Genomic DNA, 72,089 nt, shown 5'->3' on the forward strand with positions numbered 1-72,089 from the left:
CAACTAACTTAGCAAATAACCAAAATCAATGAAATATCTATTCCCCAGCCACCTCTAGCTTTCTTCTATCCTGCAGTCTGGGTCTTTTCATTCTGTCTTGTAATATATAAATGACAACAGGAAGGTCAGGAATGATGGTTATACCTTCCTTCTTTCCCCCTCCCTCAGCAGGGAGACCAATGGAGAGATTGCTAAAGGTAAGTGCATACAAATCACATGTACTGTCCCTGCCTCAGGGAATTTTCAATCTGAATCTCATGAACATACACTGAATATTTTCTGTAAACGGAACACACAATGGACTGTCAATACAGCATTTATCCCAAAGCAGAGGAAAAGGGCTTTGCCACTTAGCAATCACTGAGCTCTTTTCACACATTCAAGATAAATGTTGTATCTCACAATAGTGTATATTGTATTATGGAAAGAATAATTGACAGTTTAGGTCTGATATTTTTATCTTCATGAGTGAGGAGGTTACCTCATGAAAAGCACAATTGTGATTTCTTCTCCATAGCAAAGGCATACCAGACCCACAAGATCATGAGTCTTAGATAGACACACACACTTCTTGATGCATCTGTGTAGAAATGTGACTGGTTAATACATCATGTTAATGCAACCTAACAAGACTTTTTTGTATTATAAGTTAGAATGGTTGTCATTAAAATGTATCATTTACCCACAGTTACCACACAATGCTATCTGAAGTATCCCAGTTATTTCCTTATCTTCAATGCCCCTCCATAGTAAATGAGGATAAATGTTGACTTTTTATTGACAATCCCTGTTTCACATAACTTAAAATGACAGTAATTTCTATCAATTCCACGTAAATGGAGACCAGCAGGATTTATAACATTTGAAAAAACTATCCCTTGAAGTTGAAGTTAGTTATGATTAAGGTAACTTGATAAAAAAAGAAAATTCAGAAGGGGAATAAAGCTATTCCAAAAATAAAATTAATAGTAAAACACATTTTTGTTTGTTTGCAAAAAAAATTACAAAATGTGACTTTTTGCTGTATATTTTCATGATAAAGAAAGCAAATTTTAGCAATGTCTTGTTTCTAAATACTAATGTTGCATTAATTTTTCTTTTGTTTGTAATTGTAGCTTCAAGAAAACAAATCCTTTAAAATTAGCTGATAAGGAAAACAATCTTATGAGAATATCTCATCCCTTTAGAAAATGGTGCAATATTATAAAGCCTTCCTCAAGAAATACTGAGTACTGTGCCTTTTACATGAACAAGATCTGCTATATGTACTGATTGTTCACAGGACTTAATCCTGCTCCTTTTAAATTTAATGGGAATTTATTCATCAACTTCAATGAGAGGAGGACCAGGCCCTTTAATAAAACCTTTCTAAAAATTAAAGAAAATAATAAACTTTGAAAGGTGTATGGAACAGTGCTTTGCAGCAAGGTTAATGTTGCTAAGAAATCTCCACTGTAATTCTGGTATATTGATAAAGTCACATACCATACCACTAACAACAGCCAAATAATGAGGAGCAGAGTATGCCAGGTTTTTTAATACCACATTTTCAGTTATTACTATAAAATTGTAATTAGGTAGTAAATTACAGTGTTAATATTCACTTTGAACAAATAAGTATTTGTCCTAGTAGAAATGTGCATTATTATGGTAGCATGGGGACCTATTCACCAAGCAAGGCATAGGCTTCCTTCCTAAAAGTTACTCTCTCATTTTGTGGAGTTTCTTCTTATAAACTTTACTTGCGTGAAAAGTAAGCGCTTTGCATGTGCTGTTTACTGAAGCCATCTTCACTCCCACAGAAATCTATACTTGCCATGTGGGACATGCCAAAACAGGCATTTCCCCTGCTCCCCTCCTCTCCAGGCATCACTATCTAAAGTATGCAAAGAAAGAAAGGGAATCATTTCCCAAAATAAGGGGGAAAGATTGTGTAAATTACTGGTCACTTTAGGGTTTCTTTCTCCTTTGAAAAGAAAAATTTACTGCACAATGGTAATTCATAATGTATATAATATGCAAAAAATACACTCAAGCCTATATATTATATTTGGAACGTCAGCAACAGATAGAGTTAAGGTTGTTGAAGTATTTCTCACTATAATCCCTGGTTTTCAGTTGTTCATAACTTTCTAACAGTTCCTTCTCCGGGGACAAAATTTTACAAGTCTAATTGCTGTTACAAGGAGAAATGTTCTGGCTAAAGTTTAGCCATTTTTAAGTATAAAGGAAGATTAAAAAATACTCTTTTACTCATTGTACAAAATAGCTTGCAATGTATTTTGCATATCTGTAGCCACAATGGTTGAAATATACGTTGAAATTTGGCAAAGACTTTACAGAAAAAGGCTTTAAGAGTTCCACTGAAAACATGATGGGATTTGGCCCAGTTATGAATCTTTGGAAATCGTATTTCATGCCTGCATAATACATTTTAATTATGATTCACCAGTGTTCAGAAGGAAGATAGGCTGCACTACACGCAAACTTAGCTCTGACTCAGTCACCTCAAACATGCCTCATTCATTGCATATCATATCATATATATGTATTGACTAAGGAAAAGGCTCTTGCATGGTACTGTAAAGCTGGGAACTGCCACTTTCTAATGTTCGGATGCTCCCATTTCTAGCACCGCAGGGATGGCAAATAACAAACAGTCATAACATGAATGTATAGAAAACCTGTCCTTTTGAGCAGGACTGACACTTGCCTATCATGGGCCTCAGGACAGAGTACTTCTACATTTGGGGGAAATAGGAAGAAACGTTTCGGGGAGATTAACTACAATATTGTTAAAATCAATTGAAGCTGCTCAAAGATTTGAATAATTAGAATAAGTCTCAGGGAAGATGGATTAATGGGCAGAGACCAGGTAAAGCTGCCAAAGGTGCATAAGTTCATTTATCATATAGTTTTGCAATTTATCACACGCAGCTCTAATTTTTTATATAGCTGTCAATTATGTGGAGGTGATAGATATGTAAAAATTAATTTATCCCATATCTGTTCAATTTAATATTTATTTGTGATCATATCTATACCTCTCAATTTGCCAAATACGGGGCACAACATGTGACAAAAAAACTCAAATGAGGAACAATTAAAAACCATTCAGGCAGAACACTTAAAATATATATGGGAGTCTTTTAATTAGTGCAAACAACTCTTTTTTATAACCTCAATTTCACAATCTTTTAATTCTGATGTACATAATTTTCAACGATAAAAGTGAAGAGGCTCACAGGTAATTGAAGGAGTAAAATGAGTGGTGTCCATCAAAATGAGGTACATTGGAGTGGTGTGATCACATTAGCAGCACCCACTAATCAATCTCCCTGATATTCAATACATTTCAACCCCTTTTTATTTTATTTATTTTAAATCAGCCTGCCAGATAAGCGGTTTCTTTTCTCCCCCTCTGAGCCACCCCCACCATCCAAACCACTGACCGAGACCAAATAAGAGTGAGATTCAGTCCCTTGCCAGTAACAATGTCACAGCTTTAAATATGACATTTTGAATACACTCATTATAATATTAGTTTGGTAAGGAAAGTGTCTCATCTGCAAAGCCATTCTCTTTTTTTATTTTTTAACATGGTAACACTATGCAATGAGAGGTACTAATTGCACTGTAACAACCACAGTATGTGACTAAGACTACTATATCACCAACTGAAAAAAAATCATGTATGTTAAGTGATTAACCAGTTTGGGTAAGATCCATTATTTTCATTAATGGATTTCATTTTTATTTTATTGGGGTTTTTTTACTATCAGATTAAAAGCACATTTTTATTGTGTTTCCTAATGCAATCTTGTGTGATCTGTTCAGGATGAATGGAATAGTTATTGTTTTAATTATTTTTTTCATTTTGTTTTTTATCTTGTTTCTGTTTCTATTATTTACTACTTTTAAGTTTATTATCATGCCATTTATTGTATACTATATATGTATGAAAGCCTATACTGTACATATGCATATGTATACAGTCATATTTTAGTTTACATCCATAGGCACACACACACACACACACATATATCTGTATCTTTCAAATATATTATGCCATTTATTTTTTCTGGTGTTAGAAATAGATGTAATAGGCCTGAATAATAAATAAATACTGCATTATTACTTAAGCTTTATGCATATTTACATAATGTATATAATCCCTTTCACTACTCAGTCGCACACTGAAATTAAACTCACATTCCAAAGTAAGATAAAAAGTTTAGCTACTTCTAATATGTCATTCACTTTAAAAATATATTAAAACCGCTATTTAAATATTTGGATTATGGAAATTCCAGTAGACATTAGTATACCGTATCAAACATAAACAGATATGAAGGTCATTTTTGTTGGGGAATGTAACTTGTACAATTAGAGATGGAAAATCAAGAGGTCCCAGATTGTAATGTGAAATCCTGGTGTCACTGAAGTCAGTGAGAGTATTGGGGCAGGATTTCAGCATTGCATGCTAACACCATGAATATTGAACTAATGCTGCACTTGACTATAGTTGGTCACATATTTGTTTATATAATTGTAAAACATGCTTCATACTTTCTTACATCTATTTCCAAAATGGCTGCTTTTGGACTATCTGTAAAAATACAATCCCTCTACATGGGGTTCAGCTGCAACTTCTGTTTGCCTATATTCAGTTAGGCTTTCAGAGAGACAATACTGGAAATTTGTGGTTGATAGACAGCAGCTCAATTCTTCAAAATCAGGCTTCAGTACAGAAGGTAGAAAAGATACAATTGCTCACAAATGGTGGAGAAGTGCTAATTTATGCCAGCTGAGTATCTAGGACAAACTGCTTAGAATAATTTTCTGGTGTCTTAAAATTATCTTTTTTATTTACCACTGACCACACCTAACTGAAAACAATATTGGATATTACATAAGGTAAAAAACTGAGCAAAGTTAACAACTACTATCCACGGCTATATGAATGCCGTGTATTATTAAAGATTAACAAAATATTCAATACTATTCTGAGGGGTCCTGTAAAACCACAAAAGGGAGAGCTACACAGAGGGAGAGAGAGAAGAAAAAGAGGTAAGAATTAAATATACTAATATCAACATGCTTACTTATAATGTGATATAAGTAATATAATCTTATAACAGATGTAAAACAATTGAGTTACAGTTTATCAGACGGTCTCACACAAATACTTCCCTGTGTCTTTTGCTTGAGTCATAGGTTAGACTAAACTAGACCTGTCACAAATTACCGCTTAATCTTTACCAATAGCATGTCAGAGAGAACCACAAGCAATGTTAGTTCAGTGTATTTATATCGCTGACAACTTTGATGACCATGATAAATACTTATTGCATCTCCATGTGAAGTTGGATATTATACCCTAAATCACCACACTGTCACCATTTCAGCGTCACCAAATAACTTGTTTAGACCTACAATATCTCAGCTATTAAGACATTTGAACTGTGGCCCTGTTTAGCACCTCTCGCTAAGGACAAACCGCTGGTTCTCATGCCCATGGGCAGCACTCCCATCACAGCATGGGCCATCTCCTCATATGGAAGCCAGGCTAAAAATTAAGCCAGGTGCAGAGAAGAGCTTCTAGGGTGATCAGGGGAATGGAAAGCCTATCTTACAAGAGGTTCATAGAAGAGCTTGGTTGGTTTAGCCTAGCAAAAAGAAGGCTGAGAGGGGATAATTTTGTTGTTGGGTTTAGTGTGTAGGGTTTGGATGATGCTGGTAATCAGCGATATACAAGAGGTCAGACTACATGTTCTGGTGGTTCCTTCTGGTCTTTACCTCTATGACTAAGTCTAGCCCAGTTAAGACTATTGCTTTGTCATAAATTATCATTCAGAATTTCTTTACTAATCTTGGTTATGAGACAGTGATTCTAGTTTCAAGGGCAAAGGATATAGAGGACATTATTCCAAATTTACCAGCCAGCTTCACAAAATGTGAATGATCATTTATTTTTAACTCACGATAGCAGCCTTATAACACATCTCCGTGTCTTAGCAATCTTATCAAAATGTATTGTGTGTTTGATAGACAGAATGATCACAGACAGCTGCTAGTGCCACTGAATCCTAGAGGTTGCAGACAATTCCATGTTTAGCAGATTACTGGTTGGAAATAATCCACAGTGTAATTTACTCATTTACTAGGGAGCCCTGGGTCTCTCTGGGCATGGAGATCATATGCCAGGTGGTGCTTCATGGAGATATTCTTTCAGCCAGTGAAACAGGAGCTTGAGAGTTACAAAGGTAGCAATGCATGAAGAGTGAGTTTTTCAAAAGCACTCAGTTGGCCTAACTCTGTGCTCACTGAGGTCAATGGGAGTTTTACAGTTGAATTCAGTGGGTGCAGAATTAGGACAATGCTGGGCACATTTGAAAATACCACCCCCAAAGCACCTACTATATCCTTGCAGCTCTGACACAGATGACAAAGCATATGACGAAGGTAATGTCTTGGCCACCAGGCTCATATCTGGCTGCCATAAATCCACATTTCCCACGGCATCTTGGAGGCAGGAAATGGTGACAAGCTCTGAACCTATTAAAAGAATAGGAGGGAGGTTAGAAGGGGTTGTTGAGGGAGAGGAGGACTTTGCCCATCAGTGTATTGACCACATGGTAATAAGTGCTATAGAAAATTATGTATATAGAAAAGTGCTATAGAAAAGGTTGCTGCTGCTAATGACACAGCTACAATCTGTTTACCCTTAATTCTAGGGGTACAATATAAAACGCATGTTGACTCTGCTTACTGTCAAATCATATGTAGACAAAGCTCTCTGTGGATTAGTCCACTGGAGATCATTTTTAGACCTCCTTGGCAACTGTTTTTCCACTTGAGCCATAATTATGTAGCTAAAGAGTCAATATAGATCTAGTTATAGCTCTATCCACAAAAATTCTGCTGTCCTGAAGGGTGGATTCGATTTAACAACACTATGTTCCTTTAACAAAAGATGCACCCATCCTGCCAAAAAAGAAAAAAAGAATTTTTGCCTGGGCAGGGGAAACTATACATCTATAAAATATTCCTTTTTCTATTTCTATCTATCCTCTTCATCACAGCTTCCAAGCCATGCCAGGGAAGGGGCTTCCTTACATTGTGCTGGACTTAGGTGCTCAAGAAGACAAGTGCCTTCCCTTCTGGCATAGCTACTAAGCTGCACATATGAGTCCCAGATGGTAGTCTTTTCTGCCTCTTTTTCTCTGAGAGAAGGTCCAGTGGAATAGGGTGTTCTTATCCTTGCAGCTGTCCTGAGCTATGAAGGATAACCCTCTTAATGTCTCTACTCTTTGTTAGGTCAACACTGTTGGACCATGTGCAGAAAACCCATTTAACTGTCCAGGGGAAAGTACATATATAGAAAAGAAAAATAGACAACTTTATGGATTTATACAGCACAAACAAGATTTTGGAGGCATCTTAACAAGAGCACAGGTAAATTGCAAACATCTGGATTTTTTTCATGGGCCAAATCTCTAAATAAACAGAGGGAATCGGGGCCACTGGATAGGTTTGTAAGGAAGTCAGGTAAAGTTTCAGTTATTTTCTCTTTTCAGACAAGGGAGAGATAAAGTCAGACACAAAGTGTTGTGGATGGCAAATTGGATGCACACACTTTGTAAGATGAAAAGGAGTACTGGTGGCACCTTAGAGACTAACAAATTTCTTAGAGCATAAGCTTTCGTGAGCTACAGCTCACTTCATCGGATGCATTTGGTGGAAAAAACAGAGGAGAGATTTATATACACACACACAGAGAACATGAAACAATGGGTTTATCATACACACTGTAAGGAGAGTGATCACTTAAGATAAGCCATCACCAGCAGCAGGGGGGGGAAAGGAGGAAAACCTTTCATGGTGACAAGCAAGGTAGGCTAATTCCAGCAGTTAACAAGAATATCAGAGGAACAGTGGGGGATGGGGTGGGAGGGATAAATACCATGGGGAAATAGTTTTACTTTGTGTAATGACTCATCCATTCCCAGTCTCTATTCAAGCCTAAGTTAATTGTATCCAGTTTGCAAATTAATTCCAATTCAGCAGTCTCTCGTTGGAGTCTGTTTTTGAAGCTTTTTTGTTGAAGTATAGCCACTCTAAGATCTGTGATCGAGTGACCAGAGAGATTGAAGTGTTCTCCAACTGGTTTTTGAATGTTATTATTCTTGACGTCTGATTTGTGTCCATTCATTCTTTTACGTAGAGACTGTCCAGTTTGGCCAATGTACATGGCAGAGGGGCATTGCTGGCACATGATGGCATATATCACATTGTTAGATGCGCAGGTGAATGAGCCTCTGATAGTGTGGCTGATGTGATTAGACCCTATGATGGTATCCCCTGAATAGATATGTGGACAGAGTTGGCAACGGGCTTTGTTGCAAGGATAGGTTCCTGGGTTAGTGGTTCTGTTGTGTGGTGTGTGGTTGCTGGTGAGTATTTGCTTCAGATTGGGGGGCTGTCTGTAAGCAAGGACTGGTCTGTCTCCCAAGATCTGTGAGAGTGATGGCTCGTCCTTCAGGATAGGTTGTAGATCCTTGATGATGCGTTGGAGAGGTTTTAGTTGGGGGCTGAAGGTGATGGCTAGTGGCGTTCTGTTGTTTTCTTTGTTGGGCCTGTCCTGTAGTAGGTGACTTCTGGGTACTCTTCTGGCTCTGTCAATCTGTTTCTTCACTTCAGCAGGTGGGTATTGTAGTTGTAGGAATGCATGATAGAGATCTTGTAGGTGTTTGTCTCTGTCTGAGGGGTTGGAGCAAATGCGGTTATATCGTAGCGCTTGGCTGTAGACAATGGATCTAGTGGTATGATCTGGATGAAAGCTAGAGGCATGTAGGTAGGAATAGCGGTCAGTAGGTTTCCGATATAGGGTGGTGGTTATGTGACCATCGCTTATTAGCACCGTAGTGTCCAGGAAGTGGATCTCTTGTGTGGACTGGTCCAGGCTGAGGTTGATGGTGGGATGGAAATTGTTGAAATCATGGTGGAATTCCTCAAGAGCTTCTTTTCCATGGGTCCAGATGATGAAGATATCATCAATGTAGCGCAAGTAGAGTAGGGGCATTAGGGGACGAGAGCTGAGGAAGCGTTGTTCTAAGTCAGCCATAAAAATGTTGGCATACTGTCGGGCCATGCGGGTACCCATCGCAGTGCCGCTGATTTGAAGGTATACATTGTCACCAAATGTGAAATAGTTATGGGTCAGGACAAAGTCACAAAGTTCAGCCACCAGGTTAGCCGTGACAGTATCGGGGATACTGTTCCTGACGGCTCGTAGTCCATCTTTGTGTGGAATGTTGGTGTAGAGGGCTTCTACATCCATAGTGGCTAGGATGGTGTTTTTAGGAAGATCACCAATGGACTGTAGTTTCCTCAGGAAATCGGTGGTGTCTCGAAGATAGCTGGGAGTGCTGGTAACGAAGGGCCTGAGGAGGGAGTCTACATAGCCAGACAATCCTTCTGTCAGGGTGCCAATGCCTGAGATGATGGGGCGTCCAGGATTTCCAGGTTTATGGATCTTGGGTAGCAGATAGAATACCCCAGGTCGGGGCTCCAGGGGTGTGTCTGTGCGGATTTGTTCTTGTGCTTTTTCAGGGAGTTTCTTGAGCAAATGCTGTAGTTTCTTTTGGTAACTCTCAGTGGGATCAGAGGGTAATGGCTTGTAGAAAGTGGTGTTGGAGAGCTGCCTAGTAGCCTCTTGTTCATACTCCGACCTATTCATGATGACGACAGCACCTCCTTTGTCAGCCTTTTTGATTATGATGTCAGAGTTGTTTCTGAGGCTGTGGATGGCACTGTGTTCTGAATGGCTGAGGTTATGGGGTAAGCGATGCTGCTTTTCCACAATTTCAGCTCATGCACGTCGGCGGAAGCAGTCTATGTAGAAATCCAGGCTGCTGTTTCGACCTTCAGGAGGAGTCCAGCCAGAATCCTTCTTTTTGTAGTGTTGGCAGGAAGGTCTCTGTGGGTTAATATGTTGGTCAGAGGTGTGTTGGAAATATTCCTTGAGTCTGAGACGTCGAAAATAGGATTCTAGGTCACCACAGAATTGTATCATGTTCGTGGGGGTGGAGGGGCAAAAGGAGAGGCCCCGAGATAGGACAGATTCTTCTGCTGGGCTAAGAGTATAGTTGGATAGATTAACAATATTGCTGGGTGGGTTACGGGAACCATTGTTGTGGCCCCTTGTGCCATATAGTAGTTTAGATAGCTTAGTGTCCTTTTTCTTTTGAAGAGAAGCAAAGTGTGTTTTGTAAATGGCTTGTCTAGTTTTTGTAAAGTCCAGCCACGAGGAAGTTTGTGTGGAAGAAAGCCCGTTGCCAACTCTGTCCACATATCTATTCAGGGGATACCATCATAGCTGACCCATAACTATTTCACATTTGGTGACAATGTATACCTTCAAATCAGCGGCACTGCGATGGGTACCCGCATGGCCCGACAGTATGCCAACATTTTTATGGCTGACTTAGAACAACGCTTCCTCAGCTCTCGTCCCCTAATGCCCCTACTCTACTTGCGCTACATTGATGATATCTTCATCATCTGGACCCATGGAAAAGAAGCTCTTGAGGAATTCCACCATGATTTCAACAATTTCCATCCCACCATCAACCTCAGCCTGGACCAGTCCACACAAGAGATCCACTTCCTGGACACTACGGTGCTAATAAGCGATGGTCACATAACCACCACCCTATATCGGAAACCTACTGACCGCTATTCCTACCTACATGCCTCTAGCTTTCATCCAGATCATACCACTAGATCCATTGTCTACAGCCAAGCGCTACGATATAACCGCATTTGCTCCAACCCCTCAGACAGAGACAAACACCTACAAGATCTCTATCATGCATTCCTACAACTACAATACCCACCTGCTGAAGTGAAGAAACAGATTGACAGAGCCAGAAGAGTACCCAGAAGTCACCTACTACAGGACAGGCCCAACAAAGAAAACAACAGAACGCCACTAGCCATCACCTTCAGCCCCCAACTAAAACCTCTCCAACGCATCATCAAGGATCTACAACCTATCCTGAAGGACGAGCCATCACTCTCACAGATCTTGGGAGACAGACCAGTCCTTGCTTACAGACAGCCCCCCAATCTGAAGCAAATACTCATCAGCAACCACACACCACACAACAGAACCACTAACCCAGGAACCTATCCTTGCAACAAAGCCCGTTGCCAACTCTGTCCACATATCTATTCAGGGGATACCATCATAGGGCCTAATCACATCAGCCACACTATCAGAGGCTCGTTCACCTGCGCATCTACCAATGTGATATATGCCATCATGTGCCAGCAATGCCCCTCTGCCATGTACATTGGCCAAACTGGACAGTCTCTACGTAAAAGAATGAATGGACACAAATCAGACGTCAAGAATTATAACATTCAAAAACCAGTTGGAGAACACTTCAATCTCTCTGGTCACTCGATCACAGATCTTAGAGTGGCTATACTTCAACAAAGAAGCTTCAAAAACAGACTCCAACGAGAGACTGCTGAATTGGAATTAATTTGCAAACTGGATACAATTAACTTAGGCTTGAATAGAGACTGGGAATGGATGAGTCATTACACAAAGTAAAACTATTTCCCCATGGTATTTATCCCTCCCACCCCACCCCCCACTGTTCCTCTGATATTCTTGTTAACTGCTGGAATTAGCCTACCTTGCTTGTCACCATGAAAGGTTTTCCTCCTTTCCCCCCCCTGCTGCTGGTGATGGCTTATCTTAAGTGATCACTCTCCTTACAGTGTGTATGATAAACCCATTGTTTCATGTTCTCTGTGTGTGTGTATATAAATCTCTCCTCTGTTTTTTCCACCAAATGCATCCGATGAAGTGAGCTGTAGCTCACGAAAGCTTATGCTCTAATAAATTTGTTAGTCTCTAAGGTGCCACCAGTACTCCTTTTCTTTTTGCGAATACAGACTAACATGGCTGCTACTCTGAAAACTTTGTAAGATGTTGACCTGAAACCATTTTAGCTAAAAATTTCCACAACAATTCAGTCTGAAGCAGATACCCAAGATGGGAAATTTCAGTCCGAAGGGTTAAGCAAAGTTATAAGCAACTGAAAGTGTCATGCAACCTTAAATATAGGTTGTACTACTAATTTCACCTATTACTACATGCAAAAGAAAAAATCTATGTTAAAAGAATATTTAGGTTGCAAAAGGTAAGCAATCAAAAATTAGGAAATCCCAGAATTAAGGTTGCCAGGATAACCTTAATTCAGTCCCATTATGCGTACGTGTTATGATATAGTCTTTAATTACATGACCACATATTATTTTTCTCTATTGAAGTAATTCCTCAAGGGATTATTTTATATGAGTTTGTTGTATATACTGTACGCATACTGTAACTTCATGTACTACATATTTAATAGCAATTCTCATCTTCTAAGACATACCCATGGCTCAGTTGTTCATTAAGCAATTTTTAAAGAGTTTTATGACCCCAGGAACAATAATTTTGTGGAAACAGACTGAAGTGTGTGCTGTGATAATTACACTAAACTAATTGTAGGTAAAATTAGCAAAGGGTTGGAGCAATTTGGTTTCACAGGAAAATATATGCCTTGCTTACACCTTAAACGATCTCTAGCAAATGAATCAAGTAAATCTGAATCTCCTTAAAATCAACATATATAATTTACTGTACATTTACTGTGAAACAGGAAGTTTTCACATTGCTTTGAAAAATGGAAACTAGCTAAATGTTTTCTTATCATTTTGGTATAAATTACCAATTAACCTAACCCCAGAGAATCAAGCAACATGCGTCTTTTCCACCTCACTGTTACATTAAAATGGTATTCAAATAGAGAGAAACACTGATTTGAGTAAGCACCTTATTTTTTATTTCTTTTCCAGATTCTGACTGATCTTTGTACCCTAGGTGAAATGAATTTGTTCCAATCCAGCACATACTGGAGGGTGTTCACGTAACAAAAACTACTGAAACCCATAAATGCTATTGGTGGCAGTATTAGGGACTGATAGTTATGGAGACTGAACTGCCCCTTGCTGCCTAGAGGTGGTTCTTCTAGAGCTTAGCAAAGTTGTTAAGAAGAAAGAATAGGAAATCTTGCACTAATGTGCCTATCCTGAATTTGCTCTGTTGATAAGAGACTTCAGTTTCCAGTAGTTAAGGTGATATTTTCCATGGTCACTGCACACTCAGAAATAATAGACCAAATTCAGGCCAGTGGGAACAGGATGTGTGCGCAAATTGTACCCCATGTATCCTTGGGAGCAGACGATTTGAAGGAGGCATTCACGCCAGGGAGAGGGTAGGCAGCAATATTTTAAATATTTAAATACTTACTCCAAACTTTTCACAAGTAGTCATTCCTACATGTGATTAAAGGCTGTATCATAATGCACGTGCAATGGGGGCTAAATTAAAGTTGCATGGACAATGTTCATTCTGGCAATTCCTAACTCAAGCGAACTTTACTGCAAAATTTTAATCCTTTTTAAAAAGGTAAATATTCAGAAAGCCATATAAATAATGTACATGAAAAAGAGCTGGAACTTGATATCTTATTTTCATATTACCATAAACAACCCAACAATTACCCTTTGAAGACATACAATGTTACTTACCTCAGTACAAACCCAAAAGAGACCAGCAGGACCTTTTCCAAACCCTGTCTGCTTTCATTACAGTTCCGTCCGGAGACCCTTTTTTGTAACAATGTCCATGTAACAATGATGGGAGTCTGAGGTAAATCAATTATCAGAGGCAACTGTTGCCATGACAACCTGGGCAATAGTGACTCTCTCCAAGTGTGCATGTGCACTGGAAGGAGGGAGTGATGGGTTGCTGGTTATCTCTGATGTCACAATCTTAGTGCTCAGGCAGTAGCAGGGGACAACAAATGTGCACTATGTGAGGAGAAAAAAATCAGGCTTTTCCAGTGTTCCATTTTCCCCACATTTCCTTAAAAAACAAACAAACAAAAAACCCACAACACAACACAACCATAACAACACATTGCAGATTATTCCATGCACAGATTAATTACTGGATGAAATTTGGTTCAAATTCCTCATGGTATGTTTACCAAAAAAAAGGGGTCAGAAAAAAGGTGGGGATGCTGAAGTACAGACACTCTTGTAAAACAGAAAATCCTGATGCAACCTTAACTACAGTTTTCCTATGGTGAGACCATAATGTGTGCCCAGTATTGCTCCTGTGTGTGCCATGTGACTCTTTGTACATGTATTCAATGAATTGTGTGACTACCTGGCCTTTTGTGTGCACAAACACCTTATTTGTGTGCACAGTCATAGTAAGGGCAGAAAAGAAATGAGGCAGATCAACATATGAATGTTTTCCCACATGAACTTGCATACCTGCTGTAAGTAGAATGTTGTAAGTAACTGAATGGCATTTTGCAATGTAGTTCCATGGGACAATTTTGTTGCAAAAATAGTGTGCCAAAACGTCCTCAGAAACAGTTCTTGAAAAAGGTTGTGCCAGCAATTAATTATACATTTGAATTGCTTTAAGAGAGCCTCTCCCCTGTTCAGCAGCAGGACAGGATTCCTATGTAGTACAGAGAATACTACAATAGTGGCTAGCTATCATATCAGTGAGCACTACAAGCCTGTGTGTAATAACAGTAGAATCAGGTGATATGACGTGACATCTATCACTGAAAATCCAAAATATTAATCAGCAGTGAGGAGGAAGGAAGCCTGCTGAAACATGTCTGATCTGACAAGTATTTTACTGTATTTTGAAAGATATCTTGTACAGTAAAGCGCAAAAAGAAGTCCTTTGTATCACTGTGATCAGTGTGATTAGAAAACATGCCAATACCTCCCACTTGAATATGTGATTTTTTTTCTAACAATGGGAGGTTGGTCTCTTCCCTTTCACTGTTTGAATGGGTTTTCTGAGAAATCCCCAAATTCAGATAATTTATATTACATTAACTAACCTTTATTTTCGGGTTCTTATGACAACGAGTTAAGGCTACACAGATTACCACTTTTGTTTAAATAGAAAAGTTCCCATAAAATATTTAGATTCTAACTTAACTGCATTTTTAATGGAAAACAGTTCTAACATATTTTGACCAGCTCTATTGAAGTCAATGATTCCCTTAAAGTTATATACCTAAAGGGCATACTCATTACACCTCAACTGCCTAAAGCTAGCTCATATTCAACATTTTCCTTGGGGATACAATATTTCATTGCATTTATAAACTGCCCTAGAACAATTATCCCTATTGCCTTTATTAATAAAAGTATTAATAATCTCACAGGCATGGTTACCATCTTGGTAAATACCAGGATTCTTTTTTATTGTCTGTAACATTTAAAGGAATTAGGAGCTGGACTGGGTATCAGGACACCTGGGTTCTACTCCCAGCTCTACTAGTGACTTTTTGTGCAACCTTCATCAAGTCCCTTCACCACTTATCCTTTTGTTTCCCCACTGACCTTTGTCTTATTAGACTATAAACTCTTTGAAACAGGGACCATCTATATTATCTAGCACAATGGAACTCCAATAGCTCCTGGAGCCACTAGGACCTATTGCAATACAAATAATTAATAATAATACTGTGAAACCCTTCTAGAACATGTCCCCATTGAGTAATTCCAGGAGTTGCAGTCCTCTGACCCTTGTGACCAGCAAAGAGTGGCAGCAAGGACTCTTCTTACAGTAGAGAATTGTACTCCAGTGAGACAAGGAAGCAGTCATGTTGGTAGAAGAGCTATCACAACACTCACATGGTCACTTTTATATTTTGAAAATGCAGAAGAGAAAAGATATTATTATTTTATCTCTTCCCATCACTTTGAATGAAAAGGTTTAGTAAAATGTGCATTAAAAACCCATCCTCATTTGCTGATTAATGTCTACCTATTTGAAGGATGGAAACAGTGCATCATGTAGTGCTGAATGGGCTCCTGCAACTTTATGTATGGCAGGAGTTCCCAAACTGTGGTACGTGTGGTATGTGAGACATCTCTGGAAGGTACGCAGGAGAAATTCTGTAAGGTAGATTTTATGTATTAATTATTTTATTTATTGTATTTACATATTAGGCTATTCAGATGAACCTTTAATACTGTGGGAATTTGTTATATAAAATAAAGTAGTTACTTTACTTCAAGATGTACTAATGAGAACATAGATACACAGAGCCCTCAGCTCCAATCACAGGACAGTGCGGGTTCAGTTGCCCAGCAACTGACCTCAGAACTTAATCAGGGTGTTTTTTTGGTTGTATATGTCGCAATGTAACTGTAGGTAACAGTGAAATATGGGCAGATGGCTAAAGACAGGTGGTATTAAGAAGAACACACAGTATCAGTGATGAGAAGGGTGGGGGTATGCGGGCAGCAGGTACATTTGGAAGGGAGTAAGCATTAAGACAAGTTTGGGAACCTCTGATGTATGGTGTCCTTTCCTGGCTGGCTAGAAAAAAGGGTTGTTGCCCCTTTAAGGACTTTCCCTGGCAACTGGGGACAGAGGTGGAAGAAGGAGGAAACTTTACATGTATGGAGTGAGGAAGAGCAGAAAACAGCTGGACATGGTCAGGGGAAAACAATGTCCTTCCAGCTCACTGGAAGAAGTGGGGGAGGGAGGGAGGTTAGGAGGGTATTAATAACCCATGTAGTCCTGGAGAGGCAGTCTTTGACCTCGATTGCACTGGCAGCACCCACATACCCACACACCTATAGAATTGAAAAAACGTCCCTCCATGATCCACTGTGGGCATTACCCTAGTTGCCCTTTTTCTTTTGGAGTCTGGAAGGAATTTTTCCTTCATCGCCAAATTGGCTGAGGCAGGGTGGAATTTTTTGTGTTTCCCACAACAGTTATGGGACCCAGTGGGGTGGAACAGGAAGGTTAGGTTCTAACATCACAATTCAGTAAGTAAACCTCATGGCAGATGTTCAATGCAGGTACTCAGTTTGGAGGGAATACTGTCATCAGATAAATGGATTGGAAAAGGATGTAAAGGAAAGAGATGTCAACAGATGGCTTAGGCAGTGGTGCTATAAGGAGGGCTTTGGGATGTATGGCCACTGGGAGGCATTCACGGACAGAGGTCAGTTCTCTCGGGATGGACTTCATCTGAGTAGGGAAGGAAATAGACTTCTAGGATCGAGGCTGGCACAACTGATAAAGAGAGCTTTAAACTAGGAATTGGGGGGAGATGGATGGGAGATGTCCAGAAAATCTCCACGCCAGATTTTAGCATTGAGAGGGAAGAAGATGAAGTAAGAAAGGATACAGCCGTGGGTATGAGAATGTATATAAGGAGCGAGGGCAGTGTGGATACTAGTCTAATAGGTTATACTGGCTGTAGAATGACTGTGCCTAATAGGGTACAAAATGTGAGTGAGTCCAAACAGCAAAAATTAAGATGTTTGTACACCAATGCGAGGAGTCTAGGTAACAAAATGGAGGAACTAGAGCTACTGGTGCAGGAAGTGAAACCAGATATTATAGGGATAACAGAAACATGGTGGAATAGTAGTCATGACTGGACTACAGGTATTGAAGGGTATGTGCTCTTTAGGAAAGACAGAAACAAAGGTAAAGGGGGTGGAGTAGCATTGTATATCAATGATGAGGTAGAATGTAAAGAAATAAGAAGCGATGCAATGGATAAGACAGAGTCCGTGTGGGCAAAAATTACATTGGGGAAGAAAACTAGTAAAGCCTCTCCTACGATAGTGCTTGGGGTGTGCTGTAGACCTCCGGGATCTAATTTGGATATGGATAAAGCCCTTTTTAATGTCTTTAATCAAGTAAATACTAATGGAAACTGCATGATCATGGGAGACTTTAACTTCCCAGATATAGACTGGAGGACCAGTGCTAGTAATAATAATAGGGCTCAGATTTTCCTAGATGCGACAGCTGATAGATTCCTTCATCAAGTAGTTGCTGAACCGACTAGAGGGGATGCCATTTTAGATTTAATTTTGGTGAGTAGCGAGGACCTCATAGAAGAAATGGTTGTAGGGGACAATCTTGGCTCAAGTGATCATGAGCTAATTCAGTTCAAACTAAATGGAAGGATTAACAAAAATAAATCTGCAACTAGGGTTTTTGATTTCAAAAGGGCTGACTTTCAAAAATTAAGGAAATTAGTTAGGGAAGTGGATTGGACTGAAGAACTTATGGATCTAAAGGTAGAGGAGGCCTGGGATTACTTTAAATCAAAACTGCAGAAGCTATCGGAAGCCTGTATCCCAAGAAAGGGGAAAAAATTCATAGGAAGGAGTTGTAGACCAAGCTGGATGAGCAAGCATCTTAGAGGGGTGATTAAGAAGAAGCAGAAAGCATACAGGGAGTGGAAGATGGGAGGGATCAGCAAGGAAAGCTACCTAATTGAGGTCAGAACATGTAGGGATCAAGTGAAACAGGCTAAAAGTCGAGTAGAGTTGGACCTTGCAAAGGGAATTAAAACCAATAGTAAAAGGTTCTATAGCCATATAAATAAGAAGAAAACTAAGAAGGAAGAAGTGGGGCCGCTTAACACTGAGGATGGAGTGGAGGTTAAAGATAATCTAGGCATGGCCCAATATCTAAACAAATACTTTGCCTCAGTCTTTAATAAGGCTAAAGAGGATCTTGGGGATAATGGTAGCATGACAAATGGGAAGGAGGATATAGAGGTAGATATTACCATATCAGAGGTAAAAGCGAAACTGAAACAGCTTAATGGGACTAAATCGGGGGGCCCAGATAATCTTCATCCAAGAATATTAAAGGAATTGGCACCTGAAAGTGCAAGCCCATTAGCAAGAATTTTTAATGAATCTGTGAACTCAGGAATAGTACCGAATGATTGGAGAATTGCTAATATAGTTCCTATTTTTAAGAAAGGAAAAAAAAGTGATTCGGGTAACTACAGGCCAGTTAGTTTGACATCTGTAGTATGCAAGGTCCTGGAAAAATTTTGAAGGAGAAATTAGTTAAGGACATTGAAGTCAATGGTAAATGGGACAAAATACAACATGGTTTTACAAAAGGTAGATTGTGCCAAACCAACCTAATCTCCTTTTTTGAAAAAGTAACAGACTTTTTAGATAAAGGAAATGCAGTGGATCTAATTTACCTAGATTTCAGTAAGGCATTTGATACCATGCCACATGGGGAATTATTAGTTAAATTGGAGAAGATGGGGATCAATATGAACATCAAAAGGTGGATAAGGAATTGGTTAAAGGGGAGACTGCAACGGGTCCTACTGAAAGGCGAACTGTCAGATTGGAGAGAGGTTACCAGTGAAGTTCCTCAGGGATCGGTTTTGGGACCAATCTTATTTAATCTTTTTATTACTGACCTTGGCACAAAAAGTGGGAGTGTGCTAATAAAGTTTGCGGATGATACAAAGCTGGGAGGTATTGCCAATTCGGAGAAGGATCGGGATATTATACAGGAGGATCTGGATTACCTTGTAAACTGGAGTAATAGTAATAGGATGAAATTTAATAGTGAGAAGTTTAAGGTTATGCATTTAGGGATTAATAACAAGAATTTTAGTTATAAGTTGGGGACGCATCAATTAGAAGTAACGGAAGAGGAGAAGGACCTTGGAGTATTGGTTGATCATAGGATGACTATGAGCTGCCAATGTGATATGGCTGTGAAAAAAGCTAATGCGGTTTTGGGATGCATCAGGAGAGAAATTTCCAGTAGGGATAAGGAGGTTTTAGTACCGTTATACAAGGCACTGGTGAGACCTCACCTAGAATACTGTATGCAGTTCTGGTCTCCCATGTTTAAAAAGGATGAATTCAAACTGGAGCAGGTACAGAGAAGGGCTACTAGGATGATCCGAGGAATGGAAAACTTGTCTTTTGAAAGGAGACTTAAGGAGCTTGGCTTGTTTAGCCTAACTAAAAGAAGGTTGAGGGGAGATATGTTTGCTCTCTATAAATATATCAGAGGGATAAATATAGGAGAGGGAGAGGAATTATTTCAGCTCAGCACCAATGTGGACACAAGAACAAATGGGTATAAACTGGCCACCAGGAAGTTTAGACTTGAAATCAGACGAAGGTTTTTAACCATCAGAGGAGTGAAGTTTTGGAATAGCCTTCCAAGGGAAGCAGTGGGGGCAAAAGATCTATCTGGTTTTAAGATTCTACTCGATAAGTTTATGGAGGAGATGGTATGATGGGATAATGGGATTTTGGTAAGTAATTGATCTTTAAATTTTCAGGGTAAATAGGCCAAATCCCCTGAGATGGGATATTAGATGGATGGGATCTGAGTTACTATAGAAAATTCTTTCCTGGGTATCTGGCTGGTGAATCTTGCCCATATGCTCAGGGTTTAGCTGATTGCCATATTTGGGATCGGGAAGGAATTTTCCTCCAGGGCAGATTGGAGAGGCCCTGGAGGTTTTTCGCCTTCCTCTGTAGCATGGGGAATGGTTGACTTGAGGGAGGCTTCTCTGCTCCTTGAAGTCTTTGAACCATGATTTCAGGACTTCAATAGCTCAAACATGGGTGAGGTTTTTCATAGGAGTGGGTGGGTGAGATTCTGTGGCCTGCGCTGTGCAGGAGGTCAGACTAGATGATCAGAATGGTCCCCTCTGACCTTAGTATCTATGAATCTATGAATCTATGAAAGCATCTTTTAAGGAAACTGAGGAAGTGGGGTATTGGGCTCCTACATCTGGTACAGCAGGGAATTGACCTCTCTCCTTTTCTAGCCCCTTAACCCTCTCATGAGGGGAGGGAAGCAGGGTCCCAGCCATGAGACCCTGGGACCAGGTTGGGGATTATGTACAAAGGATTGAAACAAAAGCATCCCTTCAGGGAGCTGAGAAAGGGGGGTTGAGACATCTACATCTGGTTTAGCAAGGAACCAAACTCCCCTCCTTTTCTAGCCCTCTTAAACCTATTATGAGCATCAGCAGGTGGAAAGGATTAAGGAAATGATGATGACCTATATTGTACAATTTATTGTTGGGTATTTCCACATATTTTAAGTGAATAAAGTTGAAACAACATCTGTTGCCTCCTGCCTTGCTTCCGGGGTGACTGAACAATAGGAGATTTACAAGGAACAAAGAGATGCACATACATAACTCAGGCACTTAAAGTTTAAAGAGAAAAGATGATGCCACAAAGACACACACCATTTATAAAATCTTTAAACATTGGCTTCAGCAAAGTAGTTACGAGAAATGCCCTCAGAGATACAAAATCTAGGAAAAATAGTACTGGCATCTAATTACACCAGTGCAGTTTGCTACTTTTATCTGTAATTGGACTGTATAGTCTTTCATTCTAATTTACTTTGCATCTAAACTGTGATAATCAAGACAAGCAGAACAGAATGGCCTGTTACTGGCTATACCACTGACACCAGTTAATGCCTAATTATAACAACTAAATTAAAGATGTGACTGTAAAGAGGTTGAGTATCAGTTTGAAACATTTAATTCTGTGGAAAGAAGTAGAGATTTTAAATCCTAAGTAAAAAAAAATCAATATTATGGCTCATTATATTGGTATTGCTAAACAGATTAATGAAATTAAGTATTTTGTTTTCTAAAAAACATTGTATCATGATGTAAAGATGGTTTTTAATGAAGGACCACAACAGAGAAGGAAATTCACATTCCGAATCAAAATTTATAAACCAAACTAATCTGGACAAGACTGGATGGGGAATTTACTTTCTTATGAAATCTCTGCAGGTTGCATGATGCAGAATATGATTCAGATTTACTGCAGCATTCTGAAAAACCACGTAAATAGCATATAACCGAGGAGGAATCCAGGATCCCAGGAATTCTCTTTGGCATAAATCTAATTTTTAATTAAAATCTTTTTGAAAACTCAAAATACATATTAATTTCCTTAGAAAAGACAAGTTAGCCACAGAGAATAATGTTAGCTACCAGAAAACATGCAAGGGAAGAAAAGGAGTTCAGGAATACTCAGAACTGTTGAACTGTAGCTAGTGTAAATTCTGAACACTCTATCTTAGGGAACATAATGTAAATTGGTCATCTGCGTGTTTAATTAATTACATAAGAATTCTCTAGAAGCTGAAGAAGAAGAAATGCGGAAAATAAAAGTGATGATTGTTAGCACTTTTGCTAAAAATATTCCGCTCTAGAGAACAGGTAGGTAGAGTCCATATAAATGACAAGAAATTATTTGCTGTTCGGGGGCATTCAGGACAATATAGTACAAGATATGTCATGGATGAAGAGAGGATTAGCAAAATATCAACAAAATGAAGAATTCATATTTGCAGAGGTGTTAAATTTCTAACCTTAACAAAAATATTTATTTGCTTCTACCCCATGGACACCAATATTTTGTGCTTCTATCATTTACAGATAGTTCTAAGGAGGAAGGTTGGCTTTGCATTTAAAGTATTGGACTTGCCCATCAGGGTTCATCTCCTAGCTGCCACAGACTTCTTTTGTGATATTAACAAGTCATTTAATCCTCAGTATTGTACCCCAATTTCCCATCTGTAAAAATGGGATAATGATACTTCCTTTTCTTCCACTCTTTGTCAACATGTAATGTATCATACAACAACCACTTTCAACAACACTTATGCATAAGTAGGGTTAAAGTAAACCCAGGTGTACACTATGCTCTCCAAGATTTTCCAAGTGTGGCTTGGATATTTATTCTTTAGATCTATTGATGGGAAGAATGTATTATAAGAAATTTCAAACTCATTCAAATATAATGGATTAGAAAATAATTTAAGGAGAATGTAAATATTTGCAAAGTTCCTCAGTCTGGTATCACCAGGGCTTTTTTCCACCTTTTGATCATTTTTGCTGCCACTGAAAATCAAGATCAGTGTGCAACATGCCTATTTCTTAGTTACGGTGCTTAATTTGTGCCAGGACTTGCCAGTGCTGAGCACCAGCACCTCTAGGCTTGGCAGTTCATAGCCCTGGCACCTGGTTGCTTGCTTCATTAGTTATGAAAGTAAAAAAATTGCTTGAGCCCTGGCACCTCTTTCATTACAAATTAAGCACTGCTTATTTGATTTGGTTAGCTTGAATTATGGAAGAGCTCGTGACTTGTTTTAACAATTGTATCTTTCCTGATTATTTTATTTTAAAAAGCAGAGGCAGAAAACTAAACTATTTACAAAGAAAACATTTCATTTAAAACAATATGACTTTGTTTCTGGAAATTTTTGAGATTTTTAAAAATCCTACAATGCTATATTTAAGAGTCTGATCTTTTAAGGCTCTGCCATTTCCATTTGTTTCATTCTTTTGTTCTCAGGAAATATTTCAGAAAGGTGCAGGAGTTTTGCATTAAAAATGACGAAGAAACAGTCCTCACTAAATCATACTGGTGCATTTCTACTGTTATTAGTGCCTTCCCATTAGTCTGTGTCTTATTAAGAATTCATTTTTAGTGTACTAAAACATTTCTAATATAATACAACAAAAATCTAGATGTAATAATTTTTCAGTGTTGTTTCCTCATTCCTGACAATATAAAGTTTTATCTTACCTTGTAAGATAGAAGTGATAAACTGGTGGAAGTTCTCAATTACAGAAGTTTTGAAATACAGTACCCACCAGAGTTTCAAGTAACCCCAAAAAGGAGCAGGAAGGTAGATGTAGACAGGCGCTCTCTCTCACCTACCACTAAAAGTTTTCTGTTAATTATCCACTGTGGTTGACCTCACACCATTACAAGCTCTCTGAGCTCTTGTGCTCAAGAAATTAAAGAAAGGCCAAATTTAATAGTGGTGGAAAAACATTTCAAAAGTCTTTTTGTGTAATTGCTGTGTGATTTTAACCCTTTATACATTCATCTAACTAAAATACAATCATTGTACTGTAATAATGAACGGTATATAAAAAAGGTCAGGAACTGATTTTAGCGCTGTATGTGGCTAATAGCTGGCGATTATTTTAATGACTATTCTACATCTGCAAGTTCAAGACAGCCTTGAATGAAAGGCCTGGATCAAAACCCCCCCAAACTTTGTGCAATTTCATTTCTGGACTTAGAACTGCACTTTCCAGCTCAGCATTTCATTTTCAGCTGAGAAAGAGGAATATTCACACTTGATGTTAATACATCCTAATAAAAAACTGCTAATACCATCAATATTTGTATCATACTAATGTTTTTTGTGTTAGATGTTCCTTTTTTATTCCCACCACCACCAGTCCTATCTTTGACTGTACATGCAGTATACCATATAAACCATAGATGAGAAAATCGGATGGAATCTCATCCAAATATATTAATGAAGCTAGTCCCCAGGTGAATGGTAATACTATTCATCTTTTATAGGCAGCCAGATACCACAGTTTAAACTGCTCTTTCTGAGTAGTTTAAAGACTTCTCTGGTTTAAAGGTTTATTAAGTTTTCATTAAATTACAATATAGCACCAGCAGTACATGCCAGCCAGTTCATACACCTGAAATAGCAAATACTAAATTGTTCCATAAATTTGGTAAGCAACATACACTCTTCCTGTCCCCAAAGAAAAACACCAGTATGGCTTATCATATTCAACAGACAAGAGACATTGTCCAAAACATTACATCAGGGATGCTTTATATAACCTCATCCTGTATAAAGCATATCAATGAGCCCTAACTTGAAGATAAATGTCTTTGTGAATGGCAAGGGGTCAGCAAAGCTAGATAGAAGCAGTCAATCCTGACCAAGTGTCCACAGCTTAAAACACCTAACGACAAACTTTCCTGGCAGTAGTGAAAGGAGGAAAGGTGGTAGATAGTCTGAACCCTCACCCCATTTTCAGTACTCAAATCCTAACTTCCCAAGTTCAAACTGCCTACTTAAACCAGAAGACTTAGTGCACCTGCACAATTCCAAGACCTGTAGACTAGTGATGGTTACAGCCAGGGAGATGGGATGGGAAGCAGCACCAGCTTGGATGACTCTGCAGATACACTGCTTTGGCATGGAAAGTGGATTGATACCGAATTTGCAGGAAGAGTATTTTGACTCCTAGTAGAGTCAGGAGGCTCATTCCTCTCTCTTTCGCCCCGTCCCGCCCCCGCGTGCACACACACACACACACACACACACAAACAAATCTATCCCAATACACATATTGGACTAAACTTTGTTGCCAGGGCAACCTATCTGAATTGTTGATCCTATGAAAAGGCATACCATAAATTAATTGAATCTCAATACCTGTGTTTGCACATTGCAAGGTTCATGTCTGTACTTCAAAGTCCAAAACAAAAGCACCCAAGTAACCTGGCAAACTGCAGTCCCTGTGAGTACCTGGGGAGATGCAAATCATAATCCTATTCAAGGAAACGCAGTACAGGATCTCCACACTAACCATGATACCAGTAATATATACAGGAGGGAGGAAAAGGAAGTGGTATGTATTCACCTGATGCTTCCTTTTATGGGTGGCATTTGGCCAACCTTGCACCCTTCAGAGAAATCAGGATTGATGCCTCTGATGCCACTGGTTGCTGTGTATTTCCTACCCTCTCAACCCCAACCCATAGGAGCACTAGCTGTAATGATCATTGCCCCTTATTTCAAAGCATGCAATGTGTGCTTTGGGCCTGTAAAGTCAAGAAAGGATTCTGAAGGAATTTGCCTTTCCATCCTACTTAATCATGAAAATGACTGTGGAAGTCAATTTATAAAATTGTTAAAGCAGAAAAAAAATCAATAAAGTCCTACATTTGCTGGCTTTCAGATAAAATATAAGCAGTGTAAAAAGGGGGGAAAAATCCAGAAACAAACAATACCAAATACCTTATACATATGCACTGCACATAAATCTATACTGTTAGACACATAAGTTCTACAAACCCAAATCTGATATTAATTGAATGCAAATTATTAATTTAATAGCACCAGTTAGCAAAACCAATACTAAAAAGGAAGGGATAAGAAGAAATCATTATTTGTTTTCAGTTAAAGCTTTTGCATGCGCGCAACCAATATTTTCCTCCAGAGACTTTGTTTTCATGTTAACTTTCATCAATACATGCCACCTTGTGAATGAATTTGTGTATCTATCTATATCTATCTATATCCTGCTGGCTCAATAGGCCAGTCTTTACTTGTGAGAGACATTCTGCTATCCAGATGTCTTATGACAGGAAATTGTGATGGAAGTGTGTTCCAGATACTTTACATTGGTCATCCTAATTCATTCAACAGTAATGGCAATTATTTGACAGTGTGAAGACCTTAATGGGATTGTAGAATATTCTAAATGTATAGAAGAGTACAGGCTATATAAGGTATGCAAACAGCACTGAAAACTAGCTGCTTCAGAGTTACCATATGAATATAAAAACATGCTTCCTTGTGGTATTCCACCAGCTCTATAGCTGATTAAATGCTATTAAGGAAATACCACTCAACATAGAGCTAGTGAAATTTGAAGAACTTGACAAATGCTTTTTGCTGCTGTTCAAACCTGGTCTGGATTTGAACCAGTGATCTACAGCTGAAAGATTCTGCCCCCAATTCTGAGCTGTGATCCAGCCCCTTTGCACCATCCTTGCAATATAAAGGGACCTGAACCCAGGCACATTTCCAAGCTGAATTTCATCCCATGCACGGGGGTTTCCCAGGCAAAGTAGGCTGACATAACACCCTTTTACTGCCCGAACCTCCAAAGCCCCTAGGTGTAGAGGTGTTCAGTGGGTGGTGTGGCTAGCACACTCTGTACGCCAAAAAAAACAACAAGGAGTCAGGTGGAACCTTAAAGACTAACAGATTTATTGGGGCATAAGCTTTCATGGGTAAAAAATCCACTTCTTCAGATGCATGGAGTGAAAGTGACAGAAACTGGCATAACTATATATTGGCACATAAAAAGAAAGGAGTTACCTTACAAGTGGAGAACCAATATTCAAGGACAATTTAGTCAAGGTGAATGTGGCCCACTCCCAATAACTGATGAGGTGTTAATACCAAGAGAGGGAAATTTGCTTTTTTAGTGAGCCAACCACTCCCAGTCCCTATTCAAGCCCAAATTGATGGTGTTAAGTTTGCAAACGAATTGTAGCTCAGCAGTTTCTCTTTGAAGTCTCTTTCTGAAATTTTTTGTTGTTGAAGAATGGCTACTTTTAAATCTGTTATTGAGTATCCAGGGAGACTGAAGTGTTCTCCTACTGGATTTGTATGTTACCATTCCTGACGTCTGATTTGTGTCTATTTATCTTTTTATGTAGAGATACCTTCAACAGTCTTTAAGGTGCCACCAGATTCCTCGTTTTTGTGGATACAAACTAACACGGCTTCCCCTCTGATACTTGGCACACTGTGCTCTGGCTCTCTGGGTTACCAGATGGCTCCATTGGGGATCTGTTGCAGGCAACACAAATTAAAGCAGCTCATGGGCCCGTTCTAACTTATTCCAGGGACCGGACCCAGAATTTGTGAGGCTCAGGTGGCACAGCTCAGAATCAGGACCTTTCTATTCTCATCCCTTGAGCCAGCCAGTCCCAGCCTCAGACTGATCCACAAGGCTCACAAGGTCTTTCCCCGGGGACTCCTGAATTCAAAGGCTTTTACAAAGGAGACAGAACTTCTTTCAATTTACTTTGGCTTGCAGGGACCCAGTGAAGAGAAGGCTCTGGAGGACATCATTACAGAGGAGCTGTTTAGGACAGCTGAAGGCGCAGTGGCACTGCACTACTTCTATAGCTGCCAGTAAGGAGGAGATATCACCCAGGACATGCTGCTGCTGGTCCGATGGAACGCCAAAGGCTCGGACAGCACGTGCCTGTCTGTGGGCACGGACGCTTTGGAGGGCCTGTTGGAAGCAGCAGCAGCACTACTTCTCCGCTCTCAGCAGCAGCAAGCTGCAGGGATTGGAGAGGGATTAAAAAAAAACATGACTCCAGTTATCTTTACAAAGTACAGCCCCGTGGGGGATTGGAGGAGACATGCCTGGGGTGATAGGTGAAGGAGGAACAACAGAGGCATACTAAAATCTCAGCAGTAAGTAACTTTAAACTCCATCACAAGAAGGTTTGTTTCACTGATGGGTCTGCATAGTTTCAGTCTCACCTACCACTCCTCAGCTCCTTTCCCAAGGTCCCCGGTAGACTCACTATATAGGCTGTCAAGAAGCCGTGCATGATTCTACTGTGTTCAGAGCCTTCCGCTGCTCTTTCTTGGTGATTTCCTTCTTGGGATTTGCCCTTCCCTTCTGCTCCCAAGTTTGCCCATCTGTAAATAAGGTATAACACTTACATGACTGGCCAGTTTTATAATTCATTTGCCTACATGACCTGAATCCATAATGTTTCACAGCTTCATGCAATGATATAACTCCAAGAAGTACTGTCCATGAAGGAGCAGAGATATTTCAGTATCAGCAGTGACATTCCTAGGAGCAGTACTCTGAACAGATACTTAAAACTGTAAAAACAAAGCAACTAAAATGTTGCCCCAAAGACTACAGCAGATGGCAAGGGAGGGTCAACATTTTTCAACAAAATGATTTTTCATTATAAAATGCCAATTTGTTGAAATGAACACTGCTTGTGGGAAAGGGTCAGTTTGAACATATTTCTCCGTAAAAAAAAAATTTTGAAAGCAGTTTTGAAATTGTTGAAACATCCCTGTGACAGGGTGCAACTCACCACTGTGGCACCCCCTGAAGGATGTTCCAGGGATCACCTCTGTTAGCCAATGCATGTCTACGGACTCTTCCTTCTCTCCCGTTTCTCCTTTCTCTCCTGTTCAGCCCCTTTGGCCTTCTCTACCAGCTAGGTGCACCCCCTCTGGGTATCCAGCACCCCTTTCTGTTCCTTTCTGTCTCCCTTGCCCTTTCCTTAGCTCAGGTCCCCTTTCTCATCCCCAGTCAGGATGCTGCCCTTCCTTGGGCTCCTGTTCTGTCTGTGAGGGCACTGCCTCTTCACATGCCCTGGTTCCCCACAGGCAAAATAAGTGTCCCCGCTTCCTGTTCTCTTCACAGGTCAGGAAGAGGTGGGTTTCCTTTGGGTTTCCCTGCTCTCTTTCCCTTGGGGATAGACTTCTTCTTTTCCCAATAGGGGCACCTTCTCTTGAAGTGTCCCCTCTGCCCATAGGCATAACACTGCTCTGCTCGGGTTTCTGGCCTGACCCTTGGACTTGGTTTCTTGCCCCAGGCTCTCTGGCCCCTGATCACCTCCTGGAGGGCCTTAAGCAAGTAATGCTGCTCTTCCACTGGTTGCCTCAGGCATTCCTGCAAATATCTCTGTGTCTCCCACTGTTACTGCTGGTTCTCCAAGATCTGCCACACCAATGCCTCAATCCCCTTTGGTTGATACCAACCTGCTTCAGTGGAAGTGGCAGTTTTGAAGTCAAGCCTGGTACACCTGCCTTCCACCAAAAAGGCCTTGGTACATGGCAGCTCCATAGTCCCTTTACCTTCAAGTGTCCCTGAAATAGTCTTTCAAACTCCTTTTCCATCAGGGACAGCTGTCAAGCAATCTCTAAGTCTCTCATTCAGTCCCCTTCCCTCAGGGGTGACCTAATGCCCACATTCTCCACCATGTGTAACGGGGTATGACCCATCACTGTGTTGCCCCCTACTGGATTTCCCGGGTATCAGCTCCACTAGTGCGTGTGCCCTCTTATGGTGGCATCTTGCCACCATCACTTTGGTTCCAGGGACACAGCCCTCCAGCTTTGCTGCACTCTGTACTTCCCACTTCCGGGAACAGTATCACAGTCCCTCAGCCCATCCATTTCCTCAGGGGCTGGTGAGGGTGAGCGGAGGTCCCATTTGCGGGTCCCATTAGATGGCCGCCATTTGCTGTATCCCCACTGACTCCTCTGTAGATCTCCCTGGGCCACTTCTCCATGGCCCTAGCACACCAGGAGCTGTCTTTTACTCCCTGGGTTTCTGCCTGCAGCCTGCTCTGCCCAGGGGGCTTGCTGCCTTCAGCCTGCAAGGCAGCCAGTCCTCTTCCCTCCTCAAGCTCCAGGGAGTAACTGAAGCTGCTCTGCTCTGCAGCCCTTCTTATATGGGTCAGCCCGGCCCTGACTGGCTGCTCCTCGCAGCCCCTCTCTGATTGGCTACTTCCTGTGCAGCCTCACAAGGGCTGTATTAGCCCCTTAGAGTCCAGTGTGGGGCAGGCACCCCATCACAATCCCAATTAGACTTTTTTTAACAAAAAATTCAATTTTTTCATTTTGAAAAATGTTTGGTTGAGAAACATAAGCAAATTAGTGTCTATGTATATTTAAAAAGAGACTAACACTGCTACAACAACACTTATATGCCATTATTTAAAGGTTGATTGATGAGTATTATTGATGAGTATTATTAACTACTCAAAATACATGTTTAAATCCATGTTTCCAATCCCATGCAATAGCATCTTCCAACCATTTCCAAGAAAGTACTGATCCTAGATATATTTGGAATGAATATTTCTAAATAGATTTTCATCACCATAAGCCTCTATAGATTGGTGGAGGGGGAATTTAGCTACTGCTTTTATTTTATCTGGCCCACTAATTAAGCCATGTTGGCTCAATTTACATCCAATATTAAAAAATGTAGCCGACGTATTTATTCTTAAATTCTAAGTGTTCCTTTCTCTTTGCAAAACTTACCTCAGTGTTTCATTGTGTTCTTTGAGGTCCCTAGTTCAAATTAAATCACCAACCATTATAACTTCAGCACCTTGCAATCCCATGATCTGTGCAATGACTTTTTGAAATACCACAAGAGCGGAACTAATGCCAAAAGGCATTCACTTAAATTTATAATGTCCAAATGGTGTATTAAAAGTCATTAGCTTAGAACTTGATTCATCTAACTTTACTTGCCAAAATGCATGTCCTACATGTACCACTGAGAATATTTTTGCTTCTTAGAACTTAGTTGCCATTTCTTCAATAATTTTTGTTGAATAACATTAATGTTTTATGGATTTATTTAAATGCATGGATCAATGCATATATATACATTATTTGGATTTTAAATTACAAGCACAGAATTAACCCAATCTGTAGGCTGTTGCAGCTTTTCAATAATTCCCAGCTTTTCCATATTATCAAGATCAGATTTTATTTTATCTCAGCAGGCAAATGGAATTGTTCTTGATGGATGTATTAGTGGTACTACTCATTTGTAATATGGCATTTCTCCTTCATGGTAACCTAACCCTAGGAAGATGTCTATCAGTTCTTCTTTATGATGCCTGTGCTTCCTGTATATGACACAGTGGCATTTGCCACAGACATCTAACCCTGGCAGGGGCACATCTGTATTTATGATTTGGAAAGATATTTAGTTACGGTGTTTTTTTAAAAAACAATGTATGAGCTATTTGCCCTATGCAGGTATTTTATTACCTAATTATAAAACATGGGTTGCTTTAGATTTTTGTATTGTAACCTCAACTAAATTTCTTCAGGTAAGATTTTCTTTGAATTAATATGGCATTGTGTATTGGCATCCAGCTTGAAGGATACAACTTCACTATTAACATCTAGCCATTTTAGACATTTTAACTCAATCTGCTCTGTTCTTGCTGAACCTACTAAGTGACATCTTTGACTGCCTTCCTCTGTAGCATGGGGCACAGGTCACTTGCTGGAGGATTCTCTGTTCCTTGAAGTCTTTAAACCACGATTCAATAGCGCAGACATAAGTGAGAGGTTTTTCGCAAGAGTGGGTGGGTGAGATTCTGTGGCCTGCGTTGTGCAGGAGGTCGGACTGGATGATCATAATTGTCCCTTCTGACCTTAATATCTATGAATCTATACCAAACACTCTTTGCTTTATCTGCATAACATATTGTAGAAGAGTGATTCACCAGCCAGTGGACACCCTTGTGTTGGGGCGTAGTAGGCTTTCATCCTCTGGTGCGCCCTGCCAAGAGTCATGCTGGCCCTGTGGTAGTGTGCATCTTCTTGTGACTCAGCCTTCCAGCCATGTTACATTCAAACACACTACAGTACTCTGGAGTAACAGAGAATCCTGAAACACAACCATCCAATGACCATATTCCATTGTAACTCACACACCTTCTGGTGTTCTGTCCCATCTATTGGCACAGAGACCACTTAGAGAGCGTTAAATGAGTCTGCTCTACAGCCTTAGCTAACAGCCAATTGGCTTTTAGCTCATGCGGTAGAGGCTCATGCACTAAGCTCCAGAAGCCTCCGGGGTCTGTTGGCGTTACACCATGTCTTCTTACCCCTTATATTGGGGGCTTTCACGCCACCGTCCTTGGGGGCTGGCAGTGGAAACCAGACTCTCCCTCTACTCTGCATCCGGACCCTGTAGCAAGCATTTAAGGTTTGCTTTCTCCAGCTCCTTCTTGCCTTCCTACCTCAGCTTATCTCCAGGCCCTTTCCGGGCTTACTGCTACACAAAATCTTTGCCCTTTCTCAGCTCTGCAGAGCCCTTTCCTGCTCTTGCACAGATCTATGCCTCCCAGAGCTTTCTCCGTGGAGGCCTGACTCCTGTCCCCAGGCTCTCTGCATACCTGTGTCTCTTGCCTCCAAAGCACCAACCCCAGAGTTGCCTCTCTGATCTCTGACCCTTTTTTAAAGGCTCACCCTATGAGCTCACTACTCCTGCCCTTTCTCAGCGTCTATCCTGTCCCTTTGCCAGAGTGCCCTTTTCTGGAGTGAGGATCTCAAGGCCAACTCTCCCACTGAGCCTCTGCCTCCGTTTTACAGCCCTGAATTCATTCCTTTATTTATCATCCCACTCTTCTCAGCTGAGACTCACCCTTAATTCAGACACCCAACTCCTCCTCATCTGAGCCTAATCATAAATTGGGATTGACCCATCCTTCCCATGAACCAGATACACTAGCTGGTCTCTGATTCCATTTAACTCTTTGTCTCCCAGTGTGGGGTACCCCATCACGCATACTTTTCGGAAGAATGATGTTTTCTGTCACATTTGTAGAATATTTGACCAAGTGTTTGGCAACTTCTTTGTTTGTGTCCTCACACCATTCCATATAGTGCAAAGGAAATTTGACCAGTTAGCAAATCCTCTATTCCTATTTTAACTGGTATTTTGATTTCTTGTATTTTTAGTTTTCTTTTTTTAAGTGTCACATTGACTAGTTCTTCATTGACTAATTCTTCAGTTCATCCCTTAGGTACAGAATCTGAATTTTACTGCTTTTACAAATCTCTTGGCTCAGGATAAAATTAAATATACTTCTCACAGCCATCTGAATCTCACTTGGCCATTTTGTAATCCATTTAAGAGTCATAGAAGTACAGTAGTTCCAAAGCTCATACTTCTGAGCTTTAAGCTTTCCAGTAATATGTGCCTCATATGGTTCATAATAAATCTTCCAAATGAAAATCAAATTGCTTTCTCAAAAGTAAAATATTTCTGGGGTTACAGAACCTCCCAAAATGATCCAAAATCTGTTCCATAGTCTCTTTATATTCTCCTTTCTTTGATGTAAAAATACTATGTATCTGCAACATTCATAAAATATTCCAGTTGGAGAAACATCTTTGCATGGACTTGAAATGCTTCCTCTGTAGACACTGTAGGCAATGAGAAAAATATTAAATTGCTCCTTAGACTGATGCAATTTTCTGTATTGTGTCTTTGCACATCCAGTGGTTCTGGGGGAAGACATTGCTCCATGATATTTTGTTCACTAATGTTTAATGAGAATCTCAGCTGGCAGGTTTGTCTGGAAATATATTGTCTGCAGACAAATACTTTCATATTAATTGCCAGAGCATTCAGCTTAGTCTGAGCCTGGTCAGGCTCCTGCACATATTTAGCTGACTCCAAGCAGGTTCAGAAGCTAATCACAAGAATTAGCACAGTCACTTCCATATTCTACAATCTATACTTACACAGCACAACTCACATTATCCCATGTTCTTGGGAAGATGCACAAAATGTTTAATCATTAAAAATATCATTCAAACCCAGCTGGCAGATTTCAAAGTTTATAAAAATTGGGATAGTGGTAAATAATGTAGAGGGCAAGTCACTGATACAGAGCGATATTACTTATCAGATGGGAGATGCTATTCTGGGAAGCAGTGACTCTGAAAAAGATTTGGGGTTTGTGGTGGATAATCACAAACCCTAAACATGAGCTCCCAGTGTGATGCTATGGCCAAAAAGGCTAATACAATCCTGGGGGGCATAAACAGAGCAATCTCAAGTAGGTGTAGAGGTTATTTCATCTCTGTATTTGGAACTGATGCAACCACTACTGGAATAGTGTTTCTAGTTCTGGAGTCCACAGTTCAAGAAGGATGTTAATAAATTGGACAGGGGTCAGAAAAGAGCCACAAGAATAATTAAAGGATTAGAAAAAAATGCCTTATAGTGACAGACTCAAGGAGCTTAATCTATTTAGTTTAACAAAGAGAATGTAAAGGGTGATTTGATTACAATCTGAAAGCATCTACATGGAGAAAAAATATTTGATAATAGGCTCTTCAGTCTAACAGAAAAAGATATAAAATGAGCCAAAGTTTGGAAGTTGAACTAGACAAACTCAGATCAGAAATAAGGTGTACGTTTTTAACAGTAAGGGTAATTAACCATCGGAACAATTTATTAAGAGTTGTGGTGGATGATCCATCACAGGCAATTTTTAAATCAAGATCAGATGTTTTCCTAAAAGTTCTGCTCTAGGAATTATCTCTGGGAAATTCCATGGCCTGTGTTACACAAGAGGTCAACCTGACCAAGGCAAGCTAGTTCTGTGCCAGAATGTAGTGAAAATTGTCCTACTAGGTTTGAAAGCTACAAAGCTCTTTGGTGTAGGAACTGTCTTTTATTATATAATTGTATACCACCTAGTAAAATGGGACTTCAACCCGGTTGAGCCTTGCAGGCACTACCATTATATACATATTATATAACAGTGGCATTGGGGGAAATCAGCTAACTCTGGACAGTTGGCAGGACATACTCAAACCTCAGTTAACTAGAGTATTGCTTAACTAGAATTTAGTAAACTGGGGATGTTCTGTGCCAGCTATTTGCTCATGAAATGATAGTACATTAGTGTGTATATTATTTATTTATGCATGACTGTCCCTGTGTGTGTGTGCATACACACACACACACTAGAAAGAAAGAAAGAAAGAAAGAAAGAAAGAAAGAAAGAAAGAAAGAAAGAAAGAAAGAAAGAAAGAAAGAAAGAAAGAAAGAAAGAGTCATTCATTCTCTTATCTGTATGAAGTGATATTTCAGTTTAACTAAATAAGGTCAGACAGTAAAAGGCAGAAACCTTTGTAATAAAGAACAAATCACATTTTACTTTCTTCTATAATTAAAATGTATGCATGAAAGTCACACAATTCCTTTTGACACTACTGTTAGCCAGAAGCAAAATTATTTGAAAACAACATTCTTTTAATATATATATATATATATATATACATAATAACATGATCCTTTTGGCTGCACAGTCTTCAACAAAAATAATTCTAAACAGACAGTATAATATGATTTGTTTAAAAGAGTTAACAAGGTATAGCCTATTCTTAGTTGTATTTTAAATCTTCATGTATTAAATATGACCAGAAAATATCAGTAAAAATTAACCTAAAGCTTAACGGCTTATGTAAGAATGCTTTAATAAAAAAATGTTGCTGAGGTTATTGAACTGTACAATTAAACCCCTCCCACTAAATACTTTTCATTCTAATTTCTATCTAAAGCTTATTCAGCAAACCAAAATGCCAATGCATTTCTTCAATTTCCACTTCTTTGAACCTGCTAATGTATGAATAAAAAAGATTTATTTGTGTTATTAGTCACATATAACCCTCTTGTCTAAAAAGTAGCTTTAAACACAAAATTCCTGAGATACACACGAACCTACAAAATATCTGAAAGATCATTTTGATTTTTTTTTGCAAGCTATATTTGATTTACATCAATTAGATCTTTCACATAAGGTATCATATAACAGGAAGGCTAATAACCCAGAAATAACCTCATTAAAAAAGACAGCATATCGGTCTAAAGCAGAATGAACTCTAAGCAGAAAAATTAGTGACCTGGAAAGTAGCAGGAAGAGGTAATAGCAATACAGAAAAAAAATACATTCCCATTAGCTAGTCAAAAGTAGAAATCACCAGCAATAAAGTAAAATTACAATAGAAGCATAAGGAGAACATTTTATAAAATGTTTTTTATCTTTACAAATTCTATAGCATACAATGTATATTTGCCAACTAAGATACTGTCTGAAACTACATTAGTACTATTAGTTCGTCCACAGGTTCTTTCAGATACATGAAACCGTCTCTGGCAGTGTATTACTAGCAAGCCTAATACATTTACATTAAATTATCAGTGCATGATTCCACTATCTATGAATTCATCTATTTTAAAATTAATGATTAATAATGGTTACTGAATGTGGTTTTACAGAAATTCTCCTAATTTAATATTACCTGTTTGGATTCCAATTCTAGCAAGCTCTTTTCAAACAATTCCTGTTAATATGCTGAGCATTTTTTTAAAAAACCAAAATATTTCATGCTCACAAGGCATGATTTCACAGAGAACACATTTCCTAACATTTTTCTTCATGAATCACATTAAGCTACATATGTAACTGTCCTCACCTCTACCAGGGCTAAACTGGATATAGTCAGTTGAAGTCAATGGTGTCAATTAAGTTAGTCTAATTTTTTTCAGTTTAAATGACAGCAGCATCTTGCCCGAAGTACATAACTCACCAACAAAGTAAATCATAAAGTTTGGTTTGATTGTATTTGATGGACAGCATTTTGTAAATATGTCTACAACACACACACATACACACACACACACACACACACACACATTGTAGAATTAGAATAATTTTATCTGCTCCTCAGTTTTATTTTAACCAGTTTCAAAAAGATGGAAGAATGAAATAGCACTAGTTGAGAAATCTTAGTTCTATAAAACTCCTACCTACATGTGTGCATTTTTACTTTACCTTTTAAAATCAGGATTAATGGGAAAATATCTTGTTACAACAAATTGTAGGGCAAATTATCCTGTGTTGGATTCTCACTTTCTGGCCAGTGGTCTGGCACCTAATAAACCACGGAACTCAGATGTGGTCAAATCCCTCCAAACTTGGCAGATCATGGTGACCCTGTGCCTCTTCACTGCCTCCAGGACCAAGGCAACCCTATTTCTGCTGAAGCCGTGGTTCCATTGGCCACTGCCCTTTCTCAGAGTGAGGGGTTCATCTGGTGAGAGGGAACTGCTATAAGAATGCATGTGGGCTTATAGAAGGATGGTTCTATGTAGAGTAACTGGTTATCCATTTCTGTGCACGTGAACCCACTCCCCACATGATAGGCCATAACTGGTGTTCCATGAGATCATGAAGAGATATACCATAGAGCTGACTGTTAGCTGGTTGGCAGACTCATCATCTGAGGAAGGAAAAATAAAAGCACAAGCTATGTATCTCTTCACATTTCTTTCCTTGTGGCTGGCTTTGTTTTCAAAAACAAAATGCAAAACCAGAACAATCAACTCAAACTAAGGGTACTAGCCACCCAGGACCTTTCCAGCTTCAGCCAGCTGGGAGGAGACAGGGCATATCCTTCCTGTACTGTGAGCCTCCTTTGCACCAGCTTCCCCTTTCCTTTTATAACCCCATACAGCTCAATATGAGACAGGCAGAAACCCAGGAACCCCTTAGATGTAGGAGCATCTTTATACACCACCAGTCTCCCTTCTGTGCTTTCCAGTCCCCAAGATCCACTGATTTTCTCTGCTCATAGAAGTAGAGAATAGCATATGAGAAATACGGAAAAGGAGAATTTCATACTGTTCTTTTCAAATACTGCATTGCTAAATAATGTTAAGGAAAAGCCTCTCCCTCTAAAGCCAGACCTCTCCTTCAGAAGCCAAAGGAGCATATAGTTTATGCTGGTACAAATCAAGCAAACAAAATAAAATCTCCGATTTCTGGCTGGCTGGCAGTTTCTTCGCTCTCTACTTCCCATCTCTCATCTGAAGATGATGCAATACAATCTCACCTTGATGTGAGGAAAAAATACTTTAAAAGCTTCATCCTCCTTATAGTTTAAAAAAAAAGCCTCCCAGCTATGTGTTTACCATGGGTTTAACCTACTTATAAGGGATGTAGCTTTATTTGGCTCCAGGCTGCACCTGAGGCCAAAACCACGTTGAGTGGTCAAAGACAGAGATTTCTCTTAAATGTCATGATGTCTCATTTCAATTTCTTCTGTGCAAAAGTATTCATGTATAAATACTCTATAGCCACTCTAAATACAGTACAGTGCATTAAACCACAAAAAATTACATTTATGTGGAATAAGACTCTGGAATGAAATAATAAAGACAAGAACATTCAGACCAAAGACAAACTCCTCCTTATTTTTTACCATACACTCCTTTATTAGGCATTGACCAGTTCTTACATGAGGTGCAGGCTCAGAGGGACCACACACTCATAGATACTAAGGTCAGAAGGGACCATTCTGATCATCTAGTCCGACCTCCTGCACAACACAGGCCACAGAATCTCACCCACCCACTCCTGCGAAAAACCTCACCTATGTCTGAGCTATTGAAGTCCTCAAATCATGGTTTAAAGACTTCAAGGAGCAGAGAAGCCTCCCTCAAGTGACCCGTGCCCCATGCTACAGAGGAAGGCGAAAAACCTCCAGGGCCTCTTCCAATCTGCCCTGGAGGAAAATTCCTTCCCGACCCCAAATATGGCGATCAGCTAAACCCTGAGCATATGGGCAAGATTCACCAGCCAGATACTAAAGAAAATTCTTTCCTGGGTAACTCAGATCCCACCCATCTAATATCCCATCTCAGGGGATTAGGCCCATATACCCTGAATATTTAAATATTAATTAATTACCAAAATCTCATTTATTGATAGCAACTGCAGTACATTTGATATGTGTTTTACCAAGGAAAACTTCATTTTACCATTATAATTAGCTGCAGAATGGTAGCGTTTACTGGTCTTGATCAAGTCAGTGCCTCATCATGCTAGGCACTGCACAAATATATATTAAGACAACCACTGCTGCAGATAGATTACAATCGATGTAGACAGGACCAAAAATAGGGACAATAGAGGAACAGAGACCTGAAGTGAATTACACAAAGTCACACAGTAGGTCAGGGTCAGAGCAAGACATACATCCTGGATCTCCTAAATCTAAGACCTGTGGTCTTAGTCCACTAGCCATCTTCCTCCACAATGGTCTTCAGTACCAGTTTTGTTGTGAGGTGCAAATCACATTATCATCAACAGAATTCATGCACATGATGACAGGCAGTACTATTACATATAAATGTATAATGGATTTTGGGCTCTTTTTTAAAAAAAATGGCCTCCAATTTTCTCCCTACAACAAATTGTGGGTATAAACCAGAATTAAGATACACTTGATTTGTTGCTGCAAACAGTACCGAAAACAAGAGTATTATAATCCAAGATATCATCAGAAATGGTGTTGGCCTTTTTAATGTAACAGCACTCAGCTCTTCTGTTCCAGTCCAGATGCATTCAGTTGGACTAAGTGAGTGGGGCAGCCCCTGGGGCTGATAAGGCCTGGTAGAAGGAGCTGCCAGAGGGTCAAAGCAGATTGGCTCAGCCGGAAGAGCGGTTCCTGGGAGAGAGCTGAAGGCAGAAGAGCAGCAAGGGGTTTGCTGGCTGGTGTTCCCAAACCAAAGAGCCCGGGCTGGAGAAGGCTGAAGGAGGGAGGAGTGGCAGAGGGACTTGCCTGCTGGCTCTAAGCCAGAGAGCCGGAGACAAGGGCCAGGAATCTGAAGGACTTACCCACTGGCACCTCCTGGCCTGGGAGCTGGGTCCCAGAGGAACCATGAGACACTCCCAGAAGAATGGCTAAGAGAGTGCCTACTGGGTAGAGTGGGGTTGTGTTCCAGAAGGAAGAGCTGGGGTGGCTGTCCCAGCAGAGGGACAAAGGAGAGCTGTTAGAGTCCAGGTCTGGTGAAAGACACAAGAGCAGTGAGAGGGAAGCAGTTTTAAAGACCACATGCACTGGGTGATATGGAGTACATTGTGGGATTTTGTGGTTGTGAACTTTTGTAACGTGTTTTGTTAATAAACTGTGATGGATTTGAGGACATGCTTGTATTGAACTTACTAGGATCCAAGAGGGAAACTGAGGAAAGCGGCCACTTGCAGGCCTGCCCTGAGGCATCTAGGAGGAGGCCATTTTTTAATAAATAGTCATTCACTGAGAGAAAATAAACTTCTTGTAATAAACAAAAGCAATTTTCTTCTGTCAAAGGAATATTACCATTCCCTGAATATTACCATACCACAGGGTCTCCCTCTACCCCAGGGGAGGCCTTACATATTATTTATATAGCTCCAAAAGTGTGCTAGGTGCATTACAGACAGTAACAACACAAGGACCTCCCCACAAAATCCTGCTGTTCAGTCTAAGTAATGTCTCCAAAGTATTTGGGGGGTTATGAGCAATCTAGCAGGAGATGTTTCAAAGGCCTCATTGAAAGTTAATGGAAGATGGGCACCTTACTCCTTTTTTGTGCCTTTGGCAATCCACCCCTGATAAATTAACAATAGCTGGCCACATTTTTAAATGGTTCTTTTATACAGTGCCAGTAGTGGCAGCTACTTTAATATATTAAAATAGAAAACATACACAAGTGATACCCACAAAATATTACTGAAATGAGGTTAAACTGTTTCAAACCTTTCAACATACAAAAGCTTGGCTTATATACTACTCCAAGGACTGTTTTCTTTTAAGTGCTGGTACAAGATGTCTCTGGGATAACTCAAAGATTTGTTTTAAAATTTTTTTTGTTTTCTATTCAGCTTATGTTAAGTACAATATCTTTACTGAAAGCATCAGGTATGAAGTTGCTAGAGGAAGCAAACCAGGAGCACAGCTTTGTACAATTAGTAGACAGGTTGTTGCCTTTAGTTAAAACTATTAGTCAGATGCCACCATTGCTAGAAGAGGTAAAATTCAGAAATATTGAAAATGAAGCTGCAGCAAAGACAGGCACTGAAAGCTGAATACATGATACTTTAACAACAATTTGGATTTTGATCAGGAAAGTGTTCGTTTCGGATTCCACTATAGAAATAAATGCTATCTGGAGCCTGCTTCTAGAGGCAAAGTGCTGTATGGCACGTGGACTAGAAGCAGCACTCTTTTCAGCTCAGATGCTGGGACTCCATCCTAGCTTCTCTGCTGAGCCTTGCAGAGCTACAATTTTTTACTCGGAGAGCAGGACAATCTACTGGGAAAACCCATCCTTTACCTAGAACTTGCAGGGGTGTCACCAGAAAGAAACAGACAATTTCACCTGAGAAAATATGATTAATTGTGTCAAACTGTGTGACAACTTTGGTGATCTAATTGTGCACATATGTCCAACAGGGGGCTAGCCTCTGGAACCAAGTTCCTTGTGCAAATTTTGCCTTCTGAATCCAGATGTTAAAGTTCAGTGCACTGAACTGTGGTATGACTTAGCTCAAGAAAAAAACTGAACAAAAACTGGACACATCACAATTTCCCCTCAATAAAAAAGAACTGCTGCTACTGTGGGAGAGAAGATACTAAATATCCTCTTCAGTATTCCTTATGTCCAATGGGCTTTATCCCATGAACCTTAAGTCATACGAGCAGTCCCAGGAAATCACTGGGAACGTTTACATGAATAAGCACTTGTCACACAATAAAGGTTGGCAGGATTGGACTCCATTTTATTTGTATCTCAATGAGAAGTTTCTTTCTCAGCAATAAGAAATTAATCTTCCGAAGTACTGAAGATCTTCCGGTTGATGCTAGATCCTTATCTCCTGCTGGAGTAAGTACCATTCAGGATCAGAGCCTAGCTGTGTGAAAAAGCCAGCATTTAAAATTCTTTTTAAAAATTCAGCTCCATGAGTAACTGAATCTTGAAGATGTAGTTCTTTAAATATGTAAACACAAAGCTGTATGAAAAAAAGCAAAGAAAGAGACCAGGAAGAACCAGAAATGAAGCATATTTTCTAAAAGCTTCTTTTCTCAGTCTATTGGAATTCCATAGCTGAAAACACAGACTCTGTCTGCTGGACTTAGAAAGGACCAGAAAGGCAATACATGCCCACAGAGTGGATGGAAGGAATGCGCCAATTAAAATGGAAGTTGTGAGTAGTTCATCTTTTAAAGGTCAAACCTTTGGTAGAAAGGTCACTGAAATTATGAGCTCTGATGACCGAGGAAAAAAAACAGCTAGAAAAATTACTACTTAGATGTCACAGCCAGGGCCAGATTAATGCAGGGGCTTTAGGCGCTGCAGCCCTGGCCCTCAGACTAAGGGGGACCCTGCAGTCCCATGGGCGGGATGCGGACCGCTGCCTCTTTTCATCCGGCCCATGGCAAGTCTCCGCACCGCGAGCCAGACACCAGTCCCCAAGCCTCGGCACTGCCCCCGCTTCCCTTCCCCTCAGGGCTGGAGCTGCAAGCACCGCCTCGCCAATGTGCCCCTAGGTAAGAGGCATTCAGGGAATCTCTGCACGCTGCCCCCACCCCTAGCGCTGGCTCCGCAGCTTCCATTGGCTGGGTACTGCAGCCAATGGGAGCTGCGGGAACAGCGCTTGCAGGCATGGGCAGCATGCACCATGCAGGGTGGCCTGGCCCCTCTGCCTAGCGGTTGGACTTGGCAGCCACCTCGGGGAGCAGAGCAGCACGGAGCCAGGGCAGGCAGGGATCCCGCCTTAGCCCTGCTGCGCCACTGACCAGGAGCCGCCCAAGGTAAGCGCCACCTGGCCAGAGCCTGCACCCCACACTACCTCTGCACCCCAACTGCCATCCCAGCCCTGAGCCCCCTCCTGCACCCAAACTCCCACCTAGATCCTGCACCCCAAACCTCCTGCTGTACCTCAACCCCCTTTCCCATCCCTGGCCCCACCCTAGAGCCCATCCCCCCAGTTGAAGCTGCACCCCCTCCTGCACCCCAATCCGCTGCCCCAGCCCTGTGCCCATTCCCCCACTCCAAACCTTCAGGGGCCCACAAAATCTATTAGCCCCGGGCCCACAGGGGAGTTAATCCAGCCCTGGTTATAGCATGTGCCCTGATAGAGGTTCTAATGAAAAACAGCAACTGTAGGAGGAAATATATGCACATACTTTTGAAAAATAATAACAATAGATTGCACATATCTCTGGTAATCATCCTGGGTTGTGTGCCAGTATTTCTGAAAAATAACTTTTACTGCTAAATGGTGCACTTCACTACCATATACATTTTTATGTATATACTATAGCTTACAATTGAACCTCCAATAATTAAAGCACCAAAACCTAAAGGTAATGAGAGAAGAACTACTGACCATTGGATATTTTTTCTTGTGCTTACAGTTTCCAGGGAAACCAATTGCTTGGCAGATTTCTAATACATTTTGTTGGTTTACTTTGCTGCTGGTTCTCAGCCAATGCAAAGGGATGAAGTAACAAAGAGAAAATTTATGACAATCAAATTAACTAGCTTGGTGAAATAATAATGAAATACAAATTAAACTAGTGTATACTTTAGGTTAATTCAAGGCCTTTGGGTTTTTGAGGGTCTTGGTCCTGTTACCAGAGGCAATTTAAATGAGATGACCCTGGTGTTCTGTTGACAAGCTGAAATGCACAGTATTTAAAGCTTTACAAAACTTTTAATGAAACTTTATTTATGTTTCAGAGTTTCCTACTTCCTTCACAGATGATCTTAAAACCACATTAAAATTTAAAACAGGATCTATAACAAGGGAACTTAATCCATAACAATTTTAGCAGAATTAACAATTTAGTAAATGAATGTTTGACCACAAACACACAGAAATAATGTCATTCAGACCAAAAGGAGAACCAATAAATATAAATTATTTGGACTTTCAAAAAGGCTCCGATAAATCCTCTCACAATAAACTGTTAAGGAACCTAAACGGTATGTCTACACTACGAAATTAGGTCGATATTATAGAAGCCGATTTTTAGAAATCGATTTTATATAGTCGATAGCATATGTCCACACTAAGCTTTTTAAGTCAATGGAGTACGTCCTCACTACTGTGGCTAGCATTGACTTACGGAGCAGTGCACTGAGGGTAGCTATCCCACAGTTCCCGCAGTCTCCACCGCCCATTCGAATTCTGGGTTAAGCTCCCAATGCCTGATGGGGCAAAAACATTGTTGCGGGTGGTTTTGGGTACATGTCGTCAGTCACCCCTCCCTCCGTGAAAGCAATGGCAGACAATCATTTCGCGCCTTTTTTCCGTGCGAACGCCATATTGCTTTCAGCAGACGGTGCAGTAGGACTGCTAACCATCATCATCCACCGCTTCTGCTGCAACTCTGCTCTGCTGCTATTGTCTCAATAGCGAATTTCTCCATGTTGTCTGTCATGTGCTCCCGGGAAGTGTGTTCTTCCTCGGGAAGTGTGCACAGCGCTAACCGTCGTCATCCACCGCTTCTGCTGCAACTGTGCTCTCCTGCTCTCATAAATCCACCTCGCAGGTCCTCTCATTGTTTTCTATAAATATCTATTCTCGTGGCATCCATCATCAGCCACCACTTCTGCTACACCTCTGCTCTCCTGCAGACGCCATACCACAGCAAGCATGGAGCCCACTCAGATCACCGCGGCAGTTATGAGCATTGTAAACACCTCGTGCATTATCCTGCAGTATGTGCAGAACCAGAACCTGCAAAAGCAGGTGAGGAGGCAACGGCAGCACTGTGATGAGAGTGATGAGGACATGGACACAGACTTCTCTCAAAGTATGGGCCCCAGCAATTTGGACATCCTGGTGGCAATGGGGCAGGCTCATGACATGGAACACCAATTCTGGGCCCAGGAAACATGCTGTGGGACCGCATAGTGTTGCAGGTCTGGGATGATTCCCAGTGGCTGCGAAACTTTCACATGCATAAGGGTACTTTCATGGAACTTTATGACTTGCTTTCCCCTGCTCTGAAGCACAAGAATACCAAGATGAGAGTGGCAAAGAGTTCTGTGGCACTTTATAGACTAACAGACGTATTGGAGCATGAGCTTTTGTGGGTGAATATCCACTTCATCGGATGCATGTACTGGAAATTTCCAGAGGCAGGTATAAATATGCAAGCAAGAATCAGGCTAGGAATCATGAGGTTAGTTCAATCAGGCAGGATGAGGCCCTCTTCTAGTAGTTGAGGTGTGAACACCAAGGGAGGAGAAACTGCTTTTGTAGTTGGCTAGCCATTCACAGGCTTTGTTTAATCCTGAGTTGATGGTGTCAAATTTGCAAATGAACTGAAGCTCAGCAGTTTCTCTTTGAAGTCTGGTCCTGAAGTTTTTTTGCTGCAGGATGGCTACCTTTAAATCTGTTACTGAGTGTCCAGGGAGGTTGAAGTGTTCTCCTACAGGTTTTTGTATATTGCCATTCCTAATATCTGATTTGTGTCCATTTATCCTTTTACTTAGGGACTGTCCAGTTTGGCCGATGTACATGGCAGAGGGGCATTACTGGCACATGATGGTGTATATTACATTGGTGGACGTGCAGGTGAATGAACCAGTGATGGTGTGGCTGATCTGGTTAGGTCCTGTGATGGTGTCACTGGAGTAGATATGTGGGCAGAGTTGGCATCGAGGTTTGTTGCATGGATTGATTCCTGAGTTAGAGTTACTATGGTGCGGTGTGTAGTTGCTGGTGAGAACATGCTTCAGGTTGGCAGGTTGTGTGGGTGAGGACTGGCCTGCTTCCCAAGGCCTGTGAAAGTGAGGGATTGTTGTCCAGGATGGGTTGTAGATCAGTGATGATGCGTTGGAGAGGTTTTAGCTGAGGCCTGTATGTGATGGCCAGTGGAGTTCTGTTGGTTTCTTTCTTGGGCTTGTCTTGCAGTAGGAGGCTTCTGGGTACACATCTGGCTCTGTTGATCTGTTTCCTTATTTCATCATGTGAGTATCGTAGTTTTGAGAATGCTTGGTGAAGATCTTGTAGGTGTTGGTCTCTGACTGAGGGGTTGGAGCAAATGCAGTTGTACCTCAGTGCTTGGCTGTAGACAATGGATTGTGTGGTGTGTCCGGGGTGGAAGCTGGAGGCATGAAGGAAGGCATAGCGGTCGATCGGTTTTTGGTAAAGGGTAGTGTTAACGTGACCGTCACTTATTTGCACCGGGGTGTCTAGGAAATGGACCTCCCATGTAGCTTGGTCCAGGCTGAGGTTGATGGTGGGTTTGAAGCTGTTGAAATCACGGTGGAATTCTTCCAGGGTTTCCTTCCCATGGGTCCAGATGATGAAGATATCATCAATGTAACGTAGTTAGAGAAGGGGCGTGAGTGGACGAGAGCTGAGGAAGCGTTATTCCAGGTCAGCCATAAAAATGTTGGCATATTGTGGGGCCATGCAGGTGCCCATAGTGGTGCCACTGGTCTGAAGGTATATATTGTCACTAAATTTGAAATAATTGTGCGTGAGGATAAAGTTATAGAGCTCAGCAACCAGTTGTGCTGTGGCATCATCAGGGATACTGTTCCTGACAGCTTTTATTCCATCTGTGTGTGGGATGTTTGTGTAGAGAGCCTCTACATCCATGGTGGCTAGGATGGTGTTTTCTGGAAGATCACCAATGCATTGTAGTTTTCTCAGGAAATCAGTGGTGTTACGGAGATAGCTGGGAGTGCTAGTGACGAAGGGTCTGAGTAGAGAGTCCAAATATCCAGACAGTCTTTCAGTAAGAGTACCAATGCCTGAGATGATGGGGCGTCCAGGGTTTCCAGGTTTGTGGATCTTGGGTAGTAGATAATATAACCCCAGTCGGGGCTCCACAATATCTGAGAGTAAGGGGGGAGACGTTTATGGTGCGGTGGGAGGTTGAGGCAAATTGCCTGGCTGCTGATTACGCAAAGCCAGACACCAGAGTGATTAGAAGAGCACAGCAGGGTGCGCTGCGCATTAGAGAAGCTTTGAAAACCAGTTTCAAGACTGACCAGGTGTGACAGTATTGTTTGTTTCTCCTTGATGAAAACCCACCCCCTTGATTCACTCTACTTCCCTGTAAGCCAACCACCCTCCCCGCTTCAATCACCACTTGCAGAGGCAATAAAGTCATTGCTGTTTAAAAACCATGCATCTTTATTAATTCATCACACAAATAGGGGGATAACTGCCAAGGTAGCCTGGGAGGGGTAGTGGAGGAGGAAAGCACCGGGTGGGATGGCAGATGAGAGGAGGAGGGAAGGACAAGGCCACACTGCACTTCAAAACTTATTGAATGCCAGCCTTCTGTTGCTTGGGCAGTCCTCTGGGATGGAGTGGTTGGTTGCCCAGAGGGTGCCCCCCATGTTCTTGGGCATCTGGGTGAGAAGTCTATGGAACTGGGGGAGAAGGGCAGGCAGTTACACAGGGGCTGCAGCAGCAGTCTGTGCCTTTCCTGCAGCTCCACCAGATGCCAGAGCATATCAGAGCATATCATATCCCCCAGAAGCCTCAGCATTGCATCCTACTTCCTCTCATCACGCTGCTGCCACCTCTCCTCTTGCTGCCGCAACCTTTCATCTTGCTCGTCCCTCCTGTCCTCGCATTCATTTTCTGCTTTCCTGGACTCTACCATGTTTGCCTCCATGCATGCTGCTGAGCACTTTCAGTGCAGGAGGACTGCATGAGCTCAGATAACATTTCATCACAAGTGTGGTTTTTTCACCTTCTTATCTGCGCTAGCCTCTGGAACGGAGATGATAGGGGGAGCGTTGAAACATTTGCAGCTGCGGGAGGAAAAAAAGAGAGAGTAGTATTTTAAAAGACACATTTTAGAGAACAACGGTTAGACACTTTCACGGTGAACCAAGCTGTTAACATTACATAGCACATGTGCTTTCGGTACAAGGTTGCATTTTGCCTCTTATGTTGAGGGCCTGCTCGTTTGGTGTGAGAGATCACCTATACAGGGCCGGGCAACAGAATTCAGCTTGCAGGCAGCCATGGTAAGTCACAGTCTTTCAGCTTCTTCAACCTTCATAGCATGTGGGAATGGTTTCAAACAGCAGTGCCCTCCTTTCCCATACCAAGCAACTGTTGGGTTGGCCATTTAAAAGGAGGGGCTGCAATTTTCTGGTTAACGTGCCGAACAAACCCAACTAAACCCCCCCACACACACCAATTCTCTGGGATGATCACTTCACCCCTCCTCCCACCATATCAGGGAAGATCCCTGCCAGCCAAATGTAAACAGCTCAGTGTGAACGCCTCACCCCGCACCGCATGGTTAAAAGCGGGGATGATTTCTTTTCAGCCACAGGCAAACAGCCCAGCAGGAACGGCCATCTCTGAATGTCCCCTTAATAATGTCCCTGGAGGATTTCTGCTCCATCCTCAGACATGTTAACAGACTTTTTCAGTAGCTGTACTGGCCACGGATGCATCCTAAGTCTTCAGGGCAAATTAATCATTAAACACGCTTGCTTTTAAACCATGTATTATATTTACAAAAGGTACAATCACCAGAGGTGCCTTCTCCGGCTTCATGGTCCAGGAGCCCGCCCTGGGCTGGTATTGGCTCCAGGGTGATAAACAGCTCCTGACTGTCAGGGAGAACAGTTTCTCCACTTGCCTCTTGTGTGCTATCTTCCTTCTTATCATCATCATCTTCCTCAGCCCAAAATCCTCAGCCCTGTTGCGTGAGACTCCCCCCTTGCAGGTGTCCATGGCCAAAGATGAGGTAGTGGTAGGGGCACCCCCTAGAATTGCTTGCAGCCCATCGTAGAAGCGGTATGTCTGGGGCTCTGATCCGGAGCAGCCATTTGCCTCTTTGGTTTTTTGGTAGGCTTTCCTGAGCTCCTTAATTTTCACGTGGCACTGCTGCGGGTCCCTCTTATAGCCTCTGTCCATCATGCCCTTGGAGATTTTTTCAAATATTTTGGCATTTTGTCTTTTGGAACGGAGTTCTGATAGCACAGATTTGTCTCCCCGTACAGTGATCACATCCAGTACCTCCCATTTGGTCCATGCTGGAGCTCTCTTGCAATTCTGGGATTGCATGGTCACCTCTGCTGATGAGCTCACCATGCTGGCCAAACAGGAAATTAAATTCAAAAGTTCCCGATGCTTTTCCTGTGTACCTGGCTAGTGCATCTGAGTTGAAAGTGCTGTCCAGAGCAGTCACAATGGAGCACTCTGGGATAGCTCCCAGAGGCTAATACCGTCGAATTGTGTCTACACTAACCCTTATTCGACCCAGCGATGTCGATTTCAGTGCTAATCCCTGCATCGGGGAGGAGTACAAAAATCAATTTTAAGAGCCCTTTAAGTAGACAAAAATGGCTTTGTTGTGTGGACAGGTGCAGGGTTAAATTGATCTAATGCTGTTAAATTTGACCTAAACTCGAAGTGTAGACCAGGGCTAAGTAGTTACTCAGTGAGAGGTAAAGTTAAGTGCTAAGAAGCAAATAGTAGGAATAAATGATCAATTCCAACGAGCTCAGGTGCTTGTAACAAGCAAGACTTTTTTTTGTGTTAAAGCTCTGGAAGCAGAGAGCTAACAACATTTGTGGATGACAATTTTTTAAGTTAGTCAAGATTAAAGAAGATTTTTGAGGAACTTCAGTAGGACCTAACAAATATAAATCAATACAACAACATGATGAATATGATTACATTCATTGTACAAGGTAAGGAACAATTTGAACTATTCAAATGCACTAAAAGATTCTAAATTAACTGTAAAGAGGCAGGAAAAAAAAAACCAAGTCACTGTGGACACCCCAACAGAGACTTCAGCTCAACATACAGCAAAAGTAAAAAATGCAAACAAGATGACAGATCATTTAAAAACAGAAAATAATATTAAAAAGATTGTAATGCCATTATTAAATCAGCACACCTTCAAAATACTCAGATCCTCAACTTAGTTCCACTGAGGTTAAATGGAGCTACCTCCATTTCTTCATCAGTTGCACAGCTGTCTTCCTATTTCAGTTTTGGTTACCACACCTCACGAAAGGCTACAGTAGAAAGAAACAGAAAAAGACAACCAAATCAACTAATGTCATTAAAACACTTCCATGTGAGAAGATACTTAAAAGATAAATAGTATTTAGTTTAAAGAGGAGACAAAAGAGTAAGTGATGAAAGTATATAAAATGGTGTGAAATGACCTTTTTATATGAATGCTCCTCTCTCAGACCACAAAGAAGGGGATAGCCAATGACATTAAAAATTAATGAGTTTAAATACAGGGAATTCTTTTTTGATACAAGGAAAAAATAATGTGTTGTATAAAAAGTAAGCTATGGAACACATGGCTGCAAGATAGTATTGAGACCAAAAGTTTAGTAGGATTCCAAAAAAGGTTATATATATATACAATCAATCCAAATATAACCTCCATATTTACACTAGCAGGAACAAAACTGGAGTAAGGATATCAACTCTAAAACTTCAGGATATAAACCATTAACTGCTGGGGACTAGGAATATGCTGTCATCCCATTGGCATGCTATTATCTGAATATCAATTATTGGAGCTCTGCACCTTCCTGTGAAAAATCTGGTAATGGTTGTGGCAGAGTCAGGATCTTGGACTGGACGAACAATTAATTATAATCTGGTATGGTAACTCCTATGTTCGTAAGGGTAACATGGAGTGTCTGATATGTAGTGATATGATGTCACATTCTAATATATACATTGAAGGTTTATTTGACATAACAGGTGATGAAAACCTGGCTACGAGTAGAAAATTATAGTATTGTAGACTTCCCTATACAATTGAAGGTCATGGCTGCCTTTTATCTATCAGCATAAGGTGATTTTGCATTAAAAAAACCTTACATTTTTATATCTTCATGTGATGGGGGGAAGCTATTTTTAGATCATTCAGGAATAAATCCCAAATCAGTTTAAAAGCCAAGAGACTGCCACTTAGGTTACATTAGCTGAATTTTGACACTAACGTTTCCACAGAATAATAAGTGAATTGGTGAATTAAAAAAAAATAAGTATTGGCACACTTGGCAATAATGATATATTAGCATTTTACATTTATATTTAGATTTACATTTTATATATTTACATTTCACCGCTAACAGGGAGTTTCAAGAGGGAGTTCTCCAGGTGAAGGAGAAGCAAATACGGGACCCTTGGGGTAAGCATCTGTCTGTAGTGTGTGTTTGTGTTTGGGAGTTACTTGCTGTGTGCTGAGCTTGTGTTTGTTTGTTTGTTTGTTTGTTTGAAGGACCATGGGTCATGACCAGCAGTTGGAAGCTGTGAGCTTCTAAACAAGGTTTGAAATCTAGAAGCCTCTGTTCATTGGCTAAGCCTTAGTCAGGGGGCGGGGCTATCAAGAAGGCCAGGACTTTATAAAGCAGTGAGCAAGTGACACATTCATACCTTCATGCACCCACAAACTCATGCAGGCGGAGAGTTACTGGAGACAGCTTATGAAGCCGAGAAGCTGAAGCATAGTAGACCTGGTATGTCCACCTGCAGTCACAGATCCGGGCCAGTGAGCAGGTCAAGAAGAAGAGAACTTGTGAGTGTGCCTTCTTCCTTTTATTGGAACTGGGCAGCTCCTGTCACGTACACTGAGTTTTCCTTCTGGGTCCATCACCAAGAAGCATTCCCAGACCTTGTTCTTTACACGCATACCAGGTTCTTCTTTTCTTTACAGCACCCCACGATTGCCTTCTCAGGGCAGATTACATCAGACACACCTGTCTCCTGGCTCTTTTCTCCTTGCAGTTTGTCTCCGCCTAGTCCCACATACATTCCCTTGTTCACACTCTGCGTGATCGCGTGATGGAATGTTGCAAAGCATGGAGGATAACTGAAAAGGTTACAAAGCTTGCAAAAGTTACAAAATTTATGCTAATAATGACTAAAAGTTACAAAGTTTGCAGAAGGTGACAGAACTTAATGATCATATTAGTAATGATTGAAAAGTTACAAATCTTATAATCGCATTCTACTGGATTGAGCAGAGGCTTTACACAACAAGACAAATATGAAATTACTGAAAACCCAAAAGAAGGATATGGAGAAAATCCAGTTCCTGGACATACGTTGATCAGCATTGGCTTGAACTGAGACATTAATTTTGCTGGACATCTTCAGCCCCTTTTGTGTTCACTTTGTGGGACTGTTGACGTGCACAAGTTTAATCCTCAGGAATACTTGTGGAAAGTGATTATGAAACTCCTATGCACAAGGGACATTTTAATCAGACTGGTAAATAAGCTAAACAAAGACCTGGTTGTCCCTTTTGCAGCATGTACTGTGCATTCACAGGCATTCAGTCTGTATCAGTGACTGCATGGACAGGAAAGAAGACACCACCACATAATGCAACTGGTGGTTGGTTTGTTTATTGTACGGGACAGGACATGTGGCATTTTTCTAGGTAGCAGGCAGTGTGTGCTGCAATTCAACTTTCCTTATTAGTGGCACATATAAACCTGGTGATGCTCACATGAAGTTGGGGTTCTGATCCAAAGCTCATTGAATTTCCACTGACTCCAATGGGCTTTGGATTAGGATGAGTGGAGCAGCAGGGCATTTTGCAGAATAGCAGTCCCTATTCATTTCACTCCCCAGTACTGGGTGACAACATATGGCTGCCGCTTATGTGGGTACATGGGAGAGCCAGGGAGGCTCCTTGCACCCTAACTTACCTCTAGAACACCCGTGCATACAAGCGCCCTAGGACTGTAATTGTGCCAGCAGAATAATTCCCCCCCCATGCAGCTCTTTTCTGGAAAAAGGGGTTTGGCACCGACCTAGGACTTTCCTATGTCTGCTATTTAAAATACTCCTTAACAAACGAATTCCTTTATACAACAGGGCAAGAATTGTATTAATAGATAAATAAAATAAATAAAAGTTTTATTGAATTATTACAATAAATTACTGAGCACTTATAATGATGACCTGCTATGCCTAAAGAGAATTTAAGAATATTTTTCTCTCCATTGGCCAATGAGATATTTGGAAAGCAGGGACAGAAGGGGTGAAATGGCAACTGGCTAGTATGTCAGGCATGACAGTCAAATGTTACCAGAACTCAGTCATGGAGAAATATGGACTTCTCAGTAAAGGTTGCTTAAAACAAAAGCCCATTTATCTGAACGCTGAAGACATTTAATCAATTTACATGAGAGATTTCAAAATTAGTCAGACTGTAATGAACTATGAAATACTGATTAATGAATTTTTGCAATGTTTGATTAGAAACTGAACATGTACGCTAGCACACTTTTGCCATCAGAGCACTTATAGGCAATACTTTGTTCCTTTAAATTACCATAATGTAAATAGTCTCTGAATTATGGCACTTGGTTGTGTTTGTTGTTAACAGTGCTTTTTTAAAAAAGAAAAAAGGATGCTGTGAAAATCTTTTGATGTAGAAATTGAGACCTTCTTAAAATGGATATACAGGATAAAAGTGTATTTTATTAATTGTATATTCTATTCTATATAGGTTCTTTTACAGTCCTGATCACGTTAGTATATGATTGCCATCAGAAGCACATTAAACTATGCTACTAACATCTGTCGCTTATAGTTCATTTTCTCATCCTCTCTCAGAGAGGATTATGTATGCTGCCAAAATTGTGTATAGCACCCATACACATGGTACAAACTTTACTAATATACAAAAAGGCAGGTCCCTGACCCAAAAAGCTTACAGTCTCAAGGAATAATATGTAGACCAAATGTCCCAATGGTACATTTTGTAAACAATGGGAATTTTGTCATCAATTTCATTGTGAGCCAAGGACACCCCAGGAGAAAGAAGGGTTAGGAAAATGGGTGCAGCACAAGACAAATTGCTATTAATAGTAGGGCCAATTTTCAAATGGATGTGCCTAGCCTGTATACACTCAACACACAGGTAAACCAGGATGTAGGAGTGGTTGGAGCAGGAGCAAGGCCTAGTGATCGCAGCAGGAGTCAGAAGTCAAGAGCTGGAGCCAGGAACCAAAGCTGGGGCTCAGAGCCAAAGTCAGGAAGCCTGTAGGGAAGCAGGGCTGCAGCAGACTGGGGAAGGGAAGGAGCAAGGCAGGAGCAGGGCTGGTAACAAGGCAGGCACAGGAGCCATAACAGCTGCGGGCATAAGCGTTGAGCAGCCACAGATCAGATGTTGCGGGTGGTCATCAGAGCAGGTTTGCTGACTTCCTCAGCTAAACTGGCGGAGTGGCCAATCAGATGGCCCCGCTGTGGCTCAGCTGTGCTCACAGCTCAGACATATGACATTATACACAGGCAGGACATTGGACTTGATCAACCGTTAACCAAGTCTATCTCATCTGTCTCTGTGAAGAAATCTTTTACTGTGGGCAGGCGCAGCTGCAAGTCCTCATTCCTGTCAGTATGTGTGCATCAAGTGTTATTCATGAGCAAGTCTGCTATATTGCAAGACAGCCACCTACCTTTATATGCACCCTATTGAAAAAATGGCCATACATATATTTCACTTTAGTATTGTGGTTATTTTTTCTAAGGTGCCAGTCACTGCAGTATTTAGGTGCCATTAAGTACATTTACAACAGAAATGTTTCCTTTTCAGAAGCAAATCAGATTGTCCTCCCCTTAGCTTAAAATTCTTTGGTTTTGACCAACTGATTTGAGGGATTGGCTGCAGAACCCGCATTGCTAAACCCACTTTGCAATATGTTCACTAGAAGATATGCCAAAACACTTGATTCTCACAATGGGTCTTGAACATGGACTCAGCCTGATTTTGGGTGTGTATAGTTGAAGGGACATTAAACATTATTTCTTCAAATGTCATTACTATATAATACTATATGATTTTGAAGTATACCCAAAGATATGCATATATTTCTTTGACCTGAATCCAAGTATCAGCAATCATCCGATGTTTAGATTCTGAACCTTCTCTAGTTTCATTTTTCTATAATTTCACAGGATACTCATTATTTTGATTGATTAGTAAGACACCCTTATTAGGATCCTAAAATAACAATTACCCTGAAAATGTAAAAATGTGTTTCTTGTTTTTGTGAAAATTAAATAATAACAATAATACTCTAATAAAAAATGAACATAGGAAAGAAAGTTATTGTACCTAGAAACAGACCTAATACTTACAGGATCAACAAAAAAGTGCAACTCTGTCAATGAAAAGATTATTCTAAAATAATCAATAAAAGAATCTCATTTTAATTGCTTATTAGTTCTCTCTACTTTTTACTACATACGAAGAAATCCCCTCATCTGCAATGAAACATGGAAAATCATTCAGTTTTGGATTGGTGGTTGCCAGTAGCAACAAATACTGGAATATTGCCATCTGGCTTCTTGTTTAAAATGAGATTTGAATAATCAATTTAATAATGGATAGAGTACATGCTTACAGAAATAATCACTTGTCATATCTTTAAAAAACTTAAGTGTAAAACAAAGATATACTGTATAAATATAATGTAAAGCAAACAACACATCTATACAGACAACAATTTTTATTTTCATTGCTAACTTTACATAAACTGGAGTATATCTGTTCTCTTCACTTGCTTAGCTGCTCACATTCAATGTTTAATAATCAGGATGAAATCTACAGAGCGGTGGTTTGCTACAGGAATTCAAATCCACTAGTCATTCAGTGGAGAATGACATTGAGCAAAAAAAATGTTGAGTTTTGAATTTTTAGTTCTGTACATCATAGGAAATACAGTAGAAAAGGCCTGCTTAAAAACAAACATAGCACAGAATAAAATATCTACATTACCACTACCACTACTTTAATTGCACAGCATGAAATTATTGTTCAGAAAGTAAGCACTTCAAAATTCCAAATAGTTTGTTCATTTATAAGATATATGAAGTACACAAAGTATTCCCACACTCTGCTGAGGACAGCAATAGGATGTAAATGATGATAGGATACTGTACTAGAAATATCTGAGTTGTGCAAAGATGCTTACAAAAGACAAAACTCATGGATTAACCTTCTAACTGCACATATTAAATTGGCGAATTAGTAGAAATATGCAATGAACTTAAGCGGTAATCCACAGCTACTTTAAAAAGAATGTATACAAAAATCTTGGAACAAACAAGACACAAAGTAATTCCTAGGTGATGTTCTTCAGCCTCTATGCTTGGATGTTGTCGATTTAAGGTGGGATTTTCAAAAGCCCTCAGTGTTGGCCTAACTACACCCATTGAAGTCAAGCTCCATTGAATGCTTTAGAAAAATCCCACCTTTAAACAAAAATAAGAAAATCAGTCTTCAGACTTGTCTGTGAAATAAAACAACAGCACAATAGTGTTTTTGACAGTACTTTGGTCAGTGGCTCATTGAACTAAATGTTGCCCCCCAACTACACGTGTAAGCTCTGCTCAGGCAGACAGTGTCCGTTTGCTCTGGTCCAGGATTGGGGCTCTTATGAGGCACAGTAGAACAAATAATAATAATGAGTAACTCCAGGGAAGTGGAAGAGGTTGCACCAGTGTACCCTAGTTCATATGGCTGTTATCAGCAAAGAGGAAAGACTTTCAAATCTGAGGGAAGTTTTAAAGTTGTTACATGCCCACAACCAGCTTTGAAAGGATGCACAGAATTTGAAACAAAACTGTAAAAGTGAAAAGGTTGGTTACTGCTGTGAAAATCTTAATTGTCATATTAGGATTGTATATAGAGGTATTTGCTTCTAGATGTTTAGTCCAATATTCACAGCCAAATATTGACTCTAGAAGTTGAGTATGGAGAACATAGTTTTAAATCCCTCCCTTCTAATATGTATACATTTGAAATTATTTTCATTTTCTTCTCCTCCTCCCATTCGAACTTCCCCTTATGGCACTCTCCTTAAAGTAAGGCCACAAAATCAAACCTATGTCATTTTACTACATAAAATTATCAAAAGACTTCATACTGTTTTGAGCAGTTTCACTTTAGAAAAGTGTGAATATGACAGTTTTGGGGTCATACACAAAAATAAACAAGTATTGAAACTAATATTTCTTTTTTACAAAAATAATTTTTAAAAGAATTATACAACTTAGTCATCAAATCCTGCATATTTGGTGTCTGAGAGCGAGCTGTGGGCCATGCCATAAACTGAAAAAAAGACAAGACATGTTTTGGAGCCACCACTTTCAAGTTATAGAAGGATATTGGGGCCATACTGGACCTTGAAGGAAAGCTGAATCTTGATGCCCAAAGAACATCTATTTAATAGTCCCTATTGTCTCTCTGTATAAAAGATGAATTAAGAGAACTCGCGTCTTTCACCATTAAGGCAACAGTCAGCACTGGTTGGAATAAGCAGATTCTTTGTAATTATGTCTAATTGTGTAATTAAAATAACGTTTGGACCTTCAGGGTCCTACTACTGCATTCCTGTATCTATATGGGCCAGATACCGTGGTCCTTCCAAAACAGGTTTTTACAACTTATGTACCATTTGTTATTAACATTTCTTGTTTGCTTGATTATTTATTTTCCATGAATGTAACTCAGACATAACCTGAACGGCATTCAGCAGCAACTGGATTACATAGCACATTTGCTCAGACTAGTAGACAGGCTAACAAACCATTGGTAAATGGGTTGATAAAATGCAGCCTTTCTACCCTGCTCTCCAAACCTCCAGGTGCCAACATATGAAATATTTGTTGACCCACTTCAGTTCAACTCCAGGTATGAACAGTATGTTTCTGTTAAATTTTCAGAATATGATGTGGCTTACAAGTAAATGGACTTCAGCCTGCCAGACAGGTGCCAGCAATATCATTATTCCATCTTCATATGATTTATCCTTATTGGTAATCTGCCAGATGGCACAGAGGGAGCACTCAACACTGCCAATTAAGTGACCTGAATTAGGGCACAGATTTAGGATCCCAGGCCTGAACAAACACACAGGCAGGTGTCCAATGATTGGTAGGGGTCATTTATAATTTCTATAACATGTGAAGTTACCATGATATTTTTAACCAAGATGTAGGTTCATTTGGATAATGAATGCTGTCTTTCTTATATTAAAATTATCTATGTATTTTGAGCCATGAAGTAGAGATAAAAATGTAATAAAAGAAAAAACAATAAGAGTACCAGGTGGTTAAAAATTAACATAAGTGAAGCTTCTCTATGCATGAAGCAGCCTTCAGATTTTTAGAAGGGTCAGATAGTTCTGTGAGCAGCAACTTAAAAAGGAATGAATCAAGGTTGGGAGCTGTTAAGGGAGGATAGTTAGTCCTATAAACCCCAAAGCTTTAACTTCACTACTTATTGCTGTAAGCAGCAGTTTCTTATACCTACCTACCTATCTATCTTTGGTATTTTTAAGGTTTCAGAGTAGCAGCCGTGTAAGCAAAAGAGAAAAGGAGTACTTGTGGCACCTTAGAGACTAACAAATTTATTTGAGCATAAGCTTTCGTGAACTACAGCTCACTTCATTGGATGCATTCAGTGGAAAATACAGTGGGGAGATTTATATACACACACAGAGAACATGAAACAATGGGTTTTATCACAACTACAATACCTACCTGCTAAAGTGAAGAAACAGATTGACAGAGCCAGAAGAGTACCCAGAAGTCACCTACTACAGGACAGGCCCAACAAAGAAAATAACAGAACGCCACTAGCCATCACCTTCAGCCCTCAACTAAAACCTCTCCAACGCATCATCAAGGATCTACAACCTATCCTGAAGGACGACCCATCACTCTCACAGATCTTGGGAGACAGGCCAGTCCTTGCTTACAGACAGCCCCTCAACCTGAAGCAAATACTCACCAACAACCACACACCACACAACAGAACCACTAACCCAGGAACCTATCATTGCAACAAAGCCCGTTGCCAACTCTGTCCACATATCTATTCAGGGGATACCATCATAGGGCCCAATCACATCAGCCACACTATCAGAGGCTCGTTCACCTGCGCATCTATCAATGTGATATATGCCATCATGTGCCAGCAATGCCCCTCTGCCATGTACATTGATCAAACTGAACAGTCTCTACGTAAAAGAATAAATGGACACAAATCAGATGTCAAGAATTATAACATTCAAAAACCAGTTGGAGAACACTTCAATCTCTCCGGTCACACGATTACAGACCTGAGAATGGCTATCCTTCAACAAAAAAAAACTTCAAAAACAGACTCCAATGAGAGACTGCTGAATTGGAATTAATTTGCAAACTGGATACAATTAACTTAGGCTTGACTAGAGACTGGGAGTGGATGGGTCATTACATAAAGTAAAACTGTTTCCCCATGTTATTTCTCCCCCCACCACACCCCCTACTGTTCCTCAGACGTTCTTGTTAACTGCTGGAAATGGCCCACCTTGATTATCACCACAAAAGGTTTTCTTCCTTTCCCCCCCTCCTTCCTGCTGGTAATAGCTCATCTTAAGTGATCACTCTCCTACAGTGTGTATGATAAAACCCATTGTTTCATGTTCTCGGTGTGTGTATATAAATCTCCCCACTATATTTTCCACTGAATGCGTCAGATGAAGTGAGCTGTAGCTCACGAAAGCATATGCTCAAATAAATTTGTTAGTCTCTAAGGTGCCACAAGTACTCCTTTTCTTTTTTGGTATTTTTAAAGCACTAGTCACCATGGAAATGTTTATATATGGAGCAAAATAAACAAAAGTGTCATCAGCTGCTTTCTCAGGTCCTGCTTTTCTCACAAGTAATACCTGCAGGTGACTTCTCCATGCAATATAGCTTTCATTAGAATATATTCTTTCCATAAGAAATGAGTAGATTTTTAAATATTTGAATCTAGGAAAGGATAGATTGGTAGCGGTCCAGAAAAAGTTTTCATGTGATGGGAGTAAGAGAAGAGCTTATTATTGTCCTTTAGTGACCAAAAGGGAAGGGGCAACCAGAGAAAGAAATGAAAAAAGCTTCTCAGTTCCTGGATCCATCTGAAGAGCACAAGGTGGTGAAAGGCGGACGGAACCATCAGACTCCCTAGTTTCATTTATGTAAGTCTGCCTTATGCAAATTATGAGCTTCATAGAGAAAACGGTTGCTGAATGTCAAAACTTGTTTATGCTAAACTAGTATTTTATATATAAACCTTACATATTGAATGGTGATGGAAAGCAGCAGCCTCTCAATCTTCAGAGAGAGAGACAGATGGGAAGTCAGGGTAGTTCAGCGGACAGAGTACTGAACAGGCATCAGGAGACCAGGAAGACGCTTCATTCTTCTGTGAATCAATTTGCTCAGCTCTAAAATGAGATTAATTATCTTTATTTCATCTGGCCAGTAAAATTCTGATGAAACCTTTTTTGTCAGAATTTAACAATTCATTGAAACCAAAATGTTCCTCACAGACATGTCAACTTTGATCATGTTCCTCCAGATCCCTAGTCAGGAAACCTGAAAAATTCTTGGTTTCCTGCCAGCTCAATCACCCAGCTTCTTGGCAGCCCAGGTTTCCAGGCACCCAATTTCTTGGTGGCCCACCTGGACAACAGACAGGGAGTCAGGAACTTGACAGCCATGAGAGTCCCAGCTCCTTAGCAACCTGACCTTGCAGGGCTTCCAGGGTCTATAGCACTGGGGCAGCCTGCCTCAGGGTTGGGGATCTGTTGTAATAATGCATCCGATGAAGTGAGCTGTAGCTCACGAAAGCTTATGCTCAAATAAATTTGTTAGTCTCTAAGGTGCCACAAGTACTCCTTTTCTTTTTTGCGAATACAGACTAACAAAGCTGCTACTCTGAAACCTGGACCTACAAAGTTACCCTAATTGTAAGCGTCAAAAGTGAGTGAAAGTTCATAAAACGTCACAGTAACCTACAAAACAAATGTTGATGGGAAAAGGTGCAAAAGGGAGACGGGTGACTGAATTAATCCAAACAAAAAGGCCTACTGATATAGCTCAAGGATTGTGTTTGCTGTGGCACTAAGCAGGCTGAAGTCTCTGTATATCAAACCCTGAACCTTGTTTAAAATTGTTTAATGATGGACAGTTTCAGGATCATGTTAATACCTTTGATTCTTTGATCCTTTATTATTCATTTATTCCATTTAAATTAATACTACAGACGCCAGGGCTTTCCAATTCTGTGGCTCTAGGGCAGCCCACCAACCAGACTGGCCTGGAGCTAAGGCACTAACCTTTCATGGAGCATGTGGACATTTTTATTTTTCATGACTAATCAGAATAAAATCAAATTTTATAATTTCAAAATGCTCCATGAAACAGAATTACCTTTTTCGTCACTGCTCTATTACTTACACTCTGTGTGTAGCACTTTGATATCTACAGATGAAAAGTGCTATGAGAGTTAAGCATGAGGAGTATTAGGGGGCAGTAAAGATACATGTTCAGAACCATGGAAGTCCTGGATTCCCAATCACTCACTCATACAATGCACAAGTGACTTCTTCTACAAAGTCCTGGCTGAGCTCTCTAGGCATATGCATTAGGTTAATTTGAAAGTTTAGGGAGTTTTATCATTGACCTTAGTGAGAACAGAGTTATGCCCATCCTTTGAAAATGTCACCTTTTTTTTTAATCTAATGAAAACTATCCAACTTCATGAACAATTGCACCACCTACTTTTTTAGTAAAGCTTTTCTGTATATTTCATTTTTATTTTAGGTTTCCTATGTTTTATGATTTTTACCTAGTGTTATTAAAAGTCACTGTGATTACATACTTAATGGCACATCCTCTAAGAACATCTCCTATAGACAAGACACCCTAAAGACAACCCATCCCTACTTTCATTCTAGGAAGACAGAAGAGTCTTTGCAAATCAGACATGAGTAAATGAAGTAAGAAGTAAATGAGTAAGTCCTTACTCTTTACTGACAAGCATAAAATTGGGAAAGAAGTTGTTACCTTCACATGCACCCACTGGCGTCTATTTTTAGTTCATTTAATATAAACACCATCGTAAATAGTCACTCAGTGGTGGCAGTGATAGGGATAGCAGAAATGAATACTGCCAATCACCAGGTATCTATTCAGGGCCAATATCACTGAGGCTGGAAAGGTGTTGCAGTGGAATCTGGCTTGTTCAGAAATTCTGGATTTCCTGAATGACCAGCTCATGGCCATTCAGAGTGATCTTGAGCATCAGGCTTGGCTCACTGCCCTTACAGATACTTCAGGAGTATCATCTGATCTGTGGCCATGGAGACGTACTTGGAGATTTTCTGAGTGGAAGTGCAGACGTTCGCAGTGCTCCTTCCAAGCATACAGACTGATTGGAGGGATGTGGGCTCCCACATACTGAATCCTGCCAAGTCCATGGGGAGGATGCCTGTGAGATTGGATAATTCACCGAGATATTTGGGAAATTAAACTACCTGGTATGCCTAATCGATTTATAGTCAGTGCTCCTGGAATACCACCCGACATTTGGATAGGGATAGGGATAGGGAGTCAATGGACACTCTGGCCGTTAGAACCCCCACAGCTTCAGTGTGTACGTAAACTGAAGCCAGGGGAAGTTGTCACTGTTCATGACAATGTTTGTTGGGAGGGTATGGGACAAGGAACTAGCCCAACAGGACACCTGCTTTTCCAAGCTAATGACAGCTGTGTGTATGCTAAGGCCACCACTTTGCAGACATACATTTTAATCTCACCACTGCAGCAGGCAATTTTATTATTTATTGGCCTGCGGATAGAATTCTACAATCAGCCCTTAGGTTTCAGATACCCATTAATTAGACTGCCTTAGCACCTGACCAGTTCCAACATTTGCTTTCACTCCTACCAGAGGTCCAGAAAATCTCTGAATTAAAAGGGCAAATTCATATGCTCCAAAATATATATCACACTGAAAAGTATGCCTTTCATACAGCCTATAGAGTGTCTACTTTATGTACGAATTATGATGTATTGTGTTTTGTGATTAAAGCTATACAACAACCCCATCATATTATTACAATGGGAAGGTTAATGCTTTTATTGTTGTTGTTCAGTTTAGGATTATGTTATTGTTGTTGTAAAGGATGTAATAATAACAACACCTTCTATGTTCATACTAACCATGCATTGTCGTCGCATCCAACCAAAACCCATGAGGCTGAACCATTTGATCTAGAATCAGAAATACAAGGTTTGATGAAAATGGAGGTTTAAGACTGATAGTTGTTCTGGAAACACAAAAGCGGGGAGTGTGGAAGTGGAAAAAGGGATAAAGGGAATTTGAACGCAGACATCTTAGTTTTCTTAGGAATAGAGCAAGAGTCAGGCTAACACTAATAACGCAAGACTTTAAGGTAGGGCCTGGGCGAGTGGGAAAACTGTAAGAGATGCTGTTTTGACCTTGTGTTAGATAAGAATGGAACGCAGACTGTAGCAGGAACTGCTGAGAAAAGTAAGATATCAGGAAGGAATATGTATAAACAAGATGCGGCTGTTGATCATTATTGTATGCAACAAAAGGTATAAATGCTTGCCCTAATTGTTTATCGGCGGAGACCTGCCTAGGAAGGGGGAATCCCTTTCTGTGCACACTCTCCCCCTTGCAATTGCTTGAGAATAAACTGTCTCTGACTTGTTGCAAACAACCTAAGAGTGAAGACTGCGTTTTTCTTCCACAATTTGGCACTCTCTCCTGGGAAAATGTAATGTGAATGTGAAAGAAGACACAGGTTTCTACTGACACAGCATTAGAAAACCTAACTTTTAAGATGTTTCTAGAGGACTTAACACTGACCATATTGCTTCAAACCACACACCAGCATCTGAATAATCATTTGTTCCAACCCAAAAATATGTTCTTACAAAATACTCCCAGTGTTCTCATGTTCCTTCTCTCACTCTACCAGACCAGGGTCACTTCACTAAACAGCCTCTTATCCAAGACATCAGGGATCTAAAGGAGTCTAAGATAGCATGTTGGCATCTCCAATTAGCAGCAGCAAGGACAGTAAAGATAGGAGGGCACTCAGACAGCATATAGAGTATTTTTTTTAATATCCAAGTATATTGAGAGAATGGTTTATTAGAGCAAAGTCATCTTTACATTAGTAGCATAATATTTTTATAAAGAAAGGGGAGAACTTGTGGTGACTTAGGAACTGTGGTCATTATTAAAATTTGCTGTTCTCCAAAGCTATTTGCCCAGCATGGACTCACAGTTCATATTCAGACAGGTGCCATGAGAGGACTTCGTGTAGCCAACACTGAGTGACTCATATTTTTAAAGATTTCAGAGTAGCAGCCGTGTTAGTCTGTATTCGCAAAAAGAAAAGGAGTACTTGTGGCACCTTAGAGACTAACAAATTTATTAGAGCATAAGCTTTCGTGAGCTACAGCTCACTTCATCGGATGCATTTGGTGGAAAAAACAGAGGAGAGATTTATATACACACACACAGAGAACATGAAACAATGGGTTTATCATACACACTGTAAGGAGAGTGATCACTTAAGATAAGCCATCACCAACAGCGGGGGGGGGAAAGGAGGAAAACCTTTCATGGTGACAAGCAGGTAGGCTAATTCCAGCAGTTAACAAGAATATCAGAGGAACAGTGGGGGGTGGGGTGGGAGGGAGAAATACCATGGGGAAATAGTTTTACTTTGTGTAATGACTCATCCATTCCCAGTCTCTATTCAAGCCTAAGTTAATTGTATCCAGTTTGCAAATTAATTCCAATTCAGCAGTCTCTCGTTGGAGTCTGTTTTTGAAGCTTTTTTGCTGAAGTATAGCCACTCTTAGGTCTGTGATCGAGTGACCAGAGAGATTGAAGTGTTCTCCAACTGGTTTTTGAATGTTATAATTCTTGACGTCTGATTTGTGTCCATTCATTCTTTTACGTAGAGACTGTCCAGTTTGGCCAATGTACATGGCAGAGGGGCATTGCTGGCACATGATGGCATATATCACATTGGTAGATGCGCAGGTGAACGAGCCTCTGATAGTGTGGCTGATGTGATTAGGCCCTATGATGGTATCCCCTGAATAGATATGTGGACAGAGTTGGCAACGGGCTTTGTTGCAAGGATAGGTTCCTGGGTTAGTGGTTCTGTTGTGTGGTGTGTGGTTGCTGGTGAGTATTTGCTTCAGATTGGGGGGCTGTCTGTAAGCAAGGACTGGTCTGTCTCCCAAGATCTGTGAGAGTGATGGCTCGTCCTTCAGGATAGGTTGTAGATCCTTGATGATGCGTTGGAGAGGTTTTAGTTGGGGGCTGAAGGTGATGGCTAGTGGCGTTCTGTTGTTTTCTTTGTTGGGCCTGTCCTGTAGTAGGTGACTTCTGGGTACTCTTCTGGCTCTGTCAATCTGTTTCTTCACTTCAGCAGGTGGGTATTGTAGTTGTAGGAATGCATGATAGAGATCTTGTAGGTGTTTGTCTCTGTCTGAGGGGTTGGAGCAAATGCGGTTATATCGTAGCGCTTGGCTGTAGACAATGGATCGAGTGGTATGATCTGGATGAAAGCTAGAGGCATGTAGGTAGGAATAGCGGTCAGTAGGTTTCCGATATAGGGTGGTGTTTATGTGACCATCGCTTATTAGCACCGTAGTGTCCAGGAAGTGGATCTCTTGTGTGGACTGGTCCAGGCTGAGGTTGATGGTGGGATGGAAATTGTTGAAATCATGGTGGAATTCCTCAAGAGCTTCTTTTCCATGGGTCCAGATGATGAAGATGTCATCAATGTAGCGCAAGTAGAGTAGGGGCATTAGGGAACGAGAGCTGAGGAAGCGTTGTTCTAAGTCAGCCATAAAAATGTTGGCATACTGTGGGGCCATGCGGGTACCCATCGCAGTGCCGCTGATTTGAAGGTATACATTGTCACCAAATGTGAAATAGTTATGGGTCAGGACAAAGTCACAAAGTTCTGCCACCAGGTTAGCCGTGACAGTATCGGGGATACTGTTCCTGACGGCTTGTAGTCCATCTTCACAAGAACAAATCCGCACAGACATACCCCTGGAGCCAGGACCTGGGGTATTCTATCTGCTACCCAAGATCCATAAACCTGGAAATCCTGGACGCCCCATCATCTCAGGCATTGGCACCCTGACAGCAGGATTGTCTGGCTATGTAGACTCCCTCCTCAGACCCTTCGTTACCAGCACTCCCAGCTATCTTCGAGACACCACCGATTTCCTGAGGAAACTACAGTCCATTGGTGATCTTCCTAAAAACACCATCCTAGCCACTATGGATGTAGAAGCCCTCTACACCAACATTCCACACAAAGATGGACTACAAGCAGTCAGGAACAGTATCCCCGATACTGTCACGGCTAACCTGGTGGCAGAACTTTGTGACTTTATCCTGACCCATAACTATTTCACATTTGGTGACAATGTATACCTTCAAATCAGCGGCACTGCGATGGGTACCCGCATGGCCCCACAGTATGCCAACATTTTTATGGCTGACTTAGAACAACGCTTCCTCAGCTCTCGTTCCCTAGTGCCCCTACTCTACTTGCGCTACATTGATGACATCTTCATCATCTGGACCCATGGAAAAGAAGCTCTTGAGGAATTCCACCATGATTTCAACAATTTCCATCCCACCATCAACCTCAGCCTGGACCAGTCCACACAAGAGATCCACTTCCTGGACACTACGGTGCTAATAAGCGATGGTCACATAAACACCACCCTATATCGGAAACCTACTGACCGCTATTCCTACCTACATGCCTCTAGCTTTCATCCAGATCATACCACTCGATCCATTGTCTACAGCCAAGCGCTACGATATAACCGCATTTGCTCCAACCCCTCAGACAGAGACAAACACCTACAAGATCTCTATCATGCATTCCTACAACTACAGTACCCACCTGCTGAAGTGAAGAAACAGATTGACAGAGCCAGAAGAGTACCCAGAAGTCACCTACTACAGGACAGGCCCAACAAAGAAAACAACAGAACGCCACTAGCCATCACCTTCAGCCCCCAACTAAAACCCCTCCAACGCATCATCAAGGATCTACAACCTATCCTGAAGGACGAGCCATCGCTCTCTCAGATCTTGGGAGACAGACCAGTCCTTGCTTACAGACAGCCCCCCAATCTGAAGCAAATACTCACCAGCAACCACACACCACACAACAGAACCACTAACCCAGGAACCTATCCTTGCAACAAAGCCCGTTGCCAACTCTGTCCACATATCTATTCAGGGGATACCATCATAGGGCCTAATCACATCAGCCACACTATCAGAGGCTCGTTCACCTGCGCATCTACCAATGTGATATATGCCATCATGTGCCAGCAATGCCCCTCTGCCATGTACATTGGCCAAACTGGACAGTCTCTACGTAAAAGAATGAATGGACACAAATCAGACGTCAAGAATTATAACATTCAAAAACCAGTTGGAGAACACTTCAATCTCTCTGGTCACTCGATCACAGACCTAAGAGTGGCTATACTTCAACAAAAAAGCTTCAAAAACAGACTCCAACGAGAGACTGCTGAATTGGAATTAATTTGCAAACTGGATACAATTAACTTAGGCTTGAATAGAGACTGGGAATGGATGAGTCATTACACAAAGTAAAACTATTTCCCCATGGTATTTCTCCCTCCCACCCCACCCCCCACTGTTCCTCTGATATTCTTGTTAACTGCTGGAATTAGCCTACCTGCTTGTCACCATGAAAGGTTTTCCTCCTTCCCCACCCTGCTGTTGGTGATGGCTTATCTTAAGTGATCACTCTCCTTACAGTGTGTATGATAAACCCATTGTTTCATGTTCTCTGTGTGTGTGTATATAAATCTCTCCTCTGTTTTTTCCACCAAATGCATCCGATGAAGTGAGCTGTAGCTCACGAAAGCTTATGCTCTAATAAATTTGTTAGTCTCTAAGGTGCCACAAGTACATATTTTTAAAGATGAACCTGGAGAACATCCCAAAGTATGCATCTGCTCATCTAACACAAAATTCAGAGGCTAAGTTTTCCCAGGGAGGAGGTAAGGATGCTTATGCACTTGGCAACAGCAAACCCACAGCACACTCATTCACACTGCGAAAGACCAGTGGGAGATCTGACCCATCTGATTCTCCCATGTAATTCTGCCACACTATGTAATTTATGGCTTGTTCTCACAGGAACACAGATATGCACACCTCTGACCCATGCATAGAACGCATAAAAGGAGGGGGGGCTTAGGTACATATGGTAGGAATCCACGGGGAGTGAGTCTGAGTAAAAAACATGAGTGTGTGGGGGGGTGAATAACAAAATGATGCATGACTGAAGGCTGCAGGCAATTCAGAAGGAAGCTGGAGGGCCCTTCAGAATGTAGGAACCCTTAGAAAAACAAGGGGAGAGGGGTTGCCATAAATGTGCAGGAAAGTCTGAATTGATGCATTTGTCACTAAGAAGCATGGGGAGGATGTTTTCACTGGATGTTTTTTGATTGCAGCCTTCTATAACAGTTTGGCTGGTTTCTTCTCTTGACATACCCCGCTAGCAGGTGTTTTAACCCTGCAGGGACCTCTTGCTAGATTCCTGCTGACTTATTGTAGCAAGTGGGGCTCACTAATTTCATCCTGTACTGTTTACTCTGAACTGTCATCAGTTAAGAACCCAAGGCACAGCCAAATTTAGAAAGCAAGTTTGGGCTGTTGAAATGCATGTTATATTGTTATTAGCTTATTTGGAAATAAAGTCCACACTCCAGCCTGCGCAGTTGGTTACAGCTGAACCCCTCTAGAGCCCGGGTTCAGAGCCTGCCTTATATCAGAAATGTATTTTAGGTCTGTCAGGGCCTGAAATCACATCACATCTAGCAACACAGCTTTTCATGACAGGAAGTTTCTCCTCAGGAGTGACCCAGGACTGGAAAATATGTATGGGTTTTGCATCTCAAAATGGAGGTTTATTTTACATAAAGAAAGCAGCACAATGCAGGCCCAAAGTATACCTCATTATATGCTAACTTTATTAGTCTATTTTTCTGTCCAGAATTTTTTAATGGGAAAAACAGAATAGATTTGAGATTCAATAGAAAATTGCAGGTTTCAGAGTAGCAGCCGTGTTAGTCTGTATTCGCAAAAAGAAAAGGAGTACTTGTGGCACCTTAGAGACTAACAAATTTATTAGAGCATAAGCTTTCGTGAGCTACAGCTCACTTCATCGGATGCATTTGGTGGAAAAAACAGAGGAGAGATTTATATACACACACACAGAGAACATGAAACAATGGGTTTATCATACACACTGTAAGGAGAGTGATCACTTAAGATAAGCCATCACCAACAGCAGGGGGGGGAAGGAGGAAAACCTTTCATGGTGACAAGCAGGTAGGCTAATTCCAGCAGTTAACAAGAATATCAGAGAACAGTGGGGGGTGGGGTGGGAGGGAGAAATACCATGGGGAAATAGTTTTACTTTGTGTAATGACTCATCCATTCCCAGTCTCTATTCATCGCTCTCTCAGATCTTGGGAGACAGACCAGTCCTTGCTTACAGACAGCCCCCCAATCTGAAGCAAATACTCACCAGCAACCACACACCACACAACAGAACCACTAACCCAGGAACCTATCCTTGCAACAAAGCCCGTTGCCAACTCTGTCCACATATCTATTCAGGGGATACCATCATAGGGCCTAATCACATCAGCCACACTATCAGAGGCTCGTTCACCTGCGCATCTACCAATGTGATATATGCCATCATGTGCCAGCAATGCCCCTCTGCCATGTACATTGGCCAAACTGGACAGTCTCTACGTAAAAGAATGAATGGACACAAATCAGACGTCAAGAATTATAACATTCAAAAACCAGTTGGAGAACACTTCAATCTCTCTGGTCACTCGATCACAGACCTAAGAGTGGCTATACTTCAACAAAAAAGCTTCAAAAACAGACTCCAACGAGAGACTGCTGAATTGGAATTAATTTGCAAACTGATTACAATTAACTTAGGCTTGAATAGAGACTGGGAATGGATGAGTCATTACACAAAGTAAAACTATTTCCCCATGGTATTTCTCCCTCCCACCCCACCCCCCACTGTTCCTCTGATATTCTTGTTAACTGCTGGAATTAGCCTACCTGCTTGTCACCATGAAAGGTTTTCCTCCTTTCCCCCCCCTGCTGTTGGTGATGGCTTATCTTAAGTGATCACTCTCCTTACAGTGTGTATGATAAACCCATTGTTTCATGTTCTCTGTGTGTGTGTATATAAATCTCTCCTCTGTTTTTTCCACCAAATGCATCCGATGAAGTGAGCTGTAGCTCACGAAAGCTTATGCTCTAATAAATTTGTTAGTCTCTAAGGTGCCACAAGTACTCCTTTTCTTATTAGAAAATTGCTAATCCAGTGAAGTGCTCACCTTTCATCTCCTGTTCCTTTCCTCCACGCCTTTAATTTTCTTCTGAATGTGTCAAGCTAGTTGTGCTGAAGGCTGATAAGACAAAATCTAGTGCAACTGTACATAGTAATTTTGGAAGTACCAGAAGCCTGCAAGGCCCTTGACAAAGCAAGTATTTTTCAGAATTTACCCATCTCCAAAATGATGGATAATTTCCATGAGATTTTGGACATTATAGTCCACATTTTCAAAAGTCAAAGTCCTGGGCCACATGACTTGATAATCAAACTCCATGTATTCTGTTAATACATAGTGCAAGTTAAGAGAGGCTGGAATTTATACATATATACAGGTCTTCTAGTTTTTTTAGGAATATGCTGATAGAAGAGAGTGCAGCAAAATCATAGATCAATACACTAATACAAGACACAGTGAACTTCATGAGTGAGAAATATACCACAGGTAGAATTAGTACCTATTTGTATCCTAAATGCAATAAGCAGAATTCTTTTATAAGAAAAATATAATGACACAGTAATTTGGCCATGAAAGGGTAATTGACTTAAAATGCGCTGATAAAGATCGATTGCAAAGGTTTGGAGTTATGACACCAACAAAGTTAAAATGACATTAGCACAAAGAGAGAGACAGAAATCCATTCTAAAGATAAAATCAAATATTCAAAAAAGCCTGGCATTCTCATTACTTATTCATGCTAATACAAGTATATTAAGAAATCTAAACAGTGTTAGCGCTCAATCACTCACAAACCAAATGAGGTTTTGCATTTATCAGCCACCACTCATCAAGACCTAACATTAGCTGTACAAAGGTGGTAATAGGACATAACTGGAGATATTTATATCAGCCTACACAGAGTGAGAGATACAGTAGGATTTATTAAACTGAGTAATGCTGTACCTTTAGCACAGCAATAAAAGAAATAACTGTGCAGAAATCATTTCCACAGACAATAAGATTTACCTCCATAATCGCTATTTTCAAAGGGTGTCTGGCAATTTTCCTCCCCTTAATAAACAATTTGCTTTTTAATTTTGCAAATTAAAAATTGGGTAAAAAAAAAGGCCTGGAATTCAGATTACTTGGCAGAATGTCTGTCTTACTGGGATTTTAGCACTTTGTTAGACTAGCTAAAGAACAACCAAGGTTAATTTAGATTCAAATGGATTTTTATAAGTTTAATAAAACTTCCTCAGCATCACATTTGAATCTCAAATGGTTTCATCATCCAAAAAGTTAAATCCAAGACTGAGGTTCAGTTATCCAACAGGTTTATTTCTGAGAGCAAGTGAAGTATCAGTTAAATATCTAGTGTGATTTTAGCTTTCCCATATGGGGATGAACTCAAAGCTCTCATAAGTTTTTTTCCTTCTCTAACTACTATAAGTCTATGTACCAATTCTTCTGCAGTATGTTTTTGTAGTACTATTTAGCTTGTCATTATCTTTGGCTCTGCTTTGAATATTCTTAGTTATGACAAATGGGAATGGCCTGGAAATACTATAGGAAAATTACTGTCAATTTGAGAAGATGAACCTTAGGACATCCAAAGTTTGATTCTATTCTAGATAGGTTTCTTATCGTTGTCATCATAGAATTTAAGAACCTTCAATAGCACATTAAGTGATGTGACTAATGTCTGTGCTGTTTGTTCAGTTTGTTTCACACTTCAATGTATGCATCTCTATTCAACACTTTTAAAACAAACTTATCTGAACTTTTCACGGTCTCTCTCCTGCCTCCTTTCTACTTTACAAAGGGACTGCAACAGCAAATCACTGTTCCTATCCTGCTTTCCTGCAAATGTACTAGCAAGAACT

Source organism: Dermochelys coriacea, chromosome 12 (genome assembly GCF_009764565.3).
Source record: "Dermochelys coriacea isolate rDerCor1 chromosome 12, rDerCor1.pri.v4, whole genome shotgun sequence".
Taxonomy (NCBI): domain Eukaryota; kingdom Metazoa; phylum Chordata; order Testudines; family Dermochelyidae; genus Dermochelys; species Dermochelys coriacea.